At 40.8% G+C, this 72,089-nt stretch overlaps 1 long non-coding RNA gene across 3 annotated transcripts; it reads left to right on the top strand.

Annotated features, from left to right (window-relative positions):
- Nucleotides 1-14,052: 14,052 nt before the first annotated feature.
- Nucleotides 14,053-46,150, top strand: LOC142748159 (uncharacterized). 3 transcript variants are annotated; one of them, XR_012882162.1, is made up of 4 exons: nucleotides 14,053-14,097; nucleotides 42,984-43,083; nucleotides 44,994-45,073; nucleotides 45,770-46,150. It is a non-coding gene; the product is annotated as an uncharacterized LOC142748159 (long non-coding RNA). The 3 variants fall into 3 exon arrangements; XR_012882160.1 differs by lacking the exon at nucleotides 14,053-14,097 and adding an exon at nucleotides 26,392-26,510; XR_012882161.1 differs by lacking the exon at nucleotides 14,053-14,097 and adding an exon at nucleotides 26,392-26,510 and having other exon boundaries at nucleotides 44,991-45,073.
- The last annotated feature ends 25,939 nt before the right edge of the window (nucleotides 46,151-72,089 follow it).

The following is a 72,089-nucleotide window of genomic DNA, read 5'->3' as shown; positions in this document are numbered from 1 at the left end:
TTTTGAAAACAACACCTCTTAAGGTATTTATCTAGGGGTGTAGTGAGTATTTTGTCCCCACATTTCTTTGTAAGAATTCATGCAAAGCAGGTGAAAAAAAATAAAATTCCACTTTTTTCACAAATGTGTCATTGTAAAGACAGATTTCTTTGTAAAGCGAACATGAGAATGAAGAAACACACCCCAAAATCTATCACCCTGTTTCTCCTGTTTTCAAAAATACCCTCCTTGTGGCCCTAATACGCTGCCTGGACACACGGCAGGGCCCAAAAGGAAGGTGGCACCTGGGGGCTTCATACTGCTTACATAGTCACTGTGATATAACCATCGGCACCTTACGATGGAATCACAGAGGGCCCCTTCTTTCTGACGGCTTGGATTCCACAGTCACTATTGACCATTTAAGTGATTAAACAGCTGGTAGTTATCTCCCAGTCAATACATTGAAGCGTCGGCTGTAACATACATCTAATGCCCTTTGGGTATTGAGTGGGCTAACCCCATAAGCCCTCTGCATATTCTTCCTTCCTGGCCATGACATACAGTTATGACAAATATATTAAAAGGGTTAAACAAATTTTTTTTAAAAGGTGTCTATAATCATTATTGCATCTAGTTTAAATGGAGAAAATCATTCGCTCTGCTATTTCATATTGCTGTGTGCATCACACTAAACATTCAAAGAAGCAAAGACTTCTCCGAGGTCCTCAGAAAGAAGATAATTGCCAAATATGGTCAATGTAAGTCTAAAAGAACACCACCACCACCACCATCACAAAGCGTGCTATTCCTGTGACCACTATTGGCAATATTATTAATTTTACATATCAAGTATAAATACCATACATATGGCTGTCTGTGACCCTTGTGCATACTTTAGCATGCTTTGTCTCACTAAAACAGAAGAAGCCAACACAGTAAGTCAAAAACACCAATATATTTATAGACTAACTCCAATTTTTAAAGGGTTTAACATTCCACAGCTCTTATTAAGAACTGATTGTTGCAGATATAGTGTCAGAAACACGCTGGCGGATCAGCTGTTCATGCCTGGGAAAGCTGTGGAGTGCCTTTACATGCAGTGGGTGGCCATTACACTCATTCTTCAAATGAATGGCCGACCGTGTTTAAATTTAGATAGGCCTGCTCTGTTACAGTGAGAACTGCTCTTACTAATAGAAAGTGGTTTCAAGGGAACGGACCCCCGCCCCTTTTATGACGAGCATATGCCCTAATATATAAAAAGTTGTTCATTAGTACACAAATTACACAGTGTGCAAAAAAAATTTACCAACAGAAAATACTGATGTCTCTTTGGAAACTCAACACATGCAGGAAAATTCTCAATTTTTTGGAAATGATTTCACGTATATTTTTCAGGTTTACTTACTATGTATTCCTTATGCACATACACCTACCATACTAAAGTTTGAAGTACCATTATAGACTTTATGTTTTCCAATGTTTAAGAAATTACTTTAGAGAAATATGTATTTTTATTTTAAGGTACAAACGTTAAGGCCCATGACCCTCTTGGACAATTTTTAACAGATTTTCTATAATCCATGTCATTAGTGACCAGAAATTTAAAATATGTTTGAAGTTCTGTTTAAAGTTTCCTTTCTCCTATTAAATTACCTTTATAGTATAGAAATCTTAAAAGAAAAGCTAAAACCCTTGTGTTTTAGCCTTGCTAAAATTTCTTAAGAAAGGTCATGATTCAGATACCACAAGACCCAGGCTGAATTGAAATACAGTCCCCTGTGGTCAGATTAACAAGATTTTACTCGAAAATATGAACAGTTTTTACATAGTTAGTTTCAAAAGGGCAGACAGCTTGCATGTTCTATTAACCCCTTCAATTACTGCCATTATTTCCTCCCTGTTGAATATCATCCTCTTTGTAATGTGTCACTGGCAGCAAGCACATGTATGAGGTCATTTTCATATTTTGTAGGTATCAGAAGCATACTAAAAGGATTTTACTAACAGGTCCAAATGTGGCCATTAATCTAATCCTTTGGTACTTCAGTTGTGATGCATTTTTACTGATGCTATTCATGTTAAAAGTATGCTTAAAATGTCTGTCTCCTGAGCACTGCACTCCAGGCTTATCCCACTGGAAAGTGAAAATCAACTAATAGGTCCCCGTGGGAGGAATACTATATGCCAATTGAGCTTGATTTTATCCAGTGATTTTGATCATTGTCTGATTTTTAAGTGTTATATAAATGCATGTTCCCAACTTAATGGATGTTCCAAACATGTATACAAAATTGGCATTTCACATGTCCTATTAAGAAGCACTATGGTTGCCTGCTACTGACCTTTTTTTCTAATTGTATTAAAAATATATTTTTGTAAAGAAAAAAAAACAATCTCAGTCTAACTATTTTCTGAAATCTGATAATTTAGTTGTTATATTTCTAAGTTGCATGAGTCTTATTTAAGCCTGTGTTTTCTTGTGTATTAAAGGAGAGTTCTACTTCTAAATAACTGATTTCCATAAAATATGTCATCTTCAAAGTTAAAGTATGCCCTGGATTTAATGTTATAGGATGTGTTTCAATGTGGCTATTGAAATGAATTCACAGTGATCTCCCCTGGCCATCATAAAAATGCCCAGTTGGGTCATTCAAATGAGCATATCATTAATATTGTGAAAATAGAGACAAGCAGTAACCAGACACTTCAATTGTTACTTTTGTGTGGATCAGAAAAGTTTAAATCGACTTGTCTGATGATTGTTTTCCCCAGCAGATATCAAGGTGAGGACATCTGATCACCACAGACATGAGATTGTTGGTGGATCATTCCAAAATTCTTAAAACATTCTCATGGCTTTTCATGAAAGCGCTAAATTACAATTAGTATGATCCTGCCAGTACAAGAGAAGTTTACTAGGTCATTAATTTCACTAACTTCATGAACACCATGCACATAGACTTTGTAAACGCTAATTCTGTTCCCAATGTATAATGCTGCTGGTGCTCGGGTTTGGAATCCAATAGGCGAAGCAATGAAACAGTTCACAATAATAGTCAGTAGTAATGCAGAACTCGTAGCACTTTTAGAACTTGCACATCAAGGAGTTGCACTTCAAGGAGTTGCAGTACAGCAAGCTGTAATAAGAAATAGTCGTAATTTCAATGGCGCAAGCTAACCTGGGTTGTGGAGTTCAAGGAATCTCCTGGTCTTCACCCTGAACCATCACAAGGGGGTGTGGATTTTTAGGCAGGAGGCATTCCCAGGATCACAAGATTGATAGACATGTTAATGATATGCAAATGATAAGAAATGGAAACAAAATATTCTAAACATCTTGATTTATTCAGTATTGAGTATGAGCGCCACACACAGAAATACACACACTTATACGCCTTGGCATGCTATCAATTAAATTATTAATAGTTGAGGAATGCTATGCCACTCTGAATGCACTGGGGCACGCAAATCATCAAGATTGGCTGCTGGCAGCTCCCTTTGAAATTACCAACCAATGACGTCCCAGATGTGCTTGATGGGAGACAAGCCCGGAGACGCTGCAGACCATGGTACCATGTTTAGGTCATGAAGGTTGCTCACAGTAGCCCGGGCAACATGCAGCTGGCATTGTCTTGTTGAAAAAGGGCTTCTAGGACATTTTGGAGAAATGGCCGTACCATTGGTTTCACGACCTATTGAAGACTAGAGGGGTCGGCTACCGTACACTATGCCACCTCACATCATAATCCCGGATAGGCATGTTGTGATTTTTCCTTGTGAAGGCCTGTGTTTGGCGTTGCCCACGTTGTCTCCAGACCAATCTCCGGCTATCATTGCAAGCATCCGAGACAAAAGTGGCACTCATTGCTGAAGAAGATAGACCTCCATTCCAGCCTCCATTGCCGTCTTGCTGTGCACCGTGATAGCCCTTGTGAGCGATGGCGTGTGGTCAAAGAATCACCTGTAGCTGGACATCTGGCTTGTAGCCCAATGTCGTGCAAACGCCTTCTGATGGTTTGTGTTGACACTGGTTGCCGCCCTAAGCATGGAATGTGATGTCCAATTGCACTGGCAGTTCAGATTGGATCACTACGCCCCATTCATCCAATCAGATGATCCATCCGTGCAGAGGTTCTCCTCCGTGCACCTCTAGCTGTCATTCCTGTTTGTTGTTGTTCTCCCAACGCCATTATTCAGACCCCAGACCTCATAATTCAGACACCACAAATACAGATCCAATACCAAAACCCATTTTTTGAACATCAGACCATATCCCAGACAGACCTAAATATGCAAATTCCACACAAGACCCTATAATTTAGACCCCAGACCAGACAATAATATCCAGACCACAGATTAGAACTCTTTAATAAGAAATAAGAAAATAACTATTTGCTAAACATTGTTCTTCTAATTACAATAATAATAATAAAAATAATACTGTTTAACCCATTAATATCGAAGGCATTTTAAACCTTAATGACCAAGCAATTTTTTAAGTTTTCCATCGTCGCATTCAAAGAGCTATAACTTTTTTTATTTTTCATCAACATAGCTGTATAAGTATTTGTTTTTTACAGGACAAGTTGTATTTTTTTAATAGCACCATTTTGATTAACTTTTTTTGGTGGGGTAATAGAAAAAACCCCTGACATTTTGCCACACTTTTTTGTGTCTTAAAATGACACTGTTTACTATGTGGTATAAATCATGTTATAACTTTATTACACAAGTCGTTACGATTGCGGCAATACCACATTTACATAGTTTTTTTTATGTTTTACTACTTTTACACAGTAAAAAACTTTTTTATTATTCTGCTGACATAGCTGTATGAGGACTTTTTTTGCAGGATGATTTGTCATTTTTATTGGTACCATCTTGGAGTACATGCGACTTTTTGATCACTTTTTATCACATTTTTTTGAAGGCAGGATGAACAGAAAACAGCTATTCTGACATTGTTTTTTAACTTTATTTTTTATGCCGTTCACCGTGCTCGTTAAATAATGCAGTCATTTTATAGTTGGGGTTGTTACGGATGCGGCTATACCAAATATGTGTAACTTTTAACTTTTTTTCATAATAAAGTATTTTGTAGGGGGAAAAAGTGGGTTTTAATTATTTTTTTTACTTGGGACATTTATTTATTTGTTACAAATTTGATTAAACTTTCTTTAACTTTTTTCTAGTCCCACTAGGGGACTTTACTGTGTGATCTTTCAATCACTTTTAGAATACACTGCAATACTTCTTTATTGCAGTGTATTATGCCTGTCAGTGTAAAACTGACAGGCATCTGTTAGGCCATGCCTTTGCCAGTTACTAAAGGCAGACCTTGGTGCCTTTGCTAAGTCACCAGGCTGCCATAGAAAACATCGGAAGCGGTGGAGCCCCCTCCCTCTAAAACCACTCAGATGCAGCAGTCACTATTGACCACCGCATCTGAGGGGTTAAACATGATTAGAGACCACTGCTAATGTTTTCTGATGTATGCCCTGAAGCCCAAGGCTGTTAGCAACAGGAGCACCACGCCCGATGTGAAAACACGTCTTCTGAAGTGCCACCGTGAAAAGGTCAAAAAGAACTACCCCGAACGGCCAACGTAGAAACACTATATGTTGGCCATTAAGGGGCTAAACTACTGCACTTAATAATAACTACAATAATTATAAATTATTTTTATTAGCATTATTATTATTATTATTATTAAAATTAGTATAATTTTTATTTTTATTTAGTTACATCATAAATTTAAGGGCCAAAATTGCAAATAATATGCAAGGTACTGTAAATCCAGATAAAACTTTGTGTTTATTTCCTAATATTTCATCATACGACATTTTGGCCGCATGTGTAATTTCCCACTATTTAAATTTTTTTTCTTGCCACTGACCACACCTCCTCTACTTCCTTTTGTGTACAGCTGCCAGGCCTTTAAACAATTGTGTGCTTCCTGGTTTGCGGTACATAGACGATATCTTTGTTATCTGGTCTGGCGATATTGCTACATTAAATAAATTCCTGGAGGAATTAAATAGGAGCGTCGCACATTGAAATTCACAATGGTATATTCTACAACTAAATTGAGCTTTTTGGACACACCTGTGTATGTGCAAGATGGCCAATTGTTAACAGATCTATATATGAAAAAATAAAACAACTGACAGGCATTCTTATGATGGAATATTAATGCATTGGATAATTTTTGCAATTTTAAAATACTTGTGCAACGAAGTGGATGATTCATCCAAATGAAGCACAGAAAAATACAAGTGGTGCATGGGATCGGTATCAAACAGCCATGAAGTAAAAACTGTCCGTTTACACTGAGTGATTATTGTAAGAGTTCACAAACATTGACCAGTGTAAACATGTGAAGCGATTGCACGATCAGCGAGAGATTGCTCATTTGTCGTTTGTTAAATCTTTTCTAATGTCCTAAAATTTTTCGCTTGTTGGCAGTACATACTCTTGTTTAAACAGGAATCTGCTGGTCATTAGCAGACAAGACAGGAGAATTGTGGAATTTTTGACATGAAAGATAAACCCATATAAATGCATCTTCAGGTGTAAAAGGACCCTTACAGTATATTAATAATAAAGTATCCAACCTATAACTAAATCTATGAACATGCCATGACATAATTTTTTAATATATTTTTTTTTTTTTAAGCAGCATGTTGTCATTTTTCACAATTTAGTGGAAAGTCCTGTAATTCGTGTTGTGCTAATACCAGTTTATTCATTTCATAAGAGATTGTTGGCACTTTGGGATCTTTGTCCTGCCCTTTGTGTAGTCACAGATTCTAAAACATGCACAAGACTTTAAAAGGAGTAGAAAAAAACTTGATGCAAATATAATTACCCCAGATTTACACATGCAGCCTGAGTGGGGAGGTTTCCACCAAATCCTCTCTTATGTAAGTATGGCTGATGTTTTGTGGGTTTTAATTTCAATATCCCTTCATGTCCTTGGTTTGTAAGAGGAATTGGTATTCATGTGTGTGTCACACAATAAACTGCTACAGTGTTTAGACTGCTGAATCCCCCTCCTGCTGTTCTGTGAGCATGGAGGTCTAATTCTTTACAGCTGCTATTGTCTCATATGTCCTTTTACAGGGATAAATTAAGCCGCAAAAATTTTGTTGTACTACTGTGACCAGAAATATTTTTATGTAAATCAATTTTTACAGGGATTAACAAGTACTAGAAATTATTTTCTACCATAATTTGTCACAGAGGGTAAAATAGTGAGGAGAAAATAAGCAGAAAATAATGAAAATAAAAGGCCAAATGGAAAAAAGCAGATGTTTATAGGTTAAAAAAAAAGTAGATTGCAAGCTCCTTAGGATAGTGTTTCTTCTTATCTCTGGAAAATCTGCATAATTGTTTTTAGGACTGTTATTACTAACTCAAAAGCCTAGACTAAAGGGGGTTTTACACTGGGCAATTATTGGGCAGACAAGCTTTAATATATTGTGTAAACAGGACAGCGGTCAGCAGATAAACGAGCAAACACTCAATCATTTGCGGATCATGTAGTTTTTAAAAAGTTAAATATTATCGTTGTCGGCATCACATCTCCCTGTGTAAACAGGGAGACGCCCTGCCGACATGATAATAATGTATGGGCACGAGCGATCGCAGTAACGACCACTCGTCCCCATCCATAGCTCCGTGTGTCAGGAGCAAGCGAGCACCGATCAACGATGTCTCGTTGATCGGCACGCGCTGCACCGGCCGATTATTGCCCATGTAATAGGGCTTTAACTGTGCCTGAACATCTTATTTATTATTATTATTTATATTCTTATTAATATTCTTATTTATTATTATCATTATTTTATAGAGTGATATTATTCCGTTGTGTTTTTCAAGGAAAATACTACCAAGATATAGAAAAGAGGGGTTTGAAGCCTGCTGACCTCTCCTCGGTGCACGGTCCTGGTGCATCCAGACACCAAATTGAACGTAGAGACATTTTTTAGTAGGTAGAACCAGCACTCGTCTGCTAAAAAGCCCTTTTTATTTGTAACAAGGTAAAAGCATGAATTCAAAATACACAGAACACCCACAGTGAGAATTAATAAATTTGACGTGTTTCTGACTCTAACGAGTTCTGTTATGACTAAGGACTCAGAGCCGGAAACGCGTCAAATGGATAAATTCTTACGGTGTGTGCTTCTGTGTATCTTGAATTGATGTTTTTACCTTGTTACAAATTAAAAGGCTATTTTAGCAGATGAGTGCTGGTTCCACCTACTCAAAAATGTCTACTACCAAGATATAGCAGGAGATGGCTTTGTCCTTACACGCATACAACTTAGAGGGATTGATGCTAGCACCAACATCTAGAGAATTTTAATTACTTTTGGCTCTAAAAAAATTACATGTTATGACTTAATGCAAATTTGTTGCAGCAACAATAGGGTATGTGTTAACGTAACATAATTATTGCAGAAATTTCTGCACCATTCCCATTCATCTGAATGGGGCTTGCAGAAATCCCTATACATACTGCAGACACAATCCCATTCAGACAAAAGGAAGTGATTTTCAGTCGCAGAAATTTTGTAGAAATTTGTTGCAGCAACAATAGGGTATGTGTTAACGTAACATAATTATTGCAGAAATTTCTGCACCATTCCCATTCATCTGAATGGGGCTTGCAGAAATCCCTATACATACTGCAGACACAATCCCATTCAGACAAAAGGAAGTGATTTTCAGTCGCAGAAATTTTGTAGAAATTTTTTACGCATATGTGATGCAGATGAAAATACCCAATATGAAAAATTTCCATAGGAAACAATGAAAGATTCCCTTGTCCATCACTTTCCACTGCATAGCCTAACTACTTCAAAGACAAACGCCAATAAAATACACAGCACATTATACATGAGCAGAAGAAAGCTCAACCCAAAAGAGAAACAACTAATGATCCACTAAATATACGGAGATTTAAAAAGAATTCTCTTTGTTTTATTATATTTTAACATTATGTTATAAACTCAAATCTACTGTTTCTTAGGGTCCATACATGTGGCAAAACCCCATATATGGACCCTTTATTGTGGCATATGAAGGCCTTATTTCACTTACTACCTATTACATGTTATGTAGCTGTAGGCACTCCATGTAGACACTGTATGGCACCTCTGTGAAAACTCTGTGATATGGCATGCATGGCAACAAAAATATATAGTATGAGCCCATCGCAGCTTATCTGTACCGTGTTAGGGTTCTGAATAATACAAATTTATAACATTGCCCTGTTCAAAGGCCCTCAATTATATTTGCTCAAAACACTGATTGTTAACCAATATGTCCATCTTTACATCAACCATGGGCTGTCACTTAATTTTTTCAAATTTCTCAATGGAATATTTATCTTGTTACTTACCTTGTAAAGGAGTGGAGGATGTATAATTGAATGTATAAGCAAATTTGCCATTTAGAAGTCTGGGATCTTTCTGTCCCCCAATCTCCCCCCATGCAACAAAATTGCAGGAAGGGAGGGGTGGGGGCTGTTGCCATGGCAGTTTGAGGTCTAGTGAAGGTCTCCAGGACTGCCATCTGTTTCCTACTGTTAAGCCTTGCCTTGGTAGGGCACAAAAATAGGAGGTATGTTTTGGTTCGCTATTTTGCTCTAGAGTGAAACCACAACCAATAAGACGGGTGCCATCAGGGATGTCAGGGCACACAAGGATGTTGTAGCATTTAGAGTCCATGATTCCTTCAATATTTAGTAAGTCACAAACCGTACCACCTCCGAAACATCCCTAGACCATAATGGAACCTCCTACATGCTTGACTTTGGGCTGAATGCAAACAAGAAGCTTTAGCCTCTTTGACCGAAACACCTCAAACTTCTATTCATCTGTGGAAAGAACCTTCTTCCACTGACTAGTGGTCCAGCTCCTGTACTTTTCAGCCCACAAATGATTTGTCTTTTTATTAATGGGCCTAAACAAAGTTTTTTGGGTGCAACACATCCCTTCAAGACATTGGCTACAAAGCAGTTTGACATTAGCAATTGACATTGTTTTCCATCAGAGAAGCACAGATTTGATGAGCTGTTATAAATCTGTCCCCTTGGAAACACTCTGATAAATTTGTCCTTCTGTTTTGTGGACACTTAAGGTTGCCCAGGTCATGGTCGATCACGGACGCTCTTGTTTTCAGCATATCCCTTGACTGGTACTCAGCATGCCACTAAGAAAAACTTTCTTCAGGCAAGCAATTTTCTGCAGGCTTTGCCCTGCATTTCTCAAAGCGACTATGGCAGATAACTTTTCGTCTGATAACTCCTTACTGATATTTATATAAGTAATGAATAAATACGATACATGCGAGTGCTAAAAGTGTTTAAACAGTACATAGACTAATATCACCTTCATCCTTTACAGAGAAATCAACCAATCTGGGAGTGTATTGAAATGAATGCGCAGTAGTGTAAAACAATGTTAAACAAAGTTTATAATAAAAATTAAAATTCTAAAAAAATAAAAAATGTAAATGATAAAAAAAACATTATTGGTATAGCCAAATCCCTTAACCCCTTAATGACCAGCCTAGTTTAGACCTTAATGACCAAGCTATTTTTAACGTTTTTCCATCGTCGCATTCCAAGAGCTATAACCTTTTTATTTTTGCGTCGACATAGCTGTATAAGGTCTTGTTTTTTTGCGGGACAAGTTGTATTTTTTTAATAGCACCATTTTGAGGTACATATTATTTATTGATTAACTTTTATTAACTTTTTTTGGGGGGGGATAGAAAAAAATCAGAAATTTTGCCACCCTTTTTTGTGTCCTAAATCTACGCCGTTTACCATGTGGTATAAATAACACAATAAGTTTATTCAGCGGGTTGTTACGATTGCAACGATACCAAATTTGTATAGTTTTTGTATGTTTTACTACTTTTACACAGTAAAAACGCTTTTTTTTCAAAATTATTTGTTTTTGTGTCTCCATATATGAAGAGCCGTAACGTTTTTATTTTTTCGCCGATGCAGTTGTATGAGGGCTTTTTTTTGCGGGACGACTTGTAGTTTTTATTCGTACCATTTTGGAGTAGATGCGACTTTTTGATCACTTTTTAATCAAATTTTTTTAAAGTCAGGATTCACAGAAAACAGCAATTTTTCAGTCGTTTCTTATTAAAATTTTTACGGCGTTCACCGTGCGGGTTAAGTAATGTAATAGCTTTATAGTTGGGGTCGTTAATACCAAATATGTGTAACATTTTAACTTTATTTTGTTTTTTTAATAGTAAAGCAGTTTGTAAGGTGAAAAAGTGTGTTTTTCATTTTTTTTCACATTTTTTTTAATTAACTTTATTAAACTTTTTTTTTAACTTTTTTACTAGTCCCACTAGGGGACTTCACTATGCGATCCTCCGATCGCTATTATAATACACTGCAATACTTTTGTATTGCAGTGTATTACTGCCTGTCCGTTTAAAACGGACAGGCATCTGCTAGGCATCTGCCTACCAGCATGATCTAGCAGGCATTCATTACAGGCAGACCTGGGGCCTTTATTAGGCCCCCGGCTGCCATGGGAGAGACAGACACTCGGCGATCTTATCGCCGGGTGTCAGTGGGATGAGAGGGAGCTCCCTCCCTCTCTCCAAAATAACTCAGATGCGGTGCTCGCTATTGAGCACCGCATCTGAGGGGTTAAATGGGTGAGATCGATACTTATATCGATCTCTCCTGGCAGAGCAGGGACGCTCCCAGCCCTCAACTGCCTCTGGCAGCTGAGAGCAGGAAGATTTGACAGCTCTGCTCTGTTTACTTATTCCGATGCCACGACGTAAAAAGTCTATGGCATCGGAATAAGGCCCGTTAGTGGCCGACGTAAAAAGACTATGGTCCGGTCACTAACGGGTTAAAGTCCAAGCTATTTAAATATCATGTTATTTAACCCTAAGGTAAAACGCAGTAGGAAAAAGAAATTCACAATGGCAGAACTTCTGGTTTATGGTCAACTCACTCCCCTTAAAAAATTGAATAAAAAGTGCTCAATAAGTAATATGTGCCCCAAGATGGTACTGATAAAAACGTTTGCTAGTCCCGCAAAAAACAAGCCCTCACACAGCTCCATCAACAGAAAAATAAGAAAGTAATGGGTCTTAGAATATGCCGACAATATTTTTCTTAATTGTTATTTTGCATAAGTAGTGTAACTAAAATAATATATAAACTTGGTATCGTCGTAATCTGACCTGCAAAATAAAGTGAACATATTATATTTAAATTCCATAAAAATCGAAACCCAAAAAATTATGACAGACTTGAGGTTTATTTTTATTCCGCTCCACAAAATACATTTCAAAAGGGTTTCAGTAAATTATATGGTACATTAAAATGGTGCCATTAAAAACTACAACTTGTTCCACAAAAAACAATCCCTTATACGGCTATGTGGATGGAAAAATAAAAAAAAGTTAGTGCTCTTGGAATGCAGGGCAGTAAAAACGAAAAAAAAAATGAAATAAAAAATTGGCTGTGTCCTTAAGTGGTTAATACATCTCCTAACAATTGTGAGGTCCCTGGAACGTTCCTACTCTCTGTATAGTCTCTTAGTTGCGGTGTAAAAGATATACCTGGTAGCTGTCGGTTGTCCCTGAGTGATAGAACTGGTTTCCGCAAAGTGTAGCGGATTGCCACTGTAAGAAAGTTGTTGAAAAGGGGGAAGTCCCTTCAAGGTGTGTGCTGCACCCCAGTTCAGCCATCTGGTCACTGGATAGGACGTGAGGTAGAGGGTAGTTCCTCAGGGCAGCATAGCTGAGAAGCCAAGGGAGTGACAGTCTCTGTGCCCACTCCTTGGCAAACTCAGAAATTGGAGGGAATACTGCAGTGATCGAGGTCCCCGAGTCTTCTGTTTAGGACCATGTGACGCTGGTGTTCAGTGTTCATAAATACCTTGTTGTGAAACCATACAACCTTAGAGTGGGTTTACATGGGCAAGTTCTGATCGGGCGCTTGTTAACAAGCCCATTTACAAGGGCTTATGCTATACTGTATGGGGACGAAGGATCAGTCGTTAAGTCCCCATCAGTTTGCATCATTGTTGATGGTGATTTTACAGGCTGCATAAAAGATGTATCAGCCGTTGAACATACATTTGATTGTTTCACAGCTGATCGCAGTTCTGTATACACAGACAAATAATCAGGAATGAGCGTTCATAAGAAAGCTTGATGAGACAATTATTGGCCCATGTAATGAGGCCTGTAGTCTCCGTATTGCTGCTGCATAATGCAGAACATGTAATGGCCACACAATAGGTTCTGGCAAAGATGAAAAAAAGATTGGAAAAAAAAAACAAAAACACAGCCCTTGTTTTGCTTTGCACAGTAAGGCTTCGTTCACATCTGCGCTGGGGTTCCGTTTGTGGGTCTCATCAGACCTTTCTGTCGGGGGGAAATCAAACGGAAACAATAGCTTTCCGTTAGCATTACCGTTGATTTCAATGGTAACGCTTCCATTGCTAATGGTTTCCGTTTGTCTCTGTTTCGTAAGGTTTCCGTTTTTCTGGTGGAATCAATAGCATAGTCGACTGTGCTATTTATTGCGCCAAAAAAACTGAAACCTTTCGGAACAGAGACAAATGGAAACCATTAGCAACGGAAGTGTTACCATTGTAATCAATGGTAATGCTAACGGAATGCTATGTGAAAGTACGAAAGTAAGAAATGTACATACGATTTCGCCGACAAGATTTCAAAATAGTGTGGAAAAATAAATTCAGCATTTTTATTTTAAGGAACCTTTTCTCAGAGTCTTTAAACAATCACTTCTTTCGTGACAGCAGAAATTGCTCTGATCTCAGGTTAGACACTGCTGTTGTCTGAGTTGTAAAGTTGTTTTTGTAATGCTTATCTGTCCACAAGTCCTTGACCTGCTTGTAAACACATTTGGCCAGGAAAACCTCAGGCTGGGACCTCATGTCCTTGTGTCAACAACAGTGAAAAAGATAAAGTGACCACAGCTTAACCTGAACTGGTCTGTAGTGCCCTCTGCTGCCCTTTGACCAGTCACTTCCCTAATCCGTGAACTGAACACAGTGCCTCCAGGGAACTGCAGAACCACTGAAAGTGAGTAATAGAGGAGAAGGAGGTAAAGGAAGGGTTTCAAGCACTTATATTGGTGATAAAACTATGAGCTTGTTCAGTAATGTTGTCATACATACTGTTATCACAGTGAGTAAGCTGTTCAATGATTAAGGTGCCCATACAAAATCAGATGACAGTCGGCAGTACCTGCCGATTTCAGTAAGACCGGCTGACTATCTGATGAGTATGGGGGTGTCTCGACGATCCCTGATGACAGATGTGGTTTTTAACATGCCCAATCCTTGTTGTGCCCACAGGAGATAAGTCTCCTCTGGCAGCGGCTTATTCCTCTCGCCCCATTGAATACATTCGGAATTGGTTGAGCCCAGCGTGCATATGTATGCGGAGGTTGGGTATAATAGCTGTTGGGCAATTAAACGCTCGGCCTATTTTAAGTGTATAGACAGCTTTAGAGCGAACATCGGCAGCAATGCATGTCCTTCAATATGTGATCGTTTTCATAGCAATTAGTTGTTCATATGAGGTGTACATTGTTTTGTACCTCAGTATAAATTATTAAATGTTTCCTTGTCACATTTTATTGATGTTTATAGCATACTTGCAAACTCTCCTAGAATGTTCAGTAGGCTCTTGGAAAGTAGAGAGATCTCTCAGATTCCAAAAAGAACTGTCAAGTCTCCCAGGCATGACATCCTAAAGGCAAATACTCACCTCTCTTTCAAGCAGTTCTCTTTACTTCAGCTAAGACCAGGGAGTCCCAACTATGGACACTATACTCAGCTTATTATCAAGGGAACTTTCTAATAAGTAACAACTGTCCAAAGCAGACAACCACTTTATGCTGGGCGATCTCAGTTTCTGGGAATGGTCAAATGATTTGTTTACATAAGCCCATCTAAAATGGTGGTTCCCATACTCTCTATAGATGTAACCTGTTACATGTATAGATGTGACACAAGAACAAATAATTCCATCCCCTCCTGCATCAGTTCTGTTTGTGATTATGCCCAGGGGTGTAGTCCCTCCCAATAAAGTGTCAGGGCTTTAGGATCTGAGGTTATTGTAGACAGAGCTAGCAGTGGAGTTGGAGCTATCTCGTTATTGTCATATTTGTGGGCGTGCTCATGAAAATAAAGGGCACAGTTTTAAATAGCGACTGTGGTAAGGAATTGCATCATACTACCATACAGTGGCAGGTGCCAGTTCTACACAAGCACTCTGCAGACCATATAAGTCATTACAGTACAGTTAAATCCGGTGACTTACAGAGGACCTCTTTTCTGATTGTAGATGTTCTTTCTCCTTTTCTTCTCTCTCTGGCCCAGACCTCTATGATGAGTTCTCCTGACCACTGCATTCAGCCACAGTGCCCCCAATACAGTAGCACTCAGTCACAGTGCCCGATTACAGTATCATTCAGCCACAGTGCCCCAATACAGTAGTATTCAGCTATAGCGCAGCCACTACACTAGCATCCCGCTACAGTACTTACATACACCAGCATCCAGCCACAGTGCCCCCAATACAGGATAATCCACTCACAGTGCCCCCAATACATAGTCATCCAGCAACAGTGCCCTCATTGCATTATCATTCAGACAAAGTGCCCCCAATACAGTATCATCCAACCACAGTACCCAAAATGATATATGAGGTAATCAGACCTTGGGGTGACTCATGCACACAGACACCGCTATAGCCAGGAACTTTGCTTTACACCTTATATTTAATCACTTTCACGCTCCTGTCACCTTCACATCAAAAACATCTCCAGAATCCGCCCTTTCTTACTGTGGAAACAGTCAAAACTCTCATTGTCACTCTGATTCACTCACGTCTTGACTACTGTAATTCATTATTAATCGGTCCCCCATCACTAAACCCTCCCCTCTAGAATCTCTCCTGAATTCAGTAGCCAGGCTCATCTTTCTGACCAACCGCTACACCAATGCATCTATCCTCTGCCAGTGACTGCACTGGTTGCCCATTCCCTTCAGAATTAAATTTAGACATATTATTCACACCCACAAAGCTCTCCACAGTGCTGCACCTCCTTACATCTTCTCCCTAATCACTGTTTACCACCCTACTCGCGCTCTATGTTCTGCCAACTACCTTTTTTCTCGTGCTGCACCAGTCTCAGATTAAATCCCAACATCCACAGTTTTAAACGTGCCCTGAAAACACATCTTGTTAGACAGACCTATCACATTCGCTAATATGACTCCTTTCCTTTTCCCCCCTATTACATTTGTCATCAGAACTTGACCCCTTCATTTAACAGTATCCCCCACATTCTAGCACCCACATGCACTTCATATATGTTATAAATAGTCGCTGGTTGGTGATCGGCTCATGCAGCTTTATGTGTACTACTCTATTATATAAAATATGGCTGTTTATTGTACTAAACAAGCACTTTTTACATTTTGTGTCACCCCTTTTTCCTCATAGATTGTAAGCTCTTGTGAGCAAGGTCCTCACTACTCTTGTTTGAATTGTTAATTAGTTTTGTCACTATGTAATGTTTGAGATTGTCTGTACATGTTCCTTTTCAATTGTATCGTGCTGCGAAATATGTTGACGCAAGGGTTGCACGATGCACTAAAATATTGATACTATGTTGATCCTGTGCCGCCCAAACGGTTCAGTGCCGTGAATTCATGTATTTCGACTGCAAAGCTTAGTACTGTAATACATTAATTTAGTTACTAGCATGATGTGATGAGGCCAGCGAAACACTAATGAGCGGTTGCACCAGCCCTGAAGGCAGAGAACATGGTGCTTGCACACTGCACAGCACCCCCATGTTCTCTGTCTTCAGTCCCGCAGCCTATCATGCTGATCTCGCAGGCACACAAGTCAGGAGCAGGGTAATGGTTGTAATACACATCTACGGGCCCGCTCTAACAGTAGAGATCGGAGAAACCTCTGTTCTCCACTGTTGTCCCTTCAAAGCTGACCACAACATTTAAAGGGAAAATGAATGAAAAGGGGGACCCCCCCCTTTGATGAACTAAAAAATGGTTTAAACCGTATCTAATAGAAATTCCAAAAAAATGCAGTAAATATCCTGCACGGTGCCGTTTCAGAAAGAGTGAAATTTATAGAAAAAGAAAAATAATCCAGAAACATGACAAGCACTCATTGGAATGGTGAATAATTTATATTAATTTATTGTTTAAATCTTAATTTATAGAAAAAAAATGGTAGAAATACTTTTCTAAACATTGTACACATAATAATTAAAAACACCACCTGGCCAGGTTCCATAATGGATACACAGACTCTATTCCTATTCCACAATTCAAGTATATCCCCCATCTATGTATTGGCTATACAGTTCTATGAATTTGATTAGATATGCAAAAAGTATATCAATATCCCATCACATAGTACAATTGATGCATTAGACCGGACCCGGTCAAGACCTGAATGACTCACCTGCTCTCTCACTGTTTCCTATGCGTTTTTGGAAACAGGATCCAAACGAAGGAATAAATAAAAGTGCTCCCTTGCAGTCTAGGCCAGGTGGTGTTTTTAATTATTATGTGTACAATGTTTAGAAAATAATTTCTACCATTTTTTTTCTATAAATTAATATTTACACAATAATTTAATATAAATTACTCATCATTCCATAGAGTGCCTGTCATGTTTCTGGATCCTTTTTTTTCCCATAAAAATACCCACTTACTAAATGAGCAGGTAAACCTGTTACCAACGGGACGCAGGCAAGCCACAAATGCTACATAGAGGGAAAGTGCTTGTGTGCAATAACTAGTGATATCCACTCCCACTATTCTTGAGGGGAGTGGCTGCTCAGTGTTATCACTGCACACAACCGCAACCACAGCTTTGAAAAATGTGATGGTCGCACGGCTTGTCTGCGTCCTGTTGGGAACTGGTGTTTACCTGCCCAGTTAGTAAGTATGGCTTGTTTTTGTGTTTTTTTTTTTGAGTGTATGTATGTCCAATTTGTCTGTGAGTTGCTTTAATGTAGGGAACGAAAAGTTCTAGTGTACGGACTCGCAAGTCGATGAGGACCCTTGACATGGGTTGAAAGCTTGCGTACTTTGGCCAAAATATCAACTAATACCTCATGTTTATCATGAATACTTTTTTCAGGTATGCAGCCAGGCCTTGTAATGTTGGGGGAGAATAGCATGTTAGTGCCTGGTGTGGCGTGCAGGGCAGCCTGCCTGATCGAATAGTATGGGCGTGACTAATAGGCTGTGATCTGGCAAGATATGATACGCCTTGCGACCGGCACATTTTCTGTAATGACGGGGTAGGGAGACAGACAGGTAAGCCCTAATATACCCGCCACTCAGTCCTTGCCTAATTGAAACGGCCCGTCCTAGGCGAGGGCGTACAACTGGGCAACGGTCCCTATGCTCAATAACTGCACGACAGACAAACAGACAAGGGTACACAGAAGCTAAGGGAAATGGGGCAGTTGCCCACGGCAACACAGTGAGCATCAAGAGTAGTGAACGAGCCGAGTCAATGCAGGAGTGCACGAGGTACAAATCGCAGAGCAGGAGCGTAGTCAGTAAAGTCAGGGTAAAAAATGAAGCAACGCCAATAATCATAGCAGGAGCAGAAGAGCCAGGAAACAGAAAAGAATCACAGGCAAAGGAGGAGCAGGAAATGCAGGCATAAATAGACAGTGGGCGGGAGTTAGCTCCGTCTGGCCAGGCTGTGATAGGCTCTCCAACTCCTCAGCCTCCCAGCCTGACTGGTAGAAGATTGTGTCACTCTCTCAGACTTAGGAGCAGGTGCCTACTGATTACCCACGGGCGTCGACACAGAAGCTGTGTCTGGCAGATCCTTTACTGTACCCCCCCCTTTTAAGAGCGGCCACTGGACCCTTTCTAGGTAGACCTGGCTTATTGGGGAAGCGAAGATGGAACCTCCTGAGCAATACCCCAGCTTGAACATCCCGGGAGGGTACCCAAGTCTTCTCCTCAGGCCCGTATCCTCTCCAATGGACCAGGTACTGGAGGGAACCTTGGACCATCCTACTATCCACAATCTTGGCCACCTCGAATTCTACCCCTTCAGGGGTGAGAACAGGGACCAGAGGTTTCCTCGAGGGAGCCAAGGACGGGGAGCAGCGTTTAAGGAGGGAGGCATGAAACATGGCGTGTACTCGAAAAGACGGGGGTAACTCCAGTCGGAAGGAGACAGGGTTAAGGACTTCAATGACCTTGTACGGCCCTATATATCGGGGAGCAAATTTTTTGGACGGGACTTTAAGGCGCAAATTTTTAGAAGATAGCCACACCAGATCCCCGACTACAAACAAGGGGTTAGCAGAACGTCTTCTATCTGCCTGAGTATTTTGTATGTTCTGGGACGCCTCTAGGTTCTTCTGAACCTGGGCCCAGACTGTGCACAGTTCCCGATGAACGACATCTACCTCGGGATTGTTGTAACTACCAGGTGAAACTGAGGAGAACCGTGGATTAAACCCAAAATTACAGAAAAAGGGGGAGACCCCTGACGAGTTACTGACCCGGTTATTAAGGGAAAATTCGGCGAGGGGAATGAAGGAGACCCAATCATATTGACAGTCAGAGATAAAACACCTTAAATATTGTTCTAGAGACTGATAAGTCCTCTCAGTTTGGCCATAAGTTTCAGGATGGAAGGCCGAGGAAAAGGACAGATCAATCTCCAACTTTTTACAGAAGGCTCTCCAAAACAATGAAACAAATTGTACCCCTCTGTCAGAAACAATATTGACAGGAACCCCATGGAGACGCAGGATGTGTTTGACAAACAAGGTAGCTAACGTCTTAGCATTGGGTAGTTTCTTGAGGGGCACAAAGTGGCACATCTTACTGAAACGGTCTACTACCACCCACACCACCGACTTGCCTTGAGATGGAGGCAAATCGGTGATAAAATCCATGGAGATATGGGTCCAAGGTCTCTGGGGAATGGGCAAAGAACATAGTAAGCCCGCTGGTCGGGACCTGGGAGTCTTGGACCTAGCACAAATTTCACAAGCGGCGACATAGGCCTTAACGTCTTTAAGCAACCCAGGCCACCAATAGTTTCTGGCAATGAGATGCTTGGTACCCAGGATGCCTGGATGGCCAGATAGTGCAGAGTCATGATTTTCCCTGAGTACCCTTAGCCGGAATTGCAGGGGAACAAACAGCCTGTTCTCAGGAAGGTTCCCGGTAACTGAACCTTGATCAGCCGCAATTTCGGAGACTAAGTCAGAGTCAACAAAGGAAATGATTATACCTGGAGGCAAAACACATGCAGGATCTTCCTCTGAAGGAGGACTGGCCATGAAGCTACGCAACAGTGCATCAGCCTTAATATTTTTAGACCCAGCCCTATAGGTGACCAAAAAGTTGAATCTAGTAAAAAATAACGCCCATCGAGCTTGTCTCGGGTTTAGCCTCTGGGCAGATTCTAAGAAAACCAGATTCTTGTGGTCGGTAAGGACCGTTACCTGGTGCCTAGCCCCCTCCAGGAAGTGGCGCCACTCTTCAAATGCCCATTTAATGGCTAAGAGTTAGCGGTTGCCAATATCATAGTTACTCTCAGTGGGCGAGAACTTCCTGGTGAAGTAGGCACAGGGACGGAGATGGGTGAGGGACCTGGTACCCTGGGACAAGACAGCACCCACTCCCACCTCGGAGGCGTCAACCTCCACGATGAATGGCTCCATTTGGTTACGCTGAATCAGCACATGGGCCGAGATAAAGCACTTCTTAAGGACCTCAAAAGCCTGGACCGCCTCTGGAGGCCAGTGGAGGAGGTCAGCACCTTTGCGAGTAAGATCCGTAAGAGGCTTAGCGATGACCGAGAAGTTAGCAATAAATCACCTGTAATAATTAGCAAACCCCAGGAGCACTGTAACGCCTTCAGTGAGGCAGGTTGGACCCATTCAGCCACAGCCTGAACCTTGGCAGGGTCCATGCGGAATTCATGAGGAGTGAGGATTTGACCCAAAAATGGTATCTCCTGCACCCCAAACACACATTTTTCGGTTTTAGCAAACAGTTTGTTTTCCCGAAGGGCCTGGAGCACCTTCCTGACTTGTTCAATGTGGGAGGACCAGTCCTTGGAAAACACAAGTATGTCATCAAGGTACACTACAAGAAATACCCCCAGGTAGTCTCTTAAAATCTCATTTATGAAATTCTGGAAGACTGCGGGAGCATTACACAACCCAAAGGGCATGACGAGGTATTCGAAATGACCTTCGGGCGTGTTAAACGCAGTCTTCCACTCATCCTCCTCTTTGATGCGGATAAGGTTATAAGCCCCCCTTAGATCAAACTTAGAGAACAATTGGGCCCCCTGAACCTGATTGAAGAGATCAGGAATCAAAGGAAGGGGATACTGGTTCCTTACAGTGACCTTATTCAAGTTTCGGTAGTCAATGCACGGCCTAAGACCACCATCCTTCTTCCCTACGAAGAAGAAGCCAGCACCTACCGGAGAAGTAGAGGGGCGAATGTAACCCTTGGGCAGGCATTCCTGGATATACTCTCTCATGGCTTCACGTTCGGGACAAGAGAGATTAAATATCCTACCCTTAGGGAGCTTAGCTCCTGGTACCAAATCGATTGCGCAAACGAATTCTCTATGAGGAGGTAACACTTCGGAGGCCTTTTTAGAAAAAACATCAGCGAAGTCCTGAATAAACTCAGGTAGAGTGTTCACCTCCTCAGGGAGAGAGATAAAATTAACAGAAAAACATGATGTCATGCATTCATTACCCTATTTGGTAAGATCCCCAGTATTCCAGTGAAACGTGGGATTATGCATCTGCAACCAGGGAAGGCCTAAAACCAAATCGGACGATAATCCCTGCATTACCAGTCCAGAGCACTGCTCCAAATGCATGGAGCCAACAAGGAGTTCAAAAACAGGGGTATGCTGTGTAAAATAACCATTAGCAAGAGGAGTGGAGTCGATACCCACTACCGGACAGGTTTAGGCAAGTCAATCAATGGCATAGCTAGAGACATAGCAAATTCCACAGACATAATATTAGCAGAAGACCCTGAATCCACGAAGGCACTGCCGGTGGCAGACCTACCCTCAAAAGAGACCTGAAATGGAAGCAAGATCTTATTAGTTTTCATATATACGGGAAATACCTGTGCGCCCAAATGACCTCCCCGATGGTCACTTAGGCGCGGAAGTTCTTCCGGCTACTTATTCTTACGCCTAGGACAGTTGTTCACTTGATGCTTGTCATCCCCATAGTAGAAGCAGAGACCATTCTTTCTGCGGAACTCTCTACGTTGTTGGGGAGAGACGGAGGCCCCGAGTTGCATAGGTTCATCCGAGTTTTCCGTGCAAGAATGAAGCAACGGAACCTCGGGAGCCATCATGGGGTGGTCAGAGGGGAAGGCACAAAAACGTTCAAGTCGTCTTTCCCATAGACGTTGGTCAAGACGTACCGCTAAAGCCATAACCTGATCTAGGGAGTCAGAAGAGGGATAGCTAACTAACTGGTCTTTCAGGGCGTTCGACAGACCCAAACTAAACTGGCACCTCAAGGCAGGGTCATTTCACCGAGAAGCTACACACCACTTCCTAAAGTCAGAACAGTACTCCTCAACGGGTCTCTTACCCTGACGTAAGGTCACCAGCTGACTCTCGGCAAAGGTAGTCTTGTCAGTCTCGTCATGTATGAGCCCGAGAGCGGAAAAAAAAAGATCAAGAGGAAAGTTCAGGGGCATCAGGAGCCAAGGAGAAGGCCCATTCTTGGGGCCCGTCCTGGAGCCGGGACATAATTATACCCACTCGCTGGCTCTCAGAACCTGAGGAGTGGGGCTTTAAACGGAAATAGAGCCTACAACTCTCCCGAAAGGAGAAAAAAGTCTTCCGGTCCCCTGAGAATCGGTCAGGCAACTTGAGGTGGGTTCAAGAGGTGAGGTGGGGGGCACTACCAGGGTAGCATCATGCTGGTTGCCCTTCTGAGCCAGGGCTTGGACCTGTAGGGAGAGGCCCTGCATTTGCTGAGCCAGGGTCTCAAGGGGGTCCATAGTTGTGTCAGGGACCAGTGTAGAAAAGGTATATGGGCCTGTGATTATGTAATGACGGGGTAGGGAGACAGACAGGTGAGCCCTAATCTACCCGCCACTCAGTCCCTGCCTACTTGCAACGGCCCGTCCTAGGCGACGGCGTACAACTGGGCGACGGTCCCTACGCTCAATAAGTGCACGACAAACAAACAGACAAGGGTACACAGAAGCTAAGGGAAATGGGGCAGTTGCCCACGGCAACACAGTGAGCAACAAGTGTAGTGAACAAGCCGAGTCAAACCAGGAGTGCACGAGGTACAAATCGCAGAGCAGGAGCGTAGTCAGTAAAGCCAGGGTCAAAAATTAAGCAAGGTCAATAATCATAGCAGGAGCAGCAGCGCCAGGAAACAGAAAAGAATCACAGGCAAAGGAGGAGCAGGAAATGCAGGTATAAATAGACAGAGGGCGGGAGCTAGCTCCGTCTGGCCAGGCTGTGATAGGCTCTCCCACTCCTCAGCCTCCCAGCCTGACTGGTAGAAGATCGTGTCACTTTCTCAGACTTAGGAGCAGGTGTAGACTGATTACCCACGGGCGTCGACATAGAAGCTGTGTCTGGCAGATCCTTTACATTTTCTGAAGCTTTGGTTGTGTCCAGTCATACCACTGAGCAGCCACTCCCCTCAAGAATAGTGGGAATGGATATCACTAGTTATTGCACCTGAGTACTCGCCCCTCTATGTAGCATTTGTGGCATGCCTGTGTCCTGTTTGGAACTGGTGTTTACCTGCCCATTTAGTAAGTATGGCCTGTTTTTGTGTTTTTTTGAGTATATGTATGTCCCATTTTTCTGTCAACTCCCTTTGATCTCATCACAGGGAATTCCTGTGATGAGATTGAGGGATATGCCTGATATGGACAGACAGCCCAGGGTCCATTGAAGGACCCCAGGGCTGTCTATCCATATTTCTTGATGTTAGGGCATACTTAGATATGCCCTAACAGATGCCTGTGTACTATCAATACCCAGGCTTATATACTGGCATATAGATATATGCCTGTACATTAAAGTTGAAAAATAAAAAATAAAATTAATTTAAAAAAAAGTAAAAGTCCCAATAAATAAAATAATAAAGACATATTTGGGATTGTTGCGACCATAATAACCTGCACAGGATATTATCTACTGCTAAGCTTTTTTACACTGAGAACCACACAGGTGCAAAGTATTTTCAGAAGCCTATTGCCTTTTTAAAACACCCACAAATTTGACCACATGGTTGGGCAGTGGCAACTAATATCACTATGCCTGGATTCTAATAGGAGCCTGCTTACCGGTCACCAGCAGGAACATTGATAATGGCACGGTGTTTTTCTCTACAATACTCTGCAAATGTGCATTCTCCGGCAGACCGCCCAAACTGCCCAATCGACTGCTTTTAAAAGGAAAAGCTCTTTACTCGCCACTGCCTACCATTGGCTGCCAGTAAGGAGTTACCAAAGTTCATAACTCTTATTGTAATTTTCTGGGAATACATCGATCATACGTTGGATTCCCAGATCACATTGATTGCAAGGATAGACCATTATTCTGTATTTTTGGATCACTTTTAAGACGCATGAGTTTTATTGCACTTACATTTCGTTCAGCCGCCAGTGTATTTTTTGTTGTTATTTTTGCTTGACTTTTATTTTTTTCTCAAATTTGTATGCATAGCGTAGCTTAGGGACGATGCAGCGGTTGCGGTTGCTACCGGTCCCGAAATCCTAGAATGTAACTAAAAATGGCACTAAAAATAGTAAACAAATCGAGGGAGAAATCTTATACTTCATACATTATTGCTTTGTAAGATTATTAAATCTGAGCCAACCAGCATTTGAGGGCTATTAACAGTATCAGAAGAAGTCCTTTAAATGAATCCTTAAGAAGTAGAAAAACCTATTAAAATTATATTGAAGAAATATAATTTCTAATTACATTAGGAGCCACAGTCTCTATTATGGTAAGAAGCAGCAGGAGCGAAAAGCATTCCTGTATCCCGGCTAATATAGAAGTATTGCCAAATGGGCTGCTCATTTACTTTTCGTGTTGTCTGAAACATTGCCAGCACAACAAGTATGCCAGGACAAACTGTGCACCCCCTCCACCCTTCTTCGAATTGCCCTCCCATAGGACCTAAGCTGGCATGCAGATATGAAATGTAATGATAACAGAAACATCCTGCCTACAGCGCTGCTGAGAGGAGCAAGTGATTCCCATGTCAGACACTGAAACTGGATCCAACAGCACATTAATGAGGCCAGTGATTAATTTTATTGCAGCAGCACTTTCCGAGACTTGCTGGATGTCAAGGGCATATTGTCACATTGCCTGGTGTCCTGCTCGTACCCAATATAGCTCAAATGGCGTCAGTGTCTCACTTCTAAAAAGATGCACGAATGGGAGGTTGGATGACTATACCTGTTTACGTCATGGTGGAATTATAAATGTGAGGCACAGTAACACAGCAGAAGATGCTCCTTGCCAAATCGAATGTGTAAGCTTGTCATGACACTGCTGTGCAGTCTGTGAATTAATGATATAATAGTACTATTGCTTATTAATTACTCATACTTTGTGTTATTAATACTATGCATTTTTTATTACACACACATGTATATATATATATATATATATATATATATATATGTGTATATATATATATATATATATATGTGGTGTGTGTGTGTATATATATATATATATATATATATATATATATATAAATTAAAAGGCCTAGAGTCAATGACAACACTTGAACACTTGCTGTAGGTGTGTACATTTTTGCATTTATCCATTTTTACCATATACAAGTATAAGGGTACCCACGCACATTGCAGATTTGCTGCTGATTTTGCTGCTGACTTCCCCTTTACGATATTGAAAAGGGTGAAATCTGCTTTGAACATCCAGAACAGAATGAGCATACTGCATGTTTGAAAAGCCGCAGCCTGGTCTGATTTCCATGCGGAAAGTGTTTCACATAATTTTTTTTAAATCTCATCCACATGGTTAGCACGGTAATCTGCTGAAAATTTTACGCACAGAATATTTGCAGAATTTCCATCCTGTGTGGACCTGACCTAATCCTTATTGATTTGAATCATTGTTATTTCAGTATTTGATGTTTCTCAATCATTGAGTGTTGCTTATTCCAACATTTTTGATTGTGCTTGAAATAAATATTTGTATGACCTTTCACTTGATAGTTTTGCTCATGTGATGTTTTCTTCCAGAAGCTCGTTTTTGTACCTGTTGCAAGAACAAAAGGAAGTACATAGATGTATGTAGTTTTAGCTGCAGTATCTGTGTGCACTGCATACAAGATTCTGTGATTGCAGTCAAGGGGGTGCTCAGCTCAGAAATACAAGTCCATCCAATCCATCTTGGTGAGTACCGCTCTCTCTTTCTTAATCTGTGCTTGTTTATATATATATATATATATATATATATATATATATATATATATATATATATATATATATAGTATATACACAGTTGAGTCACATTATTCTGACCACTGATGTGTCGTGGGCTGGCTTTGTGGGTATATAAGCTGTGCGATAGACTTTCTGAACACATATCACTCATTGTTGCCATGGGCAAAAGGGGCGACTTATTAGAGCTGCAAAAAGTGATCACTATTGGCTTTCGGGCCAAGGGATTCAGTATTTCTCAAACAGTGCAGTTTGTGAACTGTTCGCGTGCTGCTGTGGTGAAAGTGTATCGTGAGTGGACAAATGGCACCATTGGGAATAACCGACATGGAAACTGCGGAGCACAATGTGCGCTCAGGTGAATGTCGTCTACGAAGATGCGCGAGGGCCGAACGACATGTTACAGTGTAGTAGCTCACCGTGAAAATCAACCAGGACGTTACCAGACGTGTGTCTAAAACAACAGTTCAGTGAACCCTACTGCGTATGGGGCTCCAAAGCAGACGGATGGTCTCTGCTCCAATGCTAACAAAGGTGCATTGGAAAAAAGGCTTCAATTTGCACAGCAGTATCGGAATTTGACCACCGATGATTGGCAAAGGGGTTGCCTTCTCCGATGAGTCACGTTTTCTGCTTGAAAGAACAGATGGACATTGGTATGTGATGTGAGAAACATCTAAGAACAAACATCCTGCAATCATTGCTGGAAGAACACAAGCTGGTGGGCAGTGTTATGGTCTGGGGAATTTTTTCATGGTATTCTCTGGGCCCACTCATCCATGTGGAAAGCACTCAGAACCAATTTGGGTATGAATCTATCGCTGCAGATCATGCCCACCCATACATGCTGTTTGTCTTCCCTTCCATCTTGTTCGCTCTATGGATCCTCTGCCACGTACCCTAGAGGAAATGTGGGATGCACTGCAGTCAGCTGGCTCCAGATACCTGAGACAACCTACCAGCACCTTATTAGGTCACTTCCAGCCCGTCTAGCTGCTGTCTATGCTGCAAACGGCGGTCACTCTGGGTATTAGCTGGTGGTCATAATATGTGTATATATGTATATATATATATATATATATATATATATATATATATATATATATATATATATATTAAACCAAATGTTTGAGGCAAAAATGTAGGACACTCCTAAATGTGACGAAAACTAAACTGAACCAAAAGCACCCACTTATTCAATAATAAAGACCTAAAGTGTCAAGGAGGTCGTAAAAAGCAGTTATTTTTGGTGCAAACACAATAAATACGATTGAAAGGTTGTGCGTCAAAAAAAGTGTAACTATAACCAGAAACTAAGCGCAGCCAGGTTTATAAATCCTATCTGCAATCTCTTTTCTGCAATCTTTAAATTAATGGAACTAAAATGACTACATGTTACTTTCCCTTTAAGAAGATACAGATAGAGCAAACTGTATTATCTAGTGCAGGTCATCCCTATTAAAAAGTAACTGGCTATTGAAATATTATTGACTCAAGAAAGATTTAGAGATTATTATCCTTGGAATTATTTTAGAGCATATGTACATCCCACAATACTTTACATACATAACAAAGGAGTGCTACATTATAGTGGAACTTGTATAGCTTTAATTCAAGTAAACCAAAGTAACCTGGCAAAAGTTAAAGGCAATGTGTTGCCAGAAAAACATGTTTTGTTTTTTTTAATTAAACATTTAGTGTGTGGGTGATTAAACATTGTTCAAATTTTTTTTTTTTTTTTCACGAGTCAGGAAATATTATAAATTAATTCTAATTTATAGTATTTCCCATTTCTGGTCACTAGATGGAGCTATTCCCAAAATTGCAGCATTGCAACATTGGGTGAAAAGCCCTCGCTCTAGTGAGCTCTCAGCATCCCCCCCTCCTTTATCCTGGCTAGTGCCGGGATAAACGAGGGGTTTGAAAGGTTTAACCTCCTACACTGTGTGTCGCCATTTTTTGAGGTAACCCACAGTGTAGTAGGTTTACATACAGTAGTAAACACACACAAACACGGAACATACATTTAAATCTCTTACCTGCTCCTGCCGCCGCGGCTCCCTCCGGCCCGTCCGCTCCGTCTGCTGCCGCTGGTGCAAGTGCACAAGTCCGGAAGCCGCGACCGGAAGTAGTAATATTACTGTCCGGCCGCGACTTCCGGTCCACAGGAAAATGGCGCCGGACGGCGCCAATTTCAAATTGGACTGTGTGGGAGCGGCGCATGCGCAGTTCCCACACAGACGCCGTACACACAAGTGAATGGGACGGGACCCGTTCGCAGTCCCTATGGGACTGTGGCTGCCGTATTCCATGTCTGTATGTGTCGTTAATCGACACATACAGAAATGGAACAAAAAATGGCAGCCCCCATAGGGAAGAAAAAGTGTAAAAATAAGAAAAAGTAAAACACAAACACACAAATAAATATAAACGTTTTTAATAAAGCACTAACATCTTTAACATATAAAAAAATAATTTGTGATGACACTGTTCCTTTAAGTTGATATTGATGTGTACCTACAAAATTGCTAATAGGAAATAGCCTTTTCTCTTTGCATCCATTTTTAATGAATCACTTTTTTAGGCTTCCAATGAAAGCAATGAAGCATTAAAACATACATTTAATCTATATTTAGGATTACCTGAGGTACTGATCTTTGACCTTGTTGTAACCTTTTAGATGAACGCCTTAGAAAGTGAGAGAAGGTAGCCCTAGGATTTATAAACATAGATGTGAAGACTTCAACACACCAGTATTCAGTTCAAAAGATCAAAAGGGATCTCTCGACCCAGCCTCTCTAATTAACAGGAAAAATGGCATTTCCTTCTCATTATACTTTTACTAAAGAAAGAAAGTCAAGTTACTAATCTTCTAAGAACACGTTCAAGTGACAGAGATTTTCCATTAGACTTTAATAGCACTTTAAGTGCTTATAGGTTGCCTGTTGTCAGAACAATTGTCCATTTCTTGAACAGACCAAATGCTTTGTGGCATATACACTATATGGACAAAAGTATTGGGACATCTACACATTACTCTTACAGGAGGTTTTATGACATAACATTCTAAATCTATAGGCATTAATATGGAGTTTGTCCCCCCCCCCCCCATTGCAGCTAAAACAGCTTCCACCCTTCTGAAAATGTATATCTGAAATAAATCAAAGGAAGTAGCGCCTCATGGTGCAGAATCCCAAAACAATGGTGAATAGGAAGAGGAGTAAGAAATATCCTCACCTGGGATAGTTGTGCGGTATCCAGGCACAACACTGTTTGAATATCTCCGTGAATATATATCTCCGTGTATGATGTATCCCATCTTTTAATCCATTATATGTTATTGGTGATTATATTTAATAAAGATTTTTTGTACTTTTGTATATCATTTAGTATACTATTTCTTTAAGGGCTATTTCCCTTTATGGTTCGCTTCTAGGTTGTCTACAACACTGTTTGAAGGCAATCAATTGATAAAATTTATGCTGCTCCCTAGCCAATGGGACCACAAGGCTCCACCACGTAGTATTGTATCAGTATGAGAAAAAGTGTGTGTATATATATATATATATATCTATTAAGGAAGTCAAATAGCGCTACTTCATCAGGAGGGTAATGAAGTAGCGCTATTTGACTTCCTTAATATATATGTATATATATATATGTATATGTATGTATATATATATATATATATATATATATATATATATATATATATATATCTACACACACACACACACACACACACACATTTTTTTCTCATACCGATACCCTTCTGAAAAGGTTTTCTACAAGATTTTATAATGTGTCTGTGGGAATTTTTGCCCATTCATCCAGAAAAGCATTCATTTGTGAGGTCAGACACTGATGTTGGACAAAAGGGCCTGGCTCGCAATGTTTATTCTAGTTCATTCCAAATGTGTTCGATGGGGTTGAGGTCAGGGCTTTGTGCAGGTCAGTCAAGTTCTTCCACACCAAACTCACCCAAACATGCCTTAATGGACCTTGCACTGGGGCACAATCATGCTCGAACATCCAAACTGTTCCCACAAAGTTGGGAGCATACAATTGTCCAACATGTCTTGGTTTGCTGAAGTATTAAGATTTCCCTTTATTGGAACTAAGGGGCCTAGGTCAATCCCTGAAAAATATCCCCATAGCATTATCCCTCCTCCACCAAACTTTACAGTTGGCACAATGCAATAAGGCAGGTAATGTTCTCCTGGCATTAACCATACCCTGACACATCCATCAGACTGCCAGATAGAGAAGTGTGATTCGTCACTCCTCAGAACACGTTTCCAATGCTTCAGAGTCCAGTGGCAGCATGCTTTACACCACTCCAGCTGATGCTTGGCATTGTGCTTAGTGATATAAGGCTTGGATGCAACTGCTCGGCCATGGAAACCCATGCCATAAAGCTCCCGATGCACTCTTTTTGTGCATATGTTAATTCCAAAGGAGGTTGGTAACTCTGTAGTTATTGAGTCAGCAGAGCATTGGCGACATTTATGTACTATGCACCTCAGCAGTTGGCGACACCACACTGTAACTTTACGCGGTCTAGCACTTTGTAGCTAAGGTGCTCTAATTCATGAAAGATTTCTATTTACACTAGTACCACTCATCGTTGGTCGTGGAATACCTAAGAGGGAAGAAATTTCAAAACTTGCTTGTTGCAACGGTGGCAACCTATTACAATACCACACTCGAATTTCGTGAGCTTTTTAGAATGATACATTCTTTCACAAATGTTTGTAAAGACGACTGCATGGCTATGTGCTTGATTTTATACACCTATTGCAATGGGACTGAATGAAACACCTGAGTTCAATGATTAAGAGTTGTGTCCCAAAACTTTTGTCCATATTGTTTATCAGACACACTGCACTTGGGGGTAGTGCCACTGTTCTTCATATAGGTTTATTACTGCAAGATATACAGCGTAGCATTCATCAGCCATGCCTTCCCTCCTCCATAGAAGACAGTCCTAAAAAGACAAGAACCACAAGTAACCTGTCACGATCATAGGGTATGTGGACCCAATAGGCTGCTCCCCCTGTAGCGGAGAGGCAGCTGGCCTATTCACAGTCTAGACAAGAGTCTCTAGCAGTTCGTAACACAAGGGTACCTGAAATAGTCCAGACAGTGGCCGAGGCTTCAGCACGGATGGAGGTGGGTGCAGCAGGTTGCGCCAGATGTGGTGGATAACATTAGACGTGGCAGAGGACACTGATTGTGGCAGATGACACTGGACATGGCAGACAACGCTGGACGTGGCAGAAGACACTGGACTTGGCAGACGACACTGGACATGGCAAACGACAGCAGGTTCAGTAGGACACGACTCCAACACTAATTGGCTCAGGAACAAGAATACAGCACGGGATACAGGATACAGGTAGCAGGGCATGGGTAACAACAGGAATGGGAAATAACTAAGGGACCATTTGCAAGACTGACATGGGATACACTAACAACGCTCAGGCAGGGCCCTTCTTATAGTCCAGGAAATCATGGGCAGATGATGATGATGATTTCCACATGCCCTTTAAGGCCGGGCAAGAGCGTGCGCGCGCACCCTACAGGACACAGTGGACTGGAGCGGAAGTGAGTGCTGGCGTCTCCTGGGAAGGAGATGCGAGCCAGCGCTCACAGATCCATGACTACGGCCGTCAGGGGGGGGGGGTGAGTAAACCCGATGGACCGCGGCGATGAACGCTACATAACCACTGGCATCCAGGAGTTCAAATGAATTCAACTTAATTCAAATGCTTAAAATATATTTTAAATAAGGCTTACATATTCAGCAGAGTGTACAGAGATTAAATGTATTTACTCGGGTTCAGAACTTAATGTACACACACTGACTAATGCCATTTAACGGAATCCCACCTGAACTTGTAATGGATTTGCCTGACACAGCTTCTTTGTCGACGCCCGTGGTTAATCAGCCTGCATCTGTGCCTAGATCTGTTAGAGTGACTCGATCTGCTACCGCTCAGGCTGGGAGGCTGAGGAGTGGGAGAACCTATGACAGCCTGGCCAGACGGAGCTAGCTCCCGCCCTCTGTCTATTTATACCCTCATTTCCTGCTCCTCCTTTGCCTGTGATTCTTCTGTTTCCTGGCTCTGCTGCTCCTGCTTGTACTATTGTCCTCTGCTTCAAATTGACCCTGGCTTTACTGACTACTCTCCTGCTCTGCGTTTGGTACCTCGTACACTCCTGGTTTGACTCGGCTCGTTCACTACTCTTGTTACTCACGGTGTTGCCGTGGGCAACTGCCCCATTTCCCTTAGCTTCTGTGTACCCATGTCTGTTGGTCTGTCGTGCACTTATTGAGCGTAGGGACCGTCACCCAGTTGTACGCCGTCACCTAGGACGGGCCGTGCAAGTAGGCAGGGACTGAGTGGCGGTTAGATTAGGGCTCACCTGTCTGTCTCCCTACCCCGTCATTACAGAACTATAAGCGTGTGTTTGGATCATAGGAGGAAACTAAAGGATAACCGATTCAAACACAGTGCCAAGTCCAGTCATTCATGATAAGGTTAGCTTGTGGAAGCATGCTCTTGGTAATGCACAATATTATAATCTTGAAGTAATTAGTTTTTTTTACAACATCTTGTTCCAATCTCCATGTTCTTCTCCACTTTGAATTCCAACACTACTTCTCCTACTCTGATCATGAACCTACACACGCATGCTTCTTAGAGTGATGAACACCTTTGCACATAATTTTGTTTTTTGTTTTTTAATCTGAAAAAAGGTCAAAAATTGTGTGCGGATACAATTTTTCATATATATCTTTATAAGTGTTGGAGATTCATTTTCTATTATAGGGTGCCAAATCCTTTGAATAGTCTTAAAGTAAAATGATAAAACATGCCTGCAGACACCACATAAGGGAGCATACTGTATACAGATTTAGAGAGCTCCCATTGATTTAAATAATAAATGGGTAATCTCCACCAAAATAAATTGGTAGTAACGATCGTTCATCTTCATACATTACCGATTATAGCACCTTGTGAAAGGAGCAAGTGGTGAAAGGAGCAATGGAAACAACGGTGACAAACAGAAACCATTAGCAAAGTTTCCGTCACCATTGAAATCAATGGTGATGCAAAAGGAAGCTAAGGTTTCCATTTGCCTTTCCATTGAGGGGTTCCCCCGATGGAAACCTACGACAGAACCCCTCAATGAAAGACAAAGCTGATGTGAACATAGTCTTACCTTGGCTACAAATGCCTTATCAGATGTTATCTTTTTAAACTAATGCCGCCCGATTAGTATGATCTTGTGCAAAATATATTCCTATATATTATAAGATTAGCCTCTATTGACTGTTGTGCTGGAGAACACTCTGACATACTCAATTTCCATGAAACTTTCCATAATTTTTCCTGAAATGAAAATGATAAAGTCATCCCAGCTGTGATAAGTGATCTTATCATGACTTTAGTGTAAAACACGACAGCATATGTGGACAATCTGTTGCATGAATGGCTAAGTGTTTTATGGTATTTTTATTTAATTGGTCCCAGGGTTGATCTAGATTATAAAGCCCCGTGTTAACTACTCGGATAAAGATCACTTTGAATAGACTGCCGTGTCTGTGTGAAAAATATAAAGCAAAACATTACATAATCACTTTGACCTTGAACTCAAACATATATTGAAGTCAACCGATTTTACACTTTAAGCCTCTTAACAAGCATGGGGATCACCGGTAAAATGCATACAATGTTTAGACTGGATGTGAAAGAAATACCCGAATATAAAAATTCATATACAATACAAAAGTGATTAAATACACTATAGTTATATAGCTAATAAGTTTACTGGAAATGGACCTTTTAGTAAAAATTAAAGGTATGACAGCATGACAGCACAGATCACTCTGTGCTGTGTGAGTAAGTCCCACAGAAACGTTACCGAAGTGTCGGGAGTGTGAATAGACATCGCGTCCTGGCTGGAGGTAATGTCTATTCACTCTCAAGACACTTCAGTAAGGTTAATGTGGGTGTATGTACAAATGGACATGAATGAAGAGAAGTGTATGACGCTGATTGGCCAGCGTCATTCACTCCTCTGTACAACGCCCACTTGGTCAAAAGTTAAAAACCGCCAGTTCGGCATTAAGAAATGAATTAGCATAAATCTAAAATTGCACATAACTTACTCAAAAATTATTGTTTTTCAAAATAAAAACCACTGTTGTTATCTATATTACAGCGCCGATCACATTATGTAGGAGATAGGGCACTTATAATCTGGTGACAGAGCCTCTTTAATTCTTTCTTCTAAAACACCTCTGAGAAAACTGCATGTACTGTAAATAAGCCCAGTTCACATAACATTTTGTCCATTTCATGTCCTTTTTTTTTGCTTCAAAAAGTTAGTTTATGGCCATCCTGTTGCTATTGACTTCTATTGTCAAAATATTAAAAATAAAACAGGACCCGTTTTGATCCTGTTTTTTGACAAGACAGAAACATTTGGCAGGCTAGACTTTCTGTTGTGTAAAAAAAAAAACACTTCACTACCTCAATACATGATGTGATCTGAGCCTTCCTATATTAGGATTGACATTTACTAGATGTCCAGACTTCAATGGTATGGTAGGCTTCGTTTATTTTTCAGTATTTTTTTAACTCACTAGAAGTGTTTTTTTCTGATCCTTGTAGTTCCTAATGTAGTCCTCTCCTGTAACTTACTATTTATCGGCAATACCACAGTTACATTGTAAAAATTTTAACAATAAAAAAATACTTTTAACTTACTTTGTTATGGCCGATGTCAAAGGAGCATCCTTAACCCCTTCCCCTCGCAACCCTTTTTGATTTTCGTTTTTCACTCGCCGCCTTCCAAAAGTCATAACTCTTTTATCTTTCAGTCAATAGAGTGGTATAGGGCTTAGTTTTTTGTGGGAGGAATTGTAGTTTTTATTGGTAGCATTTAAAGTACCATATAATGAACTGGGAAACTGAAAAAAAAAATATTTGTGTGCTGAAATTGGAAAAAAACTGAGATTCTTCAATTGTTTTTGGGGTTTTATTTTTACGGCTTTCACCGGGCGGTAAAAACAACAATTTAACTTTATTCTGTGGCTCAATACAATTACGGTGATTCCAAATTTATATCGTTTTTTTTATATTTTACTACTTTTAAAGAAAAAAACCTTTTTGTTAAAAAAAATTTGATTTGTGTCGCCACATTCTGAGAGCCATAACGTTTTTATTTTTTCATCGATTGAGCGGTGTGATGGCTTATTTTTTGCAGGATGAGCTGTAGTTTTTATCGGTTTTATTTTCTGGTACATATAGTTTTTTTTATTACTTTATATAACTTTTTTTTGGGAGCTAAGTTAACCAAAAGACAACAATTTTGGTGTTTTAACTATGTTATTTTTTACGGCGTTCACCATGCACATTAAATAATGCTATATTTTAATAGTTCAGACTTTTATGGACGCAGTGATACCAATTTTGTGAACTTTTTTATTTTTGACATTACTTTATAGGAAAAATTGGGTTTTTTGAACTCTTCATTTTCTTTTATTTTTTTTTTACTACTAAAAACTTGATTTCACTTTTTTTTTTACACATTTCATTAGTCCCTCTAGGGGACTTCAACCTGTGATCATTAGATAGCTGATACAATACACTGCAATACTAACGTACTGCAGTATATTGTCATTTTTACAGACATCTAGTATGCCCTTCCACAGGCAGTGCTTAGCAGAGGCAGAGTGAAGGCAGTCCTTCATTAGGCCCCTGGGCTGCCATGACAGCCATCATCACCCCCCTGATCTCATTGTGGGGGGGGGGGGGGGGCGATGAGCTGTTGGAGGGGGCCGCCCCCTCTTTTCAACGCCTCAGATACTGCGGTCTCAATTGACCGGAGCATTTGAGGGGTTAAACAGCAAGCAACAGCGTGATCACTGTTCCTGGTAGTTAGTCCCGTGTGTCGGCTGTAAAATACAGCCGACACTCACAGCGTATGGAGCGCGCTCCATACATTCCCCCTGCACTACGACGTATCAGAAACATATAGATAACACATATGGCATATAGATACAACAGCAGTTATAAATCAACTCATGCAACTATGTGAAGACCAGTTGTATACCATCTAACCAAAATATATAAACCTACAGAATAAAGGGACAAAGCACCACAGTTGTACAAAAAAATATCAAAAAATCTTTCCTAGCATTTATAATAAATGTCAAAATAAAGTCCCAAAATGGATAAAGCAACATTACCGGAATGAGACATACAGAAACAACATGTGTCCAGAGCAACTGATATGTATATCATAAGTAAGCATCATAAATAAAGTGCTGCGTGCTGAAAACTATAGAATTGCATAGGAACATGTGCCATGTATATATTAAAAAAAAGACACAAAAGGGTACAAACGTACGTAAGGGTATGCATGAAAGGCAGCATGTAAATAACATATATGGAGGAATAAATACACCAAGTAATATGCAGTGCCTCAATGCATGCATACCCATCTGTTTGTTGCAAACAAGGATAGTGCCAACCTCAACGCACGTATCGGATCAGCCTTCGGCTGAGAGTGGCGTAATCTCTTCGCAGGTGCAGTAATCTATGGTACAATGACCAATCAGAGAGTCATCTGTCCTTCCCGCCACATATCTGAAAACGTACACGCCGTCATGGGCCAAAGTTCTCGCCATCTCACTGTATCGGACTACTGTGTCTCCCGGTGTCTGACATCACGGACGTGACTACATCATCACGTCGTCATGTGACTTGTATAGTGCGAAATGTTAGAACACCATTACCAGGATACAGAGACCGAGTAGGGTTGTGTATGTCAGAGCATGCGCACACTTCTGATTGGTTTGGATAGGCGAACTCCAAAGAATGGGCAATATAAAGAAAAAGAATACCCAAAAAGAATACAATATTACAATATATATAGTAAACAACATATTAAGGACAAACAGATACTTGGTAAATGGCAGAAAAACATCCAGCTGTATGCTATACACAAGATAACAATGTGAAAAACACATAAACAGATGTACAATAAACAATGCAAAAATGTGTGGTTACATATTATATAGAGGAGAGTATAATCATCAATAAAATATTTACACCGTTCTGGGCACGGTACATTGATGACATTGTCATGATTTGGCAAGGCACCTCTGACCAATTGCATAAGTTCATTTAGACTCTTAATAACAATTCTCGTAACATACGTCTTACGTATACATGGGATGTCAACCAAGTTGAATTCTTGGATGTACTACTCAAACGTGATGCTTGTGGTCATATCAAAATAGTTCAGTAAGAATACATCTGTTAATTCATTTTTTCTTGCTACTTCCTTCCATCCAGTTCAAACTACTCGAGCCGCTCTGGTCAGCCAGTTTCTTTGCATGCGACAAATCAGTCAGACTGATGAACATTTTGGACAACAGGCCGCTAACCTCAAAACAAGGTTTCTCGATGGAGGTTACAGCCATAGATCCATCAAAAAAGCATATGCAAGAGCAAAGAATACACCAACCACGTTAACAGCTACTTCATCTGCTAATAAAGATTTTTTGTTGTGCTTTTTCCCATTAATCTGTATGCATCCTTAAAGGGGTTGTCCCTTTAAAATAATTCTACACCTGTCCACAGGACAGGTGATAAGTGTGTGACCGCTGTGGGTCTGACCCCTGGGACCCCCAGCATTCACGAGAACTCCCACTCCGTTCATTCTCAATGGGAGTGATCGAGATAGCCGAGTGCTGTACTTGGCTATTTTCATCAGTCCCATAGAGAATGAATCGCATAGAGAATGGGTGCGCATGTGCGCTTTCTTCATTTGGGGAAACAAGACCCTCGTGATTGCTATGGGTCCCAATGGTTGGATCCTGTGGATATTTGATAAATTATGTTCATTGAACAACACCGTTATAATCTACTCATTCGATTTTTCTAAAATGATAAGTAGAGGAAATGTATATTTGAATATACATCTATCATTTTCCAGATACCAACAGGGCGTCGACAAGCCACTCTGCCTAACTAGGGTATTTACTGCAGATAAAGGGCTAGGGCAGCAAACTAAATCTTTGCCCTAGGTGAAGGAAAGGTCTGATACAATTATGAATGAAAGAGTAGGATAGATACAGACTGTGTATATTCATTGGCATATGTGGAGTTGTTTATGATAAACAGGTATGTACCACGGAGCTTAGATTGATTGTGACGTGACCATAAAGGCAGAGAATGATCAGTGAATGTCAGCCATTGAAAACTTTAACACTGTAATTGTAGTCCAGAACAACAACCTTTACAGACCAACAGTGAATAACAAGTCAGTCTGAAAGCAGCCTTCTAAATCTCTAGTTTATGTCCACCTTTACATGTATAGAATTCTGAGCAATTTCTATCCAAGCATCGCAATATCAATCAGAATTGTGTGTAAATTATTTAATTGAAATATGTCCCATTTTACTTAAAGAACAACCATAGTTCTCATTATTTGAGGTTTGTGGAATAGGGATTTTTTTCTAATAAGGAATAAGGGCCTTTTACACCGGCCGATAAGCGGCCAGTGCAGCGAGTGCCGACCAACGTTACTCTGATCGCTCGTCCCCATCCATTATTATTATGTCGGCAGCGCGTCTCTCTGTTTACACAGGGAGATGTGCTGCCGACAACGATAATATTTTACTTTTTTAAAACAAATACGACTAGCGTTTGCTCATTCATCTGCTGATCGTTCCCCTGTTTACACACGGCAATTATCAGCAACGAACATTATATTAACGCTCGTCTGCCCGATAATCGTCCTGTGTAAAACACCCTTAAGGATTCTACACAAATTGAATTCAGTCCGAATTTCCCAAATGTTTTGGATTAGCCGAAATCTACAAAATATTAGATTTTGCGGTGGACGAAATGCAACAAAATAGTGGCCACTGGTGAACGCCGTAATGCTGACTTGGCATTAACGGGGTTAGCCACTTTATGTTTATTTTTACTAATGTGAGGGACACAACATTATATGCCAATAACTACAGTATTACAAAGTTAATAGAGCATCGGCGTCAATGTCTTTCTTGCCATGCACAGTGTTATTCAATGGAGGCCGCTGATGGATGTCCCTAGTCACATGCCTGTCCATCAGAGGCCATGTTCAGAACAGGAGTGCCGTCAAGTCCATGGAGAAGGCTGTATTAACAAGCGGGGCGAAGCTTCTCACAGGAAAACATCGGCCCCAATCTTCTAATAACTATGTATTAATAAGTGGTCACTTAGTTATAGGAAGCCATGACTAAGGACGCAGATCGCGTCTGAAACGCGTAGGCACCCGCCTATCCCCTTCAACTAGCCATTGTATCCTGAAGGAACACTGAATGTCTATTCTTTTAAAACCACTCTATTGTTAAATAAAACTTGGAAGAAGTTTCCGATTTTAAACCAATTTACCTGGTCTCAGCGCTGGATCCACTCCTTTACCTTTCTGTTCATCCACCACGTGTGCCGACACGAGGACCCGAGCGCTACAAACAGTGTGACTACCATATTCAGGTGAGCTGGAGGATCCCTCCTATTCTCTATTAATAAGTGGTACATAATGCTGTTTCCCACACATTAGTGAGTATAATAAACTGGCCGACCTGTCCTAGAAGACACCAGGGAGGGGATTTATTCGGACCAAGTCGAATGGGACAACCAATTTAATCGAACCGTACCCGAAACTAATTTTGTGAAATTTGCTCATCTCTAGTAAGAAATGCAATCACATCTTAACATTTCTGAGAAAAAGATGTATACAATGCAAACAAACATTGCTTATATTACAATAGAAGAAACACTAATGATTGTTATGTATGAAAACAGCCTTAGCTATCAGAGAAGTGCGAGATCAGTTCTGTCAACAAACTTTTCTGCAACACAGATGAATAAAGAAAAGTATTGCGCTATCTCCAGTTTGTTATTGCTGAAACGCCAGGGATGATAAGCCTTTTGAAAGAACAAAGAAAGATTTCATATACCCCTGTCTTCTTAAAGTTTTCTAATGTCAGTGATTTTGGACAAACTCCATTTGACTTTCATGTTCTGTTTGTTTTCTTTTTGAAAAATTCAAACAATTCATTTCCCAAGACCAGTCTGTAATAAAATAAAACTAGCAATCTTTTTCTATAATCCAAAATAAACAGGATGCCATGTAGTTAAAGGACATATCACTGCAAATTGTTTATTGAAATGGAACCAAAGTGGGAAAATAGAGTAATTACATGCATTATGTAAAAAGATCCTGCTATAACAGTTTTCATGGTGTGATCTAAGGCCTCATGCACACGACTGTGCCGTAATCACTGGCCGTGATTGCGGGCACGGCCGGCCGCATTTTCAGCCCGTGCCCCAATACAAAGTATGGGAGCACGGACCGTAAAAAGCAAAAGATGTCTCAGGAAGGTCAGTAGAAGTCTCAGGAAGGTCAGTAGAAGTGAATTGGTCCATAATTGCGGACCTTAAGTGTGAACCGAAATTACGGACAAATTCTACGGTCGTGTGCATGGGGCCTAAAGTAGTCATTTAACCCCTTAACAAAATGCCACGTACTAGTACGTGACAGCCATTAAGGGTATCCAAGAAACGAGACTAGAAGCAGAACTCAGCAAAAATTTGAATTTATTCACCCAACACAGCAACGTTTCACTTCCTCCATGGAAGCATTTTCAAGCATTAAGGGTAAGTATGATGCGGGCTGAGGATGCTCCATACTCAGTGGGTGACGGCTGTCACCTCACTGCAATGGGCGGAATCAAAGATCACTTTGATTGTGCCTGTTTAACACCTCAAATGCCACGGTCAATCGCGACCGCGGCACTTAAAATGTTAGAATCAGGTGGCGCCACACCTACTGCGTGACACCCCCACCCCCCCACGACGCGATGTGTGGGTGACAATGGTTGTTATGGCAGCCTGGGGGCCTAATGAATGCCCCCAGGTCTGCCATTTTTGTACTCCTTTGAAGTCCTGCCACTGGCAGGGCTTCAAAAGAGACTGTCAGTATCACAATATACTGCAATACACTAGTATTGCAGTATATCATGCAAACGATCGCTGGTTGAAGTCCCCTAGGGGGACGGATGAAAAAAGTAAAAAACTGTTAGGGTATGATGTTCACACGCAGTGACCAAAAACGTCTGAAAATACGGAGCTGTTTTCGTGCGAAAACAGCTCCTGATTTTCAGACGTTTTTGTAGCAACTCGCGTTTTTCACGGCATATTTTACGGCCATTGTTGGAGCTGTTTTTCAATGGAGTCAATGAAAAACGGCTCGAAAAATGTCCCAAGAAGTGACATGCACTTCTTTTTCGCTGGAGTCCTTTTACGCGCCGTATTTTGACAGTGACGCGTAAATTCAGGGCTCGTGGGAACAGAACATCGTAAAACCCATTGAAAGCAATGGGCAGATGTTTGTAGGCGTATTAGGGGCGTTTTTTCATGCGGAATTCGAGGCGTAAAATGCCCGAATTCCGTCTGAAAACGCTGCGTGTGAACATACCCTTAAAGTTCTTTATAATGTTCCAAAAAAAAATTAGATTAGAAGTTAAAAAGTACTTTTTCCCATTTTTCCCCTGAAGCAATGGTAAAAAAAAAAAGTTAACTTAACATGACTGGTATCGCCGCATCTGTAAAAGTCTGAACTATCACAATATAGCATGGTTTAACCCGCTTGGTGAACGGCGTTACAATAAATAAATATATAAGACATGCAAATTGCTGGTTTTATAGTCACCTTAGCTCTCCAAAAAAAATGAAATTAAAAGTTAGCAAAATGTACCCCAAAATGGTATCAGTGAAAACTACAACTCGCCCCACAAAATGTAAGCCCTCACATCACTAAATTGATGGAAAAATAAAAAAGTTGTGGCTCTCAGAATATGAAGACACAAAACATTTATTTTTTTTAGCAAATAGTTTTATTTTTTTTAAAAGTGGTAAAACATAAAACAAAACATATAAATTTGCTATTACCGTAATCGTATCAACCTGTAGAGTAAGGTGAATAAGGTGAGTATGTAATCTTTACCACCTGATGAACGCCGTAAAAACAAAATCCCATAAAAAATTGCGTAACCACTGTTTTTTGCCCATTTCACCCCACAAATAATTTTTCATAAAATAAAGTACAAGCGAATCAAGTATATAGGATGGAAGGACAATGTACTAACCCGTCATGCTGGATCCCTAAATTGGCGTCCTGCCTCAATGCGCGTTTCGAGTTCCGCCTTTGTCTGGGGATGGCGCTACCATTTCAAACCTATCTATTTAATATATGTGGTGAACAATTACAAAGTTACCTGGTCCTTGTTGATGAATATATGAAATAAAATAGCTTGGTCTTACATTGATGTCATGTTTCGTTTGTCCGCAGCATCACATCATATGGGATCAGCGTCATGTGAGACGTACACGTGCTTGCATCATCACGACTGCAATGTCGCGCCACACACACATAGAGACACCGGCCCAAGGTGAGTTGCTAAGGACGCTTGAGCATGCACACTTGACCAGGATTCAATTAACATTCGATCAGGTCAAGTAATATGGCACTGGATACCCTACCCTACGTTCTTGAATTAGGTACATCAAGTTTATACTCAGTATGTGTGACTAGAGACAATTGATGTTGCATTACATAACTATTTTGGACAGTAGACTCCCTACATGTAGAACAATGGAATATAAATAATACTGAAAGAAAAGAGGAAAGATGATCCAGCGCTGTATGAAGTTTAAAAGGGAAGTACTGTTCCCACTTTTATTGGCAAAACAAAATTTGATTAAAAGTTGAAGAGAGACGCAGTCTCAAGGCGAAGTGTAGTGCAGGTTAGTACCCAAGCCTACGCGTTTCGAGCACGCGCAATGCTCTTACTCATGGCAAAGAATATGTAGTTTTAAGTTGCGTGAAACTCACTGCATGTCATATATTGGTGCATTTTTACGCACCTATTCGCCCTTTGAAGTCTATGGATGCATGAAAACCACGTGCTGTCCGTGTTTCACGCATCAGTTACAAAGAATTGTAGAGAAATCAAATAAAAAAAGCAGTTAATGCCTCACACAATGCACACTAAGGCCAATACGCAGCGCACACTGATGGCACATAGACATGAAATGTAGGAAAAAAGTTTTTTACGTGCACAAATCAGACACGCTCGTCTGAATGTAGCCTTAGTATGACTTTTTTACCATTATCTTTCCACCTATCATTTTCTTTTGCTTTTCAGAAAATATGTAGAACACGTCTCACACTTTACTTGTCACAATGGTTACTTGTCAAACTGGTGATCATTAGTTCCTCACATTATTTGCCACTGTAGTAATTCTTAGATCACTAAGTTATTCTTGGATCACTACAGAAAATGTTTGTTTTGGAGTAATCAATTTATTTTATTACCAGATTGACTATAAGTTAAATGTGTTTCCTAACGCACATTTTTGTCAAATTGGGTAAGATGTTGCGAAAGGGAGCCTTATTCAGATTGGTCCCTGCCCAACATTCTAGAGCCTAGGCCTACAAAATATACTCAGGATAGGTAGGAACCAGCTTATTTTGTATTCATTACAAACGCAGGTTGTACTACCCCCAACGGTGCAATACAAAAGTTATTCAGCACCCAGCAGCAATGTGAAATAGTGCCCTCCATGCCCCACAATTAATAGTGTCAATATTGCTCCCCATTAATAGTGGCAGCAGTGTGCCCCATGTCGCCCATTAATACTGCCAGCAGAATGCCCTCGATGCCCCAATTAATAATGTAAGCAGAGTATCCCTCATTAACAGTGCTATCCAGAGTGCCCCTGTCCCCCGTCAATAGTGCCAGCAGAGTACAATATATGGCCTTTATTATGCCCCCCCATTTCCTTCTATTTAATAATGCCTGTAGAGTGTATCCTCCCCAGGCATCAGACGTCATAATGTAATAACTTTGTAGCATATTTAAAACTTAGTGAATGCTCATACTGGGGCATTGGTATTTACAATACTAAAAACAATGCGGGAAGGAAGTTGCCAAAGGAGGAGGTATTGAATTAATCCAGATTGAGGTATTCCTTTGGTTGAACGACTGGTTGATGAGCTGTTTCATGTAAAGAAACGATAACCATTTCTACTTTTTTTATTTTTTTAGAAATATGTATTTCTATAAAAAGTACAAAATATTGCTTTACATAGGATATAATAGTGTTCTTTCTTTCTACATTGTCTATTGTCATGGAAACGATAGTTTTTATTACTCAAAGTTAGCTCACATTTCCATAGCTCGGGTGACATTTCTTTGGCAGTTTAAACTATTATAGTAAAGTAGTAGTTCAGATACCTAAACACTACATTTATAATAAGTATAAAACTATTGTTCCATAACTTCACATTTTTCAGCAGATCAAATCTTTACCATACACTTTGCTTGAAGGCACAGAACGGACCAAATCCAGCATGCAAAGTGGCTTGTCAGACAGGTGGTGAGAAAGCTTTTGTATATTTATTCATTTCACTTTTCTAAGTGGGAGAATATCGAAAACAAAATCAGACAGAGTGACAAAAACATAATATAATAATCCAGAAGAGGATATAAGATCAAGGTGAACGCTGTTCTATACATGGGCACCTTTTATATGTAATGGCATTATGTAAGTATATTTAATCTCTGCATATAAAATCTTTTCGGGGGAGGGGGCATAGTCATCCCCCCTATATTGCAAGGTCCCATCTGTACTGCTCTCTTCATGAATATGCATGAAATCAGATGACAGTGCCCTGCGCCATTAATAATCCTGTCATCTGACTTATGCAGCAGAAAGCCGCAGCCCGTGGCTTCAAGTAGCAGAGGCAGCCTGAAGGGAAAAAAGGCCATGCTTCTTTTTATTGGGATTAAGTGTCTGCAAATTTTGGCAGGGGGTTCTAGGAGAAATGGGGGAGGGAAGGGAACTGGAGAGTCAGAAATACAGAAGAGGAAAAAGAGAGGAGAAAAGTTTCTCATGAATGGTAGGACTTGTTAGCAGCCTAAAGCAGTGGGTGTAATGGTATGTGAACTGACCTTGGTTATAGTCACTGTGGGTAGCCCTAGTGTTTTTTTGTAAAAGAAGCAATTGCTGCAGAGGTTTAGATTTCAGCCGTTCCAGTCATCAATCATCTCAGCCTTTTCTCTTCTTTGACAGCACAGTACATGGCCTGACATTTGACACTCAGGACTTCAGGAGGAGATACGCACAGGCACAAGCTGGGCCCAAGGGTTGCTTCAAAAAGTGACAGGTTTAAGAGAAGCAACAAATAAAAAAATATAAAATAATAATAACAAAGGCTTGTCAAGTATATAAAAACAATCCAACTGTGCTGTCAGAACATGCAGATACCATTCTATGAATATGTATTTAATTCCTATGGAAAAGGGAAAATATTAATGTATATTTAATACACATGAGGTAGCATTGCTTATGTGAATTTATGTCTCATGTTATTCCAAGGAGAGAGAATAAATTTATACATGTCTTCTGCTATTATTAGATGACCCTGGCAACCTTCACCGCTGCCTTAATGCACAGTACACAATAAAATATGGTCAGAAACTTGTAAGTTGCACGGTTTCATAAGTGACTCATTGAGACTACATAGATTGCATAGTCCTCAAGGCTGTTGGATTAAAAATCAAAATAAATAAAATATCAGTATGTTAGTATTGAAAAAGGAAATGATGTTCTGTAGCATAAAGGTTAATCTGTGCCATTATTGGTCAATGTACAGAATTTATCATTTAGAAATGGATATGTCTATACAACAAATTTTTACTCTTGGATTTATTTATCATTCTCAGGGAACATTTGAATGATTGTTTAAGGATTCCTGGCAAATCCAAAGTTACCCAGAAGGCTTGGTAGACCAGGTATAGGGATATCCTATCCTAACTTGCCATGTTACGATTTTTAAGACAATCACATGGTATGTAGTCTATGTTATTTATCATATGAATGTCTCAAAAACTGCACATGACAAGTAGAGACAAACTCCTCTCTTCTGGGGACTCCTACAAGCATAACTCACATTGATAGTGGGTTGGAATACTATTTAAAAATGTGTCTAAGACATGTGCCACTTAATATAAAGCCACTCCTGATGTCTTCCTCCTTCTAAGAATTACATAAAACATAGACTATAACATGTATGGGTAAAAACAAATGTCTAAGGCCCCATGCACATGTCCGTGGAGTAATTACGGTCAGTAAATACTGCACGTACGGGCCGCGGAGTGTCATCTGTGTTTGTGGATCATCATGATGCAATTGCAGGGTGTCGATGGTTGTTATGGCAGCCTGGGAACCTAATGAAGGCCCCCAGGCTCTAATGTCTCTCCTCCTTTTTAGCCCTAGGAGACAATTTAAAATAGGAGACCGCATTGCAGTATATGGTATCAACGATCTAGCAATCTAGATTGTATGTTCTATAAATACTTGTAATAAAGTTTTTAACACTATACAAAAACATTTTTAAAAGTAAAAAAAACCTTCTTTACATTTTATAAATGAAAAAAAAAAAAACATTTTTGGTATCACCGCACCTGTAAAATGTCAAACTTTTAGAATATGACGTTATTTATCCACACAGTGAACGTCGTAAAAAAATAAACAAATAAGAGATGCTAGTATTCCTGTTTTTTGGTCACCTCCACAAAAAAAGGAATAAAAAGGGATAACAAAGTCATATGTACCAGAAAATGGTACCAATAAAAACTGCAGAAAGCCCCACAAAAAATAAGCCCTCATGCAGCTCTATCAAAGGAAAAATAAAAAAGTTATGGCTCTTAGAATATGGAGACAGAACTTTATTTTTAACAAATAGGATTTATTTTGTAAAAGTCGTAAAACAAAAAAATAATTAATTTGACATTGCTGTAATTGGATTGACCTGCAGAAAAAAACATGTACTTTTTAGCATGCGGTGAATGCCGTAAAAACAAAACCCCAAAAACAATGAAGGAACTGCAGTATTTTTTCAATTTCACCAACAAAATAATGTTTTAAAGTTTCTTAGTACATTATATTGTACACTAAATGGTACCATTAGAAGATACAACCTGCAAAAAAACCAAGTCGACTATGTCGACAGAAAAGTAAAACATTTATGGCTCTTGGAAGGCGTAGAGTGAAATAAAAAAAATGTAAAACAAAAATACGATTGTAGTCAATAGGTTAAATTAATTAAAAATAAGCATATAAATATTAAAAATAAAAATTATGTAAATAATAGTAAAATAATATATGATGTTTCTCACCAGAGAATCTCCCCATTGGTATGGAGTTTCTAGGTCAAATTCTCAGGTCTTGGTCCCCAAAATAGTCAGTGACTGGCGATAGGAGCACTGTTCAAAGAACTTGTAGAAAAGTTAGGAACCTAGACAGTGGTCGTCAGCAGACTAGCAGACAGGATGCAACAAGCCGGAGGATGAGTCAAAATCAGTCAGTATATAGGACAGGAGTGGATACCAGGAATGGAACTACAGATACCAGGCGGCAAATCCAAGGAACAAGACAAGAACGTAATCTAGGAACAAGGCTGAGGTCAAGGTCGAGAGTCAAGAACAGAGTCATACAGAGTCAAACAACACAGAAACAATAGTAAAGCAAAGGATTTACCTGCATCTGCAGGCAAGGTGCAGAAGTGGAGGACCCTTTAAATAGGCCGCCAGGCATGACGTTATCTTAAAACACTGTTTGCCCTGGCAACCCAAAGCCGCCATCTGAGCAGAAAACAGGGCCATGTGCATGTAGCCTATAAAGAGCTACATAGAATATCTGCAGCTCCATAATACAGAGCTGTATAGGCAAACCATGTGCTGCCTCTCCCTTAGAAGCAGTACTTCTTTGAGAAAATACCTCCGTAATAAAGCATCTGATTGAGCATACCCTCATAAATCCGAGGTACCAAGGTACTGTAAGGCCCCCATAAACTTACGAGGTTGTATAGAGCGGTATTACAGTCAATTGCCCTTAAGCTGTGCTCAGTTTCAGCAACATAAAAAGGAGAACAAAAAACATCCAGCGTTGTTAATATACATTAAAAGCAAATTATTTCTTAAAAAGAGATCATTTGATTTATTTCCCTTTAAACTGAACGTACTAAATTGCTACACAGGCAAAAAAAAAAGAAAGAAATGTAGCAATATCGGCTCAATGGTTTTAGTAATACATGGCCTATGAATTCAATTCTGTGCTGTTTAATAAAGCAAAACCCAGTACAAGATAAAAAAAAAAAATGGATTGCAGAAAAACAAGATATTGCTCAGTTTTTAATCTTTTCAACTCCAGGCAGTGTAAAGCAAATAGGTCAACCGGCCAAGCTAGTTTTTATTTCTGTACGCTCTCACTTACAAAGAACACCAGTAACTTATACACAATCTACAGAGGTCAGCTTTACGCTTGGGTCCAAAAGCACAGAGTGCACAACAGTACATTGCAATAAAACTACTGAATATGTTACAGTTGTACATTTGACAGAGTTTGGGAACTTTAGGACCAATGTAAAAGCAAATCAAGTCAGACACTCTGATCCTACTATTTCCCTCACGGATCCAGGCTTGCTGGTGGACTAGTAAAATGCTGACCTTATGATATACAGTCTCACCTCATGCCATTTTTTCCTCTGACTGAAGACTTCTGGGGGCATAATATGTACACCGCAGCACACGGCTTCTGAATATCTTATGTGTTTCCCGAATATAGAAGTCTGAATGGCAGCCTGGGTATAGATTAGTGTTAGTGAACTGAAATATTAATACTATCAAACAATTGTACTTAAATGGTTTGGAATATATACAGTATGGACCTATTTCGGCAGGATGTATAGAACAAAACTATACACATCGTAGTACCCTCAAGAACATGTGGCCATAATGGAAGAAATACAGATGTAGCCCTCTTTATCTTGACTTTTAACGTATTAAATAAACAGTGGCAAGATCTCTTATCTTGACTTTTCAAAGACTTGTGTGATATCACGATGCAGCAAGTTATCAGAGTCAAGATAAAGGTGGCTACATCTGTATTTAGTATTTTGTGTATAATATGGGGGTGTACAAACAAGAGAAACACATTGAAAAATCTACTAATAGCTTAAATTAAATGGAAATAATACATTACATTTTTGCAAAGAATATTTATACATTCATCATGAGCATGCTGGATTATCAGCCTAACTTTAGTTTTTATCTTGTGAAGAACGGTTAGCGCCTGATTCACAACGCCCAGAAATGGCTTCGTGTCTCCGATTTAATACAACGGCACGCAGTGTTTTCTTCTAAAAATAAATAAATAAAGAAATTGCCATGTTTCATCGAATGCTAAATTACAGATGTATTCTCCCCTTCATGGAGGCACTACAGTAGCACACAGAATGGTTAGAGGTCTATAACACAGTCCCGTAGGCATGTCCAACATCCCATTATAAAAGAGGACAGTTCTAGCCTGAGCCAGACCCATTCTTTTCACGGGCCTCATAGCAACTGCATGATCTGCCTCTATGGTGTATATGCCTTTGGATACAGTTTGTGAAAAATACTCACATTACACACACTTGATTTCCTGGGTATATAAACATGTAATATATGTTTTACCTCTTAAATATGACAGTATCTACTCTCACATTCAGTAAAAGAACCCAACCTAGTGGCATAATTCACCTTATGCAGATGCTGGGAATAGCATGTTACTATCTCAGTGTATCTTTTTCCCAACTTGCCAGATGAAAGTATTGGTTAGTCAAGTTGTTCTGCATTCTGTCTAATTTTTGTGAAAACAAGGTCTCAAATAGAGTCTTAAAAAAGGGGGTAGATAAAGCACATGAAAAAATATGAATCAGTGGAAGTCCCAGCGGTATACCACATACATTCTACTCGCCAGCTTATTCTTCTGTGCTTCCATGGATTGACATAAGGGAGGGATAGGCATGTCAGGACAGATAAAATCTCTCTGCTGCAAAGGACTCTATTCAGACTTGCATGTTACAGGGTTGATAACTTATTCTGTATTGCAGAGGACTCAAAGAGAGACATTTCGTCTTTTATCTGAATCTATGCACTACCTGCATACTAAAGATATGGTGAACCAGCAAGATTCATCTTAACTAACCTCTCAAGCATGAGGATATATGAACAGAGCTTGAGAAATGCCAAGAATACAATGTTGCATAATCCTCAACTGGGGATTTCCTGGTGCCCAGTGTATAAATAGTCAAAAGGACTTTCGATCCAGGTGTCAATTCAATTTTAAAATACTAATAGAATGGTATTACTTTACATTAGACTATTTTTTCTTTATTTCTCCTATTTCTCTTCTTGAAGTAAGTTCACATTTTTGTGGTAAGATTTCCATTTCCATTTGTAATAAGTAGTCACAGTAAAAACCACCAAAAATAAATTCATGATACACTTTATTAAATTTAAATTAAAGTGAACCTATATATAAAAGGGTGTAATTGAAAACATGTGCTTTAAAAAGTCCCCAAACCAGTAGAAGACACCTGCAGCATCCCGCGGTTGGCTAGGACCTATTGGCAGTGCTAATGATTGTGTGCTGTCAGTAATAATGTATATCCATTTTTTTTTTACTTTTCATTATTGGGGTCTATGGGTAGTGTAAAGCAAAAAAGAAGCTACTTGCTATGGTTATCTACAGTATACACACTTCAGTAGCGTGTATACAGCTAAACTTATGCTCCAGTACAGGACCTGGAGGCAGGGGCCACCTTACCACGGCATCGTGGGAGGCCGATCTTGGCTTGTTATTTCACGTACTTTACTAAGTCTGATTTAAAGTATGAACAGTTTGACCTTGTACTGCTCGTGAATGACATGAATTAAATAATCTATATCATTACCAATTCGTGGTTGGACTCCTAGGACTTACGTTGCACCTTCTTACTAGCTTTTTTGATGAACTGCTATACTGTATAATTGTGCTTTTTTATATGATTGGATATCTGCCTCTTTAAATAACACTGCCTAGTTAGCCTAGACTCCCTCTGAAGAAGTTATGTGACAGTGACGAAACATGTTAGCTTTCATCTGACTTCATACTGCCCTGGTCATGGTGGTTTACGTTAAATGCTCAGCGTCCATGTCTTGTGGGGAAATGCCTTTATTGGGGGTAAGATTATCATCACACTATGACTCTTCACAAAGTGTAAGTTGAGGTTGCCTACTATTGCTGCATGTCCTGGATGTAATGGCTAGATCGGTTTTGTACGGCCTGATACCATGCCGCTACCAATTATTATTATCTGTCACTACTGGCACCTCTTCTATGATGGTCAATAGTTTCTGATGAGACTTGGACAGTACAACTATATGCTCAGACTGGCTGATCTCCAGTGATGGACAAGTATTATGCTTTTCTTTATTCACTTTAAATATGATGTTGATACAGGCTGGTTCCAGTGCCTTCTATCCAGTCAGACAGGTAGAGTACCTGCATTAACAGAAAGCCACTTTAACCATTTAGGAGTTTATCCATCTATACATTTTGGTTTATGAAGCTATTATAACCGGGATTGTGCATTATTGGTATGTTGCCATCTCACGTGTACCTCATCGTCTTCTCTATCCACCACCTGTTCACAGAACTTATTAGCAGGTGAATTGATGATCAGCACTATAACCTATGGCTTTTATTATAATTGTGAACATTTATGACCTGTACTATGAAATCATTTAACAGTTGTATGTATTAATATTAGCTTTTGGTGTATATATTTTTGAATAAATTTGCATATAGCCATATTAATGTATTGATTTGACCTCTTTATGAGTAAGACCACTAGATCAATACATTTTTTGCTTATTTTTAATCTTTTTGGATGAAATAAAATCGTAACTAATTTTTAATTATATCTAGGACCAAGTGCCCTGTCTGTTGTCTTTGTTCCATTATTTTCTCCTTGTTTACGTTTATTCTTATGAATGGGGCACCATACTTACTGTACAGCATCAATAGACAATTTGTTATTTGTTGCTTTGTGTTTATACCCTATAAAATATGCCTGCCTAGGCTTGAGAGTGATGAGAATGATATTCATATGTTCCTTTATTTCTCTATAGATTAGGTTGATTATCTTTTTCCTTTCCAGAGGAAAGACTCACAAAAAATGTCCACTATCCATGACCATGTTGTTAATAAAGTTGATTCTGGAGCAGTTAAGAATGGATTCTCATGTGACTCTAGTATGTACATTAACTATGCCAACATGGCATGTGATAAAAGGAGAGTATGTAATAAGGATAAAGTTGGGCCATGAACTAAAATGTTAACACTTTTCTATGAAGTTTTCCCAATTATATAGACATTGAGAAAAGAAGCAAACAAACAAAGCTACAGGGGTCCACAAATTTCCTCATGTCAGCTACACACAAAAAAGATGGCAGTTTGCTGACTCTAATCCATCCTCCACTCGCACCAGACATTCGCCTGGAGAAGGAGAGAACTCAAACAATTACTACATGAACTCCAAAGATCTTCATACAGAAGAAGTCCCTGCATGCATCTCCTCATCCAAATATTTGCATGTGAAGAGTGGGAGAAGATCAATGAACTTCAAGATAAATGCCATAAACATAATAGTAAATTCAAGAGTTTCCCCCAAAGGCTCAGACAAGTAAAAATAAGTATGTAATAGTGGATATGTTGCTTATATTATTTAACATGTTGAATAATCTCCTGTTACTTTTAGACCCTTCTTGTGGAATTTGTGATGGAGACTTAGCAAACTGTGTCTTACTTATGTGTGAAATGGAAATAACAAGGTTTTAAAATAGACAAGGCCAGCAGACCATCTCTTGGTTGCAATTTTTATTTTAGATAGCCTTTAAAGGGCTTATCCCAAAATCAACATTTATCACCTGTTCAGAGAATAGGTGATAAATGTCTGATCGTTTGAAGCCCCACCGCTAGGACAACCACTAATTGCTAGAAACTACTAATGTTCCCGAGCCCCCCGTTCTTCCTAACTGTCCCGCCACAGTGAGGAGGCAATTGAATTGAGGGGTGGTTGAGCATGCGCCCTGCTACTTCATTCAATGTCCATGGAGCTGGCGGAAACAGCTGAGCGCGTTACTTGGCTGTCTCCATCAGTCCCATAGACATTAAATGGAGTGGCAGGGTTCATGCTTGACCGCCTTTCCTTTCAAGCATCTCCTCACTGCGGTAGTGTAAAGAGGAGGAATGTGGAGCATGGGAACTTTGTTCTAGCAATCGGTGGGCTTTCCAGCGGTGGATCCCCCCAGCGGTCAGACATTTATCACATCTCCTGGGGACAAGTGATAAATGTTGATCTAGGTATACCATATTGAGAGCTTTCATTTTGTACCTCAAGCATTTTAACCCCTTCCCAACATTTGACCTGTCCATATGCCAAAGTCGGGTAGGGGAAGTATGGAGCAGGCTCACGGAGTGAATCCGCTCCATACGATGCGGGTGTCGGCTGTATGTTACAGCCGACACTAAATGCCGCGGTGAATAGTAACAGCGGCGTTTAAATCATTAGAAAGAGGGTGGCGGCCCCCCATAACAGCACATCGAACCCTCCTGCAATTCAATTGCGGGGTGGCGATGGTTGCTATGGCTGTATGGGGGCCTAATGAAGGCCCCCAGGTCCGCCGTCTTTGTGCTCCTATTAAGCGCTGTCTCCGGCAGGGCTTAATAGAAGCCTGTAAGAATCACAACATGCTGCAATACATTAGTATTGCAGGATATAGTGCAAGCGATCTAACGATTGCTGGTTGAAGTCCAGTAGGGGGACTAATAAAAAAAGTTAAAATGAGTCAAATAAAGTTTTTTTTTGTATGTAAAAAAAATAAAAATATTAAAAGTTCAAAAAATCCTCCTTTTCCCATTTTCCCTCTAGAGCAGTAAAAAAATAAATAAACATAATTCGTATCGCCGCATCCGTAAAAGTCTTAACTATTACAATATATAATTATTTAAAGAGGCTCTGTCACCAGATTTTGCAACCCCTATCTGCTATTGCAGCAGATAGGCGCTGCAATGTAGATTACAGTAACGTTTTTATTTTTAAAAAACGAGCATTTTTGGTCAAGTTATGACCATTTTTGTAGTTATGCAAATGAGGCTTGCAAAAGTCCAAGTGGGTGTGTTTAAAAGTAAAAGTCCAAGTGGGCGTGTATTATGTGTGTACATCGGGGCGTTTTTAATACTTTTACTAGCTGGGCGCTCTGAAGAGAAGTATCATCCACTTCTCTTCAGAACGCCCAGCTTCTGGCAGTGCAGACACAGCCGTGTTCTCGAGAGATCACGCTGTGACGTCACTCACAGGTCCTGCATCGTGTCAGACGAGCGAGGACACCGGCACCAGAGGCTACAGATGATTCTGCAGCAGCATCGGCGTTTGCAGGTAAGTCGATGTAGCTACTTACCTGCAAAAGCTGATGCTGCTGCAGAATCATCTGTAGCCTCTGGTGCCGGTGTCCTCGCTCGTCTGACACGATGCAGGACCTGTGAGTGACGACACAGCGTGATCTCTCGAGAACACGCTGTGTCTGCACTGCCAGAAGCTGGGCGTTCTGAAGAGAAGTGGATGATACTTCTCGTCAGAACGCCCAGCTAGTAAAAGTATTAAAAACGCCCGATGTACGCACATAATACACGCCCAGTTGGACTTTTACTTTTAAACACACCCACTTGGACTTTTGCAAGCCTCATTTGCATAACTACAAAAATGGTCATAACTTGGCCAAAAATGCTCGTTTTTTAAAAATAAAAACGTTACTGTAATCTACATTGCAGCGCCTATCTGCTGCAATAGCAGATAGGGGCTGCAAAATCTGGTGACAGAGCCTCTTTAAGCTGCACGGTGTACGGCGTAAAAGAAAAAAATGTAAACGCCAAAATCGCTCTTTTTTGGTCACCTCATCTCTCACAAAAAATGAAATAAAAAGTGATCAAAACATCGCATGTACCCCAAAATGGTTTCATTAAAAACTACAGCATATCCTGCAAAAACAAAGCCTTCATACCACTTAATCAACGGAAAAATAAAAAAGTTATGGCTCTTAGAATTTGGCGACAAAATACATTTTATTTTTTACACTTCGTTTTTTCCTTGTAAAAGTAGTAAAACATAGAAAAAACGATATATATTTGGTATTACCATAATTGTATTGACCCACAGAATAAAGTTAACATGTTTTTTTAATTGCACAGTGAATTCCGTAAAAATGAAGCGCAAAAAACAATGGAGGAATCACTGTTTTTGTAATTTTCTACCCCACAAATATTTATTTTCCCATTTCCTAGCACATTATATGGCACAATAAATGGAGCTACGAAAAACTACAACTCATCCCGCAAAAATCAAGCCCGCATAGGACTAAATCGACGAAAAAATAAAAAAGTTATAGCTTTTGGAAGGTAGGGAGGAAAAAACGAAAATGAAAATCTGAAAAATGGCTTCGGCGGGAAGGGGTTAAATGGCTTTATACAACAGATAGCCCCAAGTCAAATACCCAATTAGGGCATGTTTAGATCGCAAAGGATGGCGTCCTACCCATGATCCTCCTCTATGGGAACCCTTGTATTATATATTTCTATGTAAGAACTGCATGCCTGGGAGACCAGGACCCTCAATGAATAGACCTGCCAAAAGGATTCTCTTTTGACAAATGTTTACCCCATAAAAGACTAGAAATCCTGTACAGTATATATCCAACAAGGGAGTAAAAAGAGACATGGACCGCACATCCACTTTTTATATATTGATATATTGCTGCCAAGCTAAATTTATAAGCAAGAACATAAGGTTCTTAGTAAACATTTTGATCAAACTGTATAGTCCCAGTTACCTCTTCTTGATGGGTCCCTACTCTATTAGGTGACACACTGCGTGGTTGCCGCTGCAACACAGCACCTGCAGGGGGAGCAACCCAGAAGCCCAACAGCACCGGGGATCAACAGTATATGTCTAAGATACTTTTTTTTCTAATTACCAGATGTATATTGTCAACTGTATGGCCATAGATGGCGTGAACCTAACCTTAAAATGTAAAGTGGATGGAGATCCACGTAAGTATAACACTGAGAACCCAAATTCACTCATAATAATAATAAAAAAGCCTGGGTGGTTACAGAAGTGAAAATTTGTTAAAGTACACAGAAAACCAGCTTAATTGCCTGACACAAAGTTTATAGCTGAGCTAACATGATTTTTTTTTTTATGTATGTATGTCCTAAATATTTAGCAATTGGGAAATGTCATTAAATTTTCCTGGATTTTGCTTGACAAAAAACAAATTCCGTATAATTAATACGACAGGAAAGAAAAGTAAAAAGAAAAATATTTATTCTAATAATACTCCCCTAATAACTTTTCTTGGTGTATAGTACATGCATATATTGGATTTGCATTTGATGATTAAAATAGCATTTGGCACACCTTCCGCGTGGTAACTTTGCCTAAGGAAAATAGTGAACTTTTTGTCCCTTTCAGTCTGGCAGGGGTATCGAGCATTGGGTTTTCTCTGGCTTGACTTCAGCTTAAGCATAAGCTTGCAAAATCTTGCCATGTTTTCTTTGTATAAGACAGCTGCAAAAAGTTTATTGCCAGAGAGAAATGCCCTGTCTAGAGCAGTATTTTTTTACTATTTGATAATCTTGCTTGAGTCACAGCATCAAATGTTATTGAATGACTTTGATTCAGCCACAAAAGTATAACAAATTAGTTGGACAGTTAACTTTTCATTCTGGTTTTTTTCCTGACTGTCATTTGGGGAGCAATGAATGATAAGGCTTGGTAATGGTGATGAGATTATAGGGGAAGCTTTAGGGCCTAAAAAAAAACACATTTTGACTAGCAGTTTAATTCGTTTGTTAATATACATCTGGTACTTCTGTTACTGTGTAAGGTTAGGAACGCTCCGCTATGTTGTTTTGTTCTCAAACAGGTAATTTAAGGGTTGGGGTTAAAAGCAATTCTAAAATAAAACATAAATATGTTGGGCTTCTGACCAACAGGATTACACAGGCAAATATACAAAAACGCATGATCAATAATATAGCAGCAATTAAGTAGCCTCAATGTGGTGCCATTCAGTGGTGTCATCCAAAATAAAAAAGTATTCGATTTCACAAGTAGCAAAGGATCAGAGAGAAGTCTGGGGGAGAGGGAGAATAGACAAGCAGTGAAAAACAATGGAGCCGGCCACCGGAATAAGCTGCTAGGCAGAGAAGAATGGGCAGTGAAGTCCAGGGAGCAGGCAGAATTGTAGTCAAAGCTGGAAGACAGTGAAGTACATGGGAAACTTAGGAGTAAAATTGGAACAAGCTAAGACCATCAAGAGACAGACAGCAGTAGACAACAGCAGGAGTTGGGATCAGGATTCCGTGCCAGGAATTGGAACCAGGAAATGGAACAGGATATAGAGCAGAAACAAGACTGGGATCCAAATCATGAGAAGAGCCAGGGGCTGGATAGGTCATAGAAGAAGGCTGTGCAATGGAAAACCATTCTCCAGAAACTCCTAATAGTCAGCCTTAGGCCGGGTTCACACGTAGCATAAATACTGCGGATTTTCCGCAATAGATTTTGTTGCAGAAAATCTGCAGCATAATACAGCAGCAGCAGAGTAGATGAGATTTGAACAAATCTCATCAACACGCTGCGTAAATGATAAGCAGAAAAAACGCTCAGAAATTGACCTGCGCTATGGGGACTTAAAACCCGCAACAAATAGCAGATTTTGCTTTTCTTGAAAAAAATTGCAACTCAAAAATTGCAACTCAGAAAAAAAAATCTTATACTTATCCAGGATTGTGTGTTTCTTTGTCCAGGCCGGCCTTCTGGGATGACGTTTCATCCCATATGACTGCTACAGCCAATCACAGACCATAGCGGTCACATGGGATAAATTGTCATCCCAAGAGGCCGGGTTGCAGGACGGCAGATGTACGCCTAACCAGGGGCATCACTAGTACCGGGCCTTCGGGGCCCAAGCCCCGGATCTTTGGCCCAGAGCCCCGGCTCCCCGGCGACTGCCAGGCGCAGCAATTGCAATTGCGACCAGGTCGTGGCCACCCGCAATGCACCTATAAAAGTTACTATAATAACTGGGGCCTATGTAATAAAATACACGGGCAGCTGTTACTATAGTAACGACACATACTTACCCATTTTCCTTACCGAGCGCAGCGGAAGTCCTGACGTCTTCTCGCATCATGATGCCACAACGCTAGATGGTGTCGGGACATACGCTGCACCAGTAGCCGAAGAGGAGGTAAGTGAAACATTATGGTCTGCTGGGGTCCCGTATCTAAGACTGCCTTGTGGTAGGCTTAGATACATGGTCTAACAGACAGTATCACACATGGGCCCTGTATCTAAGCCTACCACATGTGTTACCAATGTTTTTTTTGTTTGTGTTTGTGTTTTTTTACATGTTCGGTCACTGTACTAGGTCGGATTCGAGGACTACTTCGATGATGGCTTTTTATTTTCAATAAAATGATTAATGAGGGTTGCCTGGGTTTTTTTTACTTCAATAAAATATTTTATCTATGTCTTTGTATTTTCTTTTAAGCTTCATTACTACCGCCTTAGTAATGGCTGCTGGCTGATTGACAGCATCCATTGCTAAGGCGGGGCTTAGTGTTAGTCGGTGCAGAGGCTAACACTAACCCCCATTATTACCCTGGTACCCACTGCCAACAAGGGCACCGGGAAAAGCAGGTTACGAGGCAGTAACCAACCATCTGTAGTGATGGTTGGGCACTGGGGCAGCCGCAGGCTGGTATTATTAGGCTGGGGAACGCCAAAAACAGTGGCTCTTCCCACCCTGGTAATGCTAAGCTGCTGCTGCTGTGATGTATCTGGCTGGTTATCAAAATTGGGGTAACCACGCGTCATTTTATTTATTTATTTATTTATTTATTTTTAAAATAAATAATTTGAAAAAACAATATGCCCCCCCCCCATTTTTGCTAACCAACCAGATACAACAAAGCAGCAGCCTAGCATTACCGGGGTGTGAAGTGCCACTGTTTTTGGCCTTTCTCAGCCTAGTAACACCAGCCTGCGGCCGCCCCATTGCCCGACTATCCCTACAGATGATCGGTTACTGGATCGTACCCAGCCCTTTCCTGGTGGCAGTGGATACCGAGGTAATAATAGGGATTTAGTGTTAGCCTAGCCTCTGCAGCGGCTAACACTAAGCACCGCCTTAGTAATGGACGCTGTCAATCAGCCAGCAGCTATTAATAAGGCAGTAGTAATAAAGTTTAAAAAAATACAAGGACATATAAAAATATTTCATTGAAATAAAAAAAAACACACAACCCTCGTTAACTATTTTATTGAGAATAAAAAATGTTGTCATCGAAGTAGTCCTCAAATATGAAGTAGTCCAACAACCAAACCTGTAAAACATAAAAAGCAAAACAATTATTATATTTACCTTTCCTGGGTGCAGGGCTGGAGCCGCAATGTCAGCAACCTGGGCCCTATATCTAATCCTATCATGTGTGATACTGTCTGCTGAGCCACTGTATCTAATCCTATCCATAGCTATAGGGTCAGAGTGTTACAGATATGCTGTCTCATATATATACACACACACACACACACACACACACACACACACACACACACACACACACATACACACATACATTTTTCTCTGGGTGTACATATATTAATACAGGGATACTTACGGCTGGGGCCAAGCATCTAAGTCTATCATGTGTGATACTGACTTCTGAGGCACTGTATCTAAGTCTATCATGTGTGATACTGTCGGCTGGGCCATGTATCTAAGCCTATCATGTGTGATACTGTCACTGTCTGCTGAGACAAGGAGGGTATGTGGAACTACCTACAGGGAACTGCATGGCACTGTCTGCAAGGGGGCTGTATGGCAGGGGGACTGTGTGTGGAACCATCCAGGGGGATTTGTGACACTACATACAGGGGGCATTGTGTGAGGCACTCTCTACAGGTGTCAATTAGAGCCCCAAGACATAACTTTGCTTGGGGCCCCAGAAATACCAAATTTTCCCCTGAGGGTTAGTACAAGGTTACTCACTGCTGGGGCCCTGTATCTAAGGCTACATTCACATGAGCGTGACAGATTTACGCTTGTAAAAAAACGTGCGTAAATCTGGTCGCGTACATTACGTTTTGCATCAGTGTGCTTTGCATGTGGCATGTGTTTTTCGCGCACTTGCAAGCACTTTTTTTTTTCAATGTAATTGAGGCATGAAACCCGGACAGCACAGAAACCCGTGTGCTGTCCGTGGTTTTCACGCTCCCATTGACTTCGGTGGGTGACTAGGTGCGTGAAAACACACCAATATAGGACATGCAATGAGTTTTACGCAACGGACACTCGCTGTGTAAAAACTCACGCATGTGTGAATAGCCCCACTGATATCAATAGGTCCGTGTGCTGTGCGTTGTTTCAACGCACAGCACACGGACGAGATTCACGCTCGTCTGAATGAGCCCTAAGTCTATCTTGTGTGATACTGTCTGCTGGGGCCATGTATCTAAGCCTATCATGTATGATGCTGTCTGCTGGGGCATGTATTTAAGCCTATCATGTATGATACTGTCTGCTGAGACAATGCATCTAATTCTATCCAGCGGAGTAGCTATAGTAGCCTTAGTCTGAGGGTATGTTCACACGACCTTTTTTCAGACGTAATTCAGGCGTATTACGCCTCGAATTACGCCTGAAAAGACGGCTCCATCACGTCTGCAAACATCTGCCCATTGCTTGTAATGGGTTTTACGATGTTCTGTGCAGACGAGGTGTAATTTTACGCATCACTGTCAAAATACGGCGCGTAAAAATACGCCCACGTCAAAGAAGTGCAGGACAATGACTCCAATGAAAAACAGCTCCAATTACGTCTGTAAAAGACACCGCGAAAAACGCGAGTACTTGCAACAACGTCTGAAATTCAGGAGCTGTTTTCGCCTGAAAACAGCTCCGTAATTTCAGACGTATTTGGCGTTTGCGTGTGAACATACCCTTATAGATATGCTATCTCCTATATATATGTAATAAAATATATATTTCTTCGGGGGTAAATATATGTCTCGGTGTAATGTCGGGGTAGGGAGACAGACAGGTGAGCCCTAATCTACCCGCCACTCAGTCCCTGCCTACTTGCAACGACCCGCCCTAGGCGACGGGGTACAACTGGGCGACGGTCCCTACACTCAATAGGTGCACGACAGACAAACAGACAAGGGTACAAAGATGCAGGGAAATGGGGAAGCTGCCCACGGGGACACCATGAGCAACAAGCGAAGTGAACGAGCCGAGTCAAACCAGGAGATGAGCGAGGTACAAAAATGCAGAGCAGAAGAGTGGTCAGTAAAGCCAAGGTCAATCAAAGCAGAGGATCAGTAGTTCAAGAAGCTGCAGCAGGGCCAGGAAACCAGCAGAGAAGAATCACAAGCAAATGAGGAAAAGGAAAGGCAGGTATAAATAGACAGAGGGCGGGAGCTAGCTCCGTCTGGCCAGGCTGTGATAGGCTTTCCCACTCCTAAGCCTGCCATCCTGGGTGGTGGAAGATGGAGTCAGTCTCACAGACATAGAAGCAGGTGCAGACTGATTACCTATGGGCGTCGACACAGAAGTTGTGTCTGGCAGATCCTTTACACTCGGGGCTTGTGCCTCTGATCTTTTAAGACCCTAGCAATGCCCCTGCATCTCACCATGGCTACGGGAAAGTACAGTCTTCCGCAGCGGACATTCTGGCCAAAAAACTGCACCACAATTTGGTGCGGTTTTTCGGCGGGAACTCCCTGTGGTAACCAGGGCGGATACGCTGTGTGCTTTGTGAACATATCCTTAGCATCCTGTTTAAACATGTTTTTTTTTACCCTTTTTAAATGGATCCGTTAACAGATCCATAGGTTTCAATGGGGCTTCTGTCATGGTTAAAAGTGTCCGTTTGTCTCAGTTTTACAGGTTTCCATCAGGATCTTTTTTTTAACACGTTACACTGTCTTAGGCCTCGTTCACATCTGCGTTCCAGGTTCCATTGTTCTGCTCTGTCATAGCAACAGAACAACAAGAATACTGGAAACTCAGGATCAGTTGCATGACAGAAACCAACTGTGCCAACAAAACCCATTGACTTCAATAGGTTCTATCGGGTCTCCATCATGGTTTTCGTAATTTTCCCGGACACAATAGCGAAAACTGGGCTACTTTGTCCAGCAAAAACAACGGAATCTGAGATGGAGGTCCCTAACTCAGCCTTGGTTGCAAATGTAAACAGTCTCTTATTTCCTGTCCTGTTGAACATCTAGACCTGTTTTCTGTACAATGCAATTCTAAGGCAACTGAATGCTAGTATAGGCATCCTGTTGAACCATCCTGTTTGACATCCGTTTTTTTTCATGATAAACAAAAACACATTTTAACAAGATGCTAAAATGTGATGTGAATCTAGCTTTATATAGGCTTATAAGTGATTAGCGTTCTAAACAGTTGGCCTATGTCAGAGGCGTAGCTAGGTTCTCCTGCACCCGGGGCAAAGATTCAGATTGGTGCGAACCCCCCCAACTTATTTCCCGACATTTCCTTCCCCCTCGCCATGTTTGCTTTCTCTACCAATCAATGAGGTGTCATTTTTTTGTCACAATTTTTTTAATGTAACTCGAGTATAAAAGCAATATAGTTCTATAATGTAATTAACATAAAAATAAATTAAAAGAAAATAAATGAAAGAGGCCACACACAGCCCATGTAGATAGTGCCACAAACAGCCCCCCTTGTAGATAGTGCCATACACAGCCCCTCTCTTGTAGATAGCACACACACAGCCCCCCTTATAAATAGTGCCACACAGCCCCCCTTGTAGATAGTGCCACACACAGCCCGCTTCCCCCCTAGTAGATAGCGGCACACTCCCCCCCTTGTAGATAGTGCCACACACAGCCCGCTGCCCCTTTGTAAATAGCGCCACATTCCCCCCCTTGTAAATAGTGCCACATTCCCCCCCTTTTAAATAGCGCCACACTGTGAACAGACCGGTGAGCAGTAGCCTACCGCTACCACTCTCCGCTCTGCCTGTTGTGACTTACCGGAGGAGCCGAGGAGGTCATGCGGTGCAGGCAGCGGCGGAGTTCCTTCTGACTAGGGTTAGTGACAGCCAGGGCCGGCCTTAGCTTGGATGGCGCCCTGTGCGGGACTCTCTATTGCCGCTCCCTACACAAACCAAAAATTAACAACATATATGGACACGCTGGAACATATATACTGTACATACATAAAGACAGATATTTAGACATACAGGCAAATATAGATACGCACATTCTGGAATACATACATACAGGTAAATATATAGACGTACAGACACATATACGCACACACTGGCAGATAAATACACAGTCAGGAACATATACAAATACATAAAAGGCACATATATACAAGCACAAAGACACATTCACAAACAGACCCATATATACGCACACAGGCACATATGCACACAGCACAGATAATGTAGCAGATGTTACCTGCTATCCTATGTTACACCACAGATAACACAGTGATAGCTCTCTGAGTACAGATAATGTAGTAGTGTTGCCTGCAGTCCTATGTAAGACCACAGATAATGTAGATGTTACCTGCAGTCCTATGTAACACCACAGATAACACAGTGATAATTCTCTGAGTACAGATAATGTAGTAGATGTTACCTGCAGTCCTATGTAACACCACAGATGACACAGTGATAACTCTCTGAGTACAGATAATGTAGTAGATTTAAGAGACAAACACACACACACACACACACACACACACACACAGACAGACACACTCACACACACTCACACACATACACACACACTAACATATACACATACTAAGACAGAGACACACACTGTATACACACTACATACACATATACACACAGACACTCACCATGTCTCCTTGCTGACAGGTCAGGACGGGCTGTGGGCGGAGCTTCCTCCTCTGCTTCTCGGCTGTGTGTAACAGCAGAGCACAGAGTAGAGGCACAGCTAGAAGGGTGTAGCATGGGAGTGGACCTGTCCCCTGACCTGAGTCATCTGACCTCATGTCACTGACGTGAGGTCAGGTGACAGGTAAGGTGACTGGACTGGTCCACTCCCTGGCTGTCATATACCCCAGTCAGAACGCCCGCTGTGTAATTTCCTGGCTCTTCCTAAAGCTGCTGCAGGTGTCCGACATACGGGGTGCCTATCAGCAGCGATCAGCTGCTCTTCGGTGCCCCCCCCCTTCCCTACCAACTAGTTGCTCCCGGAGCACATGCCCCGCCTGCCCCCCCCTAGCTACGCCCCTGCCTATGTGAGCGTCAGGGTATGTTTTTGGAGCTGATGTTCACACGTCATGTTGTCAGGCGTATTTCGGGGGAAATAAACTCCTCGAAATACAGCTGAAAAAATGGTAGCTAAACGCCTACAAACATCTGCCCGTTAAATTCAATCAGAAAAACAGCGTTTCATTCAGACAGGGCGTTTTTTTTTTATGCCGCTGTTTTTAAAAACCGCACTTATTAAAAAAATGCAGCGTAAAAAGGAGCATGTCTTGAGCCGTTTTTGGAGCTGTTTTTCATTGTGTCAATAGAGAAACAGGTCCAAAAATGCCTCAAAATACGTTTTCAGCTTCAAAACCGGATGAAAATCAGAGGCTGTTTTCTCTGAAAATAGCTCCGTAATTTTTAGCCGTTTATAACTTTGCGTGTGAACATACCTTATGAAAAATGCAACAAAAAAGCCTCAAAAAAAGAAGCTTCAAATGAAAAAAAGCTTAATTTTCAGCTTCAAAAAACGCCTTTTCTTTTGAAAAAAGCTCCGTAATTTTCAGCCACTTCTTTTTGTACGTGTGAACATACCCTAAGGCTACATTCACACGACAGTGAAAAACATCTGTGTGACGGCCGTTCTTTTAACGGCCATCACACGGCCATTTTCAGAACAATGATGTTCTATGGGTGTATTCACATGGCTGATTTTTTAACGGCCCGTGAACAATGGCCATAAAAAAATAGGACATGTCCTATTTTTGGCCATTTTCATGGCCAGACGGCCCCCATAGAAGTCAATGGATCCGTTTTCAACAGCTGTCAATACATGTAACAACCGTTAAAAAACGGATCTGTGACATGGGGATTGGCAAGGGAACTACTAGTTCCCGTGCTGGCTATTGGCGGCATACTCACCTATGCAGCGCCATCTTCTTCAGGTTTCGGCTCTCATCTTCACGGGTTCTGCGATGGCGATGTGATGACGTCATCAAGCCATCTTGGCAGATCCTGTACAGACGAGAGACCATAACTGAAGGAGACGAGAGACGGCACTGCATCAGTGAGTATGTAGGGCAGCCAAAAGTTAAATGTAGTGTATTGTTGTGCTCACTACAAGGGTAGTGTGGTGCTAGTACAGGGGGCATTGTACATAGTGGTCAACTGTAGAGAATTTTCAGAGACTGTTCAATATTTACAGAGACAGTCCCTGAAAATTCATACAGGGAGGGTGGGGGAGGGTGTGTGTGGCATCATCTACAGGGGTCTGTGTGGCATCATCTACATCGGGGCTGTGTGGTATCATATACAGGGAGGCTGTGTGGCATCATATACAAGGAGGCTGTGTGGTATCATATACAGGGAGGCTGTGTGGCATCAACTACAGGGGAGGTGTATGGCATAATCTACAGGGGAGCTGTGTGGAATCATATACAAGGAGGCTGTGTGGCATCATATACAGGGAGGCTGTGTGGCATCATCTACATGGAGGCTGTGTGGCATCATCTACATGGAGGCTGTGTGGCATCATATAAAGGGAGGTGTGTGGCATCATCTACAGGGAGGCTGTGTGGCATCATATATAAGGAGGCTGTGTGGCATCATATACAGGGAGGTGTGTGGCATCATCTACATGGAGGCTGTGTGGCATCATATAAAGGGAGGTGTGTGGCATCATCTACAGGGGGTCTTTGTGGTACCATCTACAGGGGGGCTATGTGGCATCATACACGGGGGGCTGTGTGGCATCATATACAGGGGGACTGTGTGGCATTATCAACAGGGGGCAGTGCATAGTGAAATCCAGAGATAGCTATAAATTTTCCAGAAAACAATGCAGAACAACTAGGGAATTAACAAAGGTCTCTATGCTGTGAAAGCCAGAGAAACTAGTGTCTGTCTTGTGAATATAGCCTTATGGTATGTTCACATGCTTAACAAAAAATGGTTGAAAATACGGACCTGATTTTACGCTGTTTTTTAAGCAACTAGCGTTTTTTGTGGCCTTTTTTTGCGGCCGTTTTTGGAGCTGAAAATAACCTGTGTGAACATACACTGATACTATGAAAAACAGTTCCAAAAACAATTTTTACGCGCCATTTTTTTTATGTGCTGTTTTTTTTACGTGTCGTTTTTTAAAACAGCGGTGTCTAAAATGCTGTTTTTCCCATTAAATTCAATGGGCAGATGTCTGTAGGTGTTTAGCTACCATTTTTAGGCGAATTTCGAGGCGTTTATGCCTCGAAAAAAGCCTGAAAACACAGCGTGTGAACATACCCTTAGGGTCAGTTCACACGTTGCATAAATACTGCAGATTTTCCGCAACGGAATTTGTTGAGGAAAAACCACAACATAATACAGTAGCAGCAAAGTGAATGAGAGAGAACAAATCTCATCCACACCCAGCGTAAATATTGAGCGGAAAAAAACGCTCAGAAATTGACATGCGGTGCAGAATGGGGAAATCCTGCAACAAATAAGCAGCGTTTACGCAAATACAATTGACATGCTGTGGAATAAAATTCTGCACCGCAAGTCAATTTCTAAGCGTTTTTCCCGTTCAGTATTTACGCGTGTAGATGAGATTTCTTTTATCTCATCCACTTTGCTGCTACTGTATTTGCTGCGTATTTTCTGCAACAAATTCTGATACGGAAAAACCGCAGAATTTACGCAATGTGTGAACGGACCCTAAAAAGAAAAAGTAGCAGAATAAACAGATAACCTCCTAGTGGCTGTAAAATAGAACATACAAATGTTGCAACCAATCCATCTCCTGTCTCGTTCCAGATTATGTCAAACGCTCATGCTGCTATATCACTCTCTCTCCCTTTGCCTCTGCCTCCATACTTTAAACTACATTTCTGCTTATTCACATTGATTGTTGTGTATGAGTAATATACTGTACATTCTACTACAAACCCAGCAGGAAACATGCGTGTAGTGTTGATTTCCATTCCAACCAACATAAAGTAATGGCCGGACACAGGATGAAAGCCTCAGGGGAGGCCAGCATGACCAGGGGGACAGGGAGGAAAGGGTTAATTTTAAAAGGAGGAGTAGGGGGGTGGCTTGAAGGGGCGAGGTTAGGGGATATATAGGGTGAGTGGGGGAATTGAGCGCCATTAACAGGAGGATAGCTGTGTAATTTGTCCTGCCCTCCCACCCTAACTTTAGGATGCTATTTTCTTTGTCTAGTTCGGTTTTTTGCTCTTTCTTTTCTCTTTTTTCACAAGTACATGGCTGTGGGTATATTGAAGGAGGAGTCACGGTGGCTTGGTGGCGGATCGGGAGTCCTTGGAGTTGGTGGTAAATTGGTGTGGGGGGATTCTTCGTGGGTATGGTCCCTCCCAAATTATGCAATGGTTTAGTAGTCTGGCTTATTTTGGGCTCCTGCTGGGTGGTGTCCCGGGGAGTGGTTTACACTCAATACGAGCCAACTGCAATTTATAACAGTGCTCCTGAGCCTGTGGGGAAACGGCTGGGGGTAAATATACTATATGGTGGGAAGTTTGGCGCCAGATTTATATAAAAGGATTGTTATTTTATGTATGTTTTTGTTAATAAATGGCTTCCGTGGCCGAATTTATCCAACCTAAAGTCTCAGTGTATATTATTGGTGGGGTAAGTTGGGGTCACAAAAGTGGAGCCATAGTGATAGTATTTGGATATAAAACATATTGACTGGAATAGCTCTGGAATCCCATGGTCATGACTATAAACTTAATCACCAATTAGAAAAAATGATTATGAGTTGTCACACATGTACTGAGGCAAGTAAACCTGCAAAAGGGAGATCCTGGATATTGACTTTCATAACACTGTTTTGATGTTCTAATCGATTTTTATTTCCGGTCACTTAGCCCCAACATAGGCCCCACGCACACGACCGTAGTTTTCATTTACGAATCAGGTATTTACGGATTCAATTTCTATAGGCCACGGACACCTTTCCGAATATCTACGGATGTGTGTCTGGGCTGTAGAAATATCCGCAATATATAGAACATGTCCTATTCTTGTCTGCAATCGCGGCACGGACTCACCCACAGAAATCTATGGGCGCTTCCGCATTTGCGGTTGGCTACGGATGTGCATCCGTATTTGCGGACAGTAAAAACCCTTACGGTTGTGTGCATGAGGCCTTATTCTGCAGTGCTGTACACAGATTGCCATCAAACACATCAGTCCCTGTCCATTTTTTTCTAAGTTACACGTACAGACTGGGGCCAATTTCATTGGCAGCCATTAATAAATAGTTGGTGGAATGTAGGAGGAAACCGGAGGACCCAAAAGAAACCCACGCAATATTTGGGGACAACATACAGACGCCATGTAGATATTCTTTTTCAAACCCAGGTGACAGTGCTGAGTATGGGAAGTCTTTATTTATTTCTATGTGACTGTTGGCTTCTTAACCAAAGTGTTATACATCTCAAACATGTTTTATAGACGTGAAATATAACGCATACATATATTCCTATTATTTTACTCTGTTCTTGCAATATTATCTGTTCAGCCTTTTAATGATTTCAACAAAACACAAGACAGTCTTTTCAAAAGTTATTTTCAGTGTCACATATAACATATGTACATACATGTATAAATAACAATACAAAACAAGCATAAACCATGTATTATATGGCCCGCTATAATGAGCTGTTTATTTGGAAGCGGAATAGTATTCATTCTTCCCCTAGCCTCTGAACCATGGCTCAGGCACTAGGGATGTTATTATAAATTGTAATGTACCGTGTTGCATCCTCGTACACATGACATATAGGAAGCACTTGCCTGGCAACACTTCAGTGACTTCCACATAATGTTTCATAATAATACCATAGCCTTTAACTGCATCCCCAGACATGTCACTTCCTATCCAGCGAGCGCAATGTTATGTGCAGAATGTGAGGCACACAGGTGATTCAGTTTGTATGTAGTTAGTAGCCAGCTGATAGCAGTTATAGCTTTCTCAAGCATTGCCCACAGGAGCTTCCGTGAAAGTGAAGTGAGATAATGAATGTAAACTGGTCCGCGGGTGAAGACTGAAATTCCTTAGGCGCTACCGCTTCCCTAGACAGAGAAACCAATATTTCTTTGTAATTAGGTCAGAGCTTACAGTATAATGGCACGTACTATTATCTCCTCTCTATAACATTTGGTGACTATCGATCAGAGCAGCGAGAAGAGAACGTTGGTGCGCTCCGTACGCTTTGTGCATTACCTGGAAACTGAAAGGCCTTCTCTTTTTTAATGATTCATTTTGTGTTTTTTTTTTTTTATGCAGCCTTTATATACTACTTATCCTATTTGCTCACATGGTTTAACTGAAAGCAACTGATTATAAAAGACACATAAAAGATGATCATTGAATTGAATAGTTCAGATGCAGTTTTAATGCAGTTTTTGAACCAAACAGAGAAGTGGATGCAAATGGAAGGAAATGTATAACTGGAAGACTTGTATCAAGTATTGTATTTGCTTCAAAATGCACCAAAAGCCACACAAAAACTAAAAATGGGACTCCAGCCGACGGTTGCATCCACACACAGCGTTTTCCTGAGTTTTTGTACGTTTTTTTATGCGGTTTCTAATGGCATTTTTTTTCAGCATCTTTTAGTGTGTTTATTTAGTGCGGCCAGATGTTAAATTAAAGTCTATAATACAATACACTGCGTTTTGGTTTGTGGCGTTTTTAAGGCAATTTTGTGGTCAGTGGCGTTTTTTGTCCAAACAGAGCATGCTCTGGATATGTTTTTTCAGGCATTTTTTCCATTAGGCTTCTCTATACTACTTCAAAAACGCCAAAAACCTGCACAAGATGTCACAAAAAAAAAACAAAAACACTTAAACGCATTAAAAACCCCATGTTACCTTTTAATATTGCTAGCGTTTTTTTGCCAGAAAAAAATCTGTATGCGAAGGTGCCCTTAGGCCTGATGCACACGGCTGTGATTACGGCACAGACGGCCGCGGAGTGTAATCCGGCCAATGACGGACCGTGAAAACCATGGTCGTGTACATGGGCCCATAGAAATGAATGGGTCCAAAATTCATCCGCATTTTTCATCCGCATGAATTTCGGACGCGAAAACACGTTCGTGTCCATGAGGCCTTAGAGTGGATTCACACGTGGCGTAATCATATGCTACAAATTTAGCATGCAAAATCTACAAGTTTTACATGCAGATTTTCTTGCTTAGTTGGATGCGGATTTGCAGGGAAATTGCTGCAGATTTCACACTATGCATTGCAAATTGAATTCACTGCAGCTAAATCCGTGGGATAAAAAATATGCCACGTTTTAATCCCCCCTAATGATCATTCAAATATTTCTAACAATTTTTTTTAGTAGACAGCATTCACAATAAGTAATTCCTCCACCAAAATGGATGGTACTATTTACAGGGGGCACTGTGGCACTATCTACTAGGGACACTGTGGCATTATCTACAGTGAGCAGTGTGTGGCGCTATCTACAGGGGGCAGTATGTGGCACTATCTACATTGGTACTGTGGCACTATCTACATGGAGGAGTGTGTGGCACTATCTACTGTGGGCACTGTTACACTATCTACATGGGCAATGGGTGGTACTATTTACAGGGGGCACTGTGGCACTACCTGCTAGGGACACTGTGGCATTATCTACATGGGCTGTGTGTGGAACTATCTACATTGGGCACTGTGGCACTATGTACAGTGGACACTGGCATTAGTTACATGGGCAGTGTGTGGCACTATCTACAGGGGGCAATGGCACTATTCACAGGGGGTAGGGTATGGCACAATCTACAAGGGTCAATGTGGCATTATATACAGGGGGTCAGTGTGGGGCACTATCTACAAGGGGGACTGAGAAGGGCACTATCTACGCTGATTCTACGCAACCAGTAATGGTCGGCACATATCCACTGGTCTAACCCTTTTTTATTAGAGCTTGTAATTTAAAGGACTAGGCTGGTGGATAAGTGCAGATCAATACTCGTAGCGTAAAAAAAAACAGAGGGTAGTGGGAGCGTGGGGAAAATAACTTAGTTTTAAAAGTGCGTTTGGAAACCCCCCCTTAAAAAAATCCTGTCTTTGTTCCTGTATACATACACACACACATGCGTGTGTCATTGTATATAGAGAGAGGTGTAAAACTGGAAGTACTCAGTCACATAATTTCCTAATTTACAGCTCT

This window comes from Rhinoderma darwinii, chromosome 3 (assembly GCF_050947455.1).
Source record: "Rhinoderma darwinii isolate aRhiDar2 chromosome 3, aRhiDar2.hap1, whole genome shotgun sequence".
NCBI classification, from domain to species: domain Eukaryota; kingdom Metazoa; phylum Chordata; class Amphibia; order Anura; family Rhinodermatidae; genus Rhinoderma; species Rhinoderma darwinii.
Note: the sequence above shows the minus strand (reverse complement) of the source record. Positions and strands in the feature narration are given on the sequence as shown.